General features: G+C 33.2%; 8 protein-coding genes across 11 annotated transcripts in view; 6 read left to right on the top strand and 2 right to left on the bottom strand.

Moving 5' to 3' along the window:
* Window positions 1–474, top strand: part of LOC133316691 (geranylgeranyl pyrophosphate synthase, chloroplastic-like) — a 1,332-nt gene extending 858 nt beyond the window's left edge. The window contains exon 1 of the mRNA XM_061518469.1: window positions 1–474. This exon is cut by the window's left edge and continues 858 nt beyond it. Within this exon, the coding sequence (XP_061374453.1) occupies window positions 1–293 (293 nt within the window). The 3' untranslated portion in view covers window positions 294–474.
* An 8,164-nt stretch (window positions 475–8,638) lies between these two features.
* On the top strand, window positions 8,639–10,522 carry LOC133316695 (UPF0496 protein At2g18630-like). Its single transcript, XM_061518474.1, has 3 exons — window positions 8,639–8,804; window positions 8,892–8,962; window positions 9,187–10,522. The coding sequence occupies exon 3, from the start codon at window positions 9,201–9,203 to the stop codon at window positions 10,338–10,340; it is 1,140 nt and encodes a 379-aa protein (XP_061374458.1). The 5' UTR covers window positions 8,639–8,804; window positions 8,892–8,962; window positions 9,187–9,200; the 3' UTR covers window positions 10,341–10,522.
* A 3,398-nt stretch (window positions 10,523–13,920) lies between these two features.
* Window positions 13,921–16,362, top strand: LOC133316693 (calcium uniporter protein 2, mitochondrial-like). The gene is made up of 2 exons (XM_061518472.1): window positions 13,921–14,519; window positions 15,549–16,362. The coding sequence occupies exons 1-2, from the start codon at window positions 13,965–13,967 to the stop codon at window positions 16,020–16,022; spliced, it is 1,029 nt and encodes a 342-aa protein (XP_061374456.1). The 5' UTR covers window positions 13,921–13,964; the 3' UTR covers window positions 16,023–16,362.
* Window positions 16,363–19,088: 2,726 nt separating this feature from the next.
* On the bottom strand, window positions 19,089–20,251 carry LOC133316717 (elongation of fatty acids protein 3-like). Its single transcript, XM_061518500.1, has one exon. The coding sequence runs from the start codon at window positions 20,210–20,212 to the stop codon at window positions 19,238–19,240; it is 975 nt and encodes a 324-aa protein (XP_061374484.1). The 5' UTR covers window positions 20,213–20,251; the 3' UTR covers window positions 19,089–19,237.
* Window positions 20,252–29,611: 9,360 nt separating this feature from the next.
* Window positions 29,612–31,343, top strand: LOC133316688 (uncharacterized). 2 transcript variants are annotated; one of them, XM_061518467.1, is made up of 2 exons: window positions 29,612–29,761; window positions 30,026–31,343. In XM_061518467.1, the coding sequence occupies exon 2, from the start codon at window positions 30,035–30,037 to the stop codon at window positions 30,725–30,727; it is 693 nt and encodes a 230-aa protein (XP_061374451.1). In that variant the 5' UTR covers window positions 29,612–29,761; window positions 30,026–30,034; the 3' UTR covers window positions 30,728–31,343. The 2 variants fall into 2 exon arrangements, with proteins under 2 accessions (XP_061374451.1, XP_061374450.1); XM_061518466.1 differs by having other exon boundaries at window positions 29,615–29,761; window positions 29,987–31,342.
* Window positions 31,344–39,796: 8,453 nt separating this feature from the next.
* On the top strand, window positions 39,797–40,764 carry LOC133316694 (probable galacturonosyltransferase-like 1). The gene has a single exon (XM_061518473.1). It carries the CDS (start codon window positions 39,894–39,896, stop codon window positions 40,749–40,751), a length of 858 nt encoding a protein of 285 aa, XP_061374457.1. The 5' UTR covers window positions 39,797–39,893; the 3' UTR covers window positions 40,752–40,764.
* A 12,148-nt stretch (window positions 40,765–52,912) lies between these two features.
* Window positions 52,913–57,170, bottom strand: LOC133316700 (probable vacuolar amino acid transporter YPQ1). 3 transcript variants are annotated; one of them, XM_061518479.1, is made up of 12 exons: window positions 56,934–57,170; window positions 56,711–56,753; window positions 56,436–56,462; window positions 54,851–54,949; window positions 54,597–54,706; window positions 54,161–54,326; window positions 53,928–54,032; window positions 53,720–53,812; window positions 53,573–53,593; window positions 53,402–53,460; window positions 53,228–53,318; window positions 52,913–53,075 (listed from the first exon to the last, which is right to left on the bottom strand). In XM_061518479.1, the coding sequence occupies exons 1-12, from the start codon at window positions 57,155–57,157 to the stop codon at window positions 52,971–52,973; spliced, it is 1,143 nt and encodes a 380-aa protein (XP_061374463.1). In that variant the 5' UTR covers window positions 57,158–57,170; the 3' UTR covers window positions 52,913–52,970. The 3 variants fall into 3 exon arrangements, with proteins under 3 accessions (XP_061374463.1, XP_061374464.1, XP_061374465.1); XM_061518480.1 differs by having other exon boundaries at window positions 54,164–54,326; XM_061518481.1 differs by having other exon boundaries at window positions 53,937–54,032; window positions 54,167–54,326.
* A 10,563-nt stretch (window positions 57,171–67,733) lies between these two features.
* Window positions 67,734–69,162, top strand: LOC133316680 (probable pectate lyase 4). Its single transcript, XM_061518457.1, has 4 exons — window positions 67,734–68,150; window positions 68,235–68,590; window positions 68,687–68,822; window positions 68,938–69,162. The coding sequence occupies exons 1-4, from the start codon at window positions 67,803–67,805 to the stop codon at window positions 69,160–69,162; spliced, it is 1,065 nt and encodes a 354-aa protein (XP_061374441.1). The 5' UTR covers window positions 67,734–67,802.
* Window positions 69,163–72,089: the final 2,927 nt, after the last annotated feature.

The raw sequence follows: 72,089 nt of genomic DNA, 5'->3' as shown, positions 1-72,089 counted from the left end.
CTGATGATGAAATTGAAAAGTTAAGGAAGTTCGCTAGGTACATTGGTTTGCTGTTTCAGGTTGTGGATGATATTCTTGATGTTACAAAGTCATCCGAGGAATTGGGTAAGACAGCTGGGAAGGACTTGGTGGCTGATAAGGTCACGTACCCTAAACTTTTGGGGATACAAAAATCTAAGGAGTTTGCTGATAAATTGAATAAGGATGCACAGGACCAGCTCGCTGGGTTCGATCCGGTTAAGGCGGCTCCGTTATTTGCTTTAACCAATTACATTGCTTATAGGCAAAATTAGACTCTTGTTTGTTTAGGAAAATTGGGTTTCTGAAAATAACGGATACACTTAAACTCTTGAATCTTGTACTGTGGATTAATTTATCAAATAAAATGATTAGCAAAGAGTATATTTTGGAGTTTGCAAGGCGTATTCTCGTGTGAATTTTGTAATAGAATATACTCTTTGTTTAACATTACATGTACTCTGTTTTGGAAGGCGCATACTCTTGTCATATTGTCCTATCAACTGATCCTATATTTTGTATGTTTTTTTTTTTTTTTCCTATTTGTTCTTCAACTTACCTAACGAACTATTCAGGTGCGCTGTAGTGGATCATCTACGTGATTCTCTATGGTAGTTAAGGCCTAAGGGTTTTCAGCATATTCAATTGAAAAAGTTATCATACATTGAGTTGGAGCAAACAATTTTGTATTTTCTTTTTGGTAAGACCTTAAGCTGACCCACCAAAAGGCTGTAGGACTAATTGCCACTCAAGCTTAGACTTGGACCTTGGTACTCCTGCAATATTGCAGGTAAAACCATGGAACACAATTTGTCAATTAAATTAAACTCATGGTTACATTTTAATATCAAATTTGAGTCTAAAAATTATCTGCTGTGAATTGAGATGGATACGGTTATGTAAGGATAATCAAACAACTTTATGCAAGCATAAAAAAAAAGAGTATATTTAATTCTATCTAGGCATATTCGTACCCCGGTTATAGTTTTCTCCGCAGAAGCTAGCAAAAATTGGCCTTATTATTGGAGACTGATGAAGCAATCAGTTGAATCCAAACTGGTTAGTATTTTCGTTGAAGATTCCTTCACTATTATTTTATCAGAGATTTGGCAGTATCATAACACAAAAGAAACCCTTTAATCCTAACACCTTAATTTTCTTAGCTTCTTTCAAGCAGAGTTATCGCCTGCTGTTGGTTAACCTGAAGAAAAGTTTGTTCTTCTTTCTTAAATAATGTTTTATTATACATGTGAACATGATATTCTAGTGTTCAGATATTCAAATGTGATGAAGTTTGATATTGATTAATAACTGATTAAGTGAAGACTATATAAGTAGATAAACCAACAAAATTAATGTTTTAAGATTTTGAGTTAAAGACATGATATTGACCGCCATGGTTTCCCGTGGCCAACCTGACTTTAATATCAAAATTATTGGGTTTGATCTCAGGCGCGCAGCTGATGCTGAAACGTTGAGTTAAGAACGGCCGTTTCAGTTTGGTCTCATTGTTGGGCAAAAGGCTGATATCTTTTAATAAAGAATCCGATACTATCTCAGCTTTGAAGGAAGATTATTTAGAACATCGTCCTGCACACCTGCTCTCACGCTGAGACCAAACTGAAACAATAGATTAGCAAGTTAGTCGAAATTGGTGTTCTACCTAGGATCAGAACGCACGCGGGAAAGACACTTAAATTATATTTAAACACATCTATGCATATGTAATAACATAAAAAAAATACTTTGAAATCACAAATAACATTTAACTAAACTTAATACTTAAGAAGGCCACACAATTCATGATTCAGGTGGACTCTTGAATTTTATTTATTTCAAAAAGGAGCATTTTGGTCAGTTCAGTGGTCTGATCTCACTGATCTATGCCTAAAACACGACGATCTCACCAAATTGTGTTTTTGGACGTGATTGAATTATTAGCGATGGCAAAAATGCAGAATCGTTCGATGTCACCAATATGATCGCATTTAAGTACCTCGCGAATAAGTACTCCAACTTAAACGCATGGACCAATTCTCAGTTAATAAATATTGTACAAAACGTATGTACCAAAAATATATATATATATATATATATATATATATATATATATATATATATATATATATATATATATATATATATTTTGTACAAAACGCTTCAACTGGTAAGATGAGTCTAAGTTGCATCGATACCGATACAGGATACGATACGACACTCCGATACGTTAATACTAAAAAATATTAAATTTCGACACATTTTAATATTATATAATATTTTTAATTTATGTAGTGTATATTATATTTAATATTCAATAATTTAACAAAAAAATAATGCTAAAGTTATAATACCCATCAATTTTGCAAAGAAACATTAGATATCTCAAATGTTTGTATTAAACTTAATAAAATAGTAATCGTAATCCAATGGATCTAATAGTTGGAACTCAAAATGCAACACAAGTTAACCTTTGAACGTTTTTTGAGTCTTTGAAATGAGTATTATAATGTCGAAAAGTGTTAAAGTGCTGGTGAGTATCAGACACGACGTGTCAGAAATTTTGAAGTCTCGATGTTTCGCAAATAAGAGCAGCAATGATTGAAAGTTGGTTGGGGTCCACAAGTTTTGACATGTAAGGGGGACGATATGGTTTGACATGGCGCGGTTTTTTTTTCTTTTACAAGGATAACCGGTATCTTTTATGAAGTGTTTTGGTAGCTGAGTTGAGCCAAGGTCTTGTGCCCTCACCTAATAGCTTTTTTTGCTGCATCAGATTAACCATATATTTGTTCAAAAAAAAAATATATTTTGAAATTTGATGAAAAATATTTAGAAAATATAAATAAAATGGCAAGAAAACTTTATTTTTTTGGAATATTTTAAGGGATTTGCATTTCTCATTTCACATGACACAAGAAAGTTTCCTACACACACAATATTTTGTGGGTCCACACTTTTTGAAACAAAAAAAAATTACGGCACGCAAAACGAATCTCTATAACATTACACAGTCACTTTTTCTATAACATAACCCTTATAAAACTCATATTTTAATAGGTACAATGTACAGAAGAAATTTTTCTCCCGGAGATAGGAGAGAATTTATTGTGGTCCGGGATCACTATTTTTTAGGTGGTTTCTAAGTGTAAATGGAAGGGTAAAATTGGAAAAGAAGAAAAATAGCAGGGATAAAATAGAAAAGAAAAGATTAGTGTTATGAGAGAGAACATCAAATCATTAGATCGTCCGGGATCATATTAAATATTTTCCGTAGATAGATGCAGGGAACTTAATCACGTCTTGGGTTTCCCACTTTACACGAAGTTGTATTTGACCATGCTTTTCATACGTGGCAGTAGGAAGAGTGTCGCTTCTCAGATAGATCAGTCGCGTTGACGTAGGAAACGATCCACTTGTGATATCGTGTAAAAAACGTGACATGCAATTTTATTTTATTTTTTGACAACTTAGGAAACTATATGCAGAAAACAAAAACCTAAGAAACACAAAGCCTAGGAGTCGAAACTCCTATAACATCGTTATGCAGAGCAATTTAAAGTATTCGATCGTCAGGTGGAAGATGAGACTCCTTCGTGTTCTTGTCATGAGCATGGACTTGTTTAGCCAGCCAGTCCACAATCTATGTATGGGAAATGTGGACCTGACAAGTGTTAAGGACGCATGAGAATGGTCTGAGTGCGATTCACCAATGGAAACAGAGGGTGGTGATTATGGGAACCTTTTAGGATGAGCTTTGCAGCAATTAATTCACCTTCCAGCCATACTTTCTTAAACTCAATATCCAAGCCAGCTCCATACCAATTAAGCATGTCAAGTGGCTCCATGGGAAAGCTCCGGCAGAGATATTATTAATAGGCTAAATTATATAAATTATAGCAAATAGACCTGACAGGCTGACACCATATTTCATTTCAAAAACTTGACATTGAATTTATGAGTGCTCCTATTTATATATATACATTTTACTTAGCCATTACTAATTAATGTGAGATTTCTCACACTTAATATTTTAACAATCTCTCCTTCAAGTGTGAAACACACTATTGATATACTCTTCCACAATCGAGTACCTGGACCTAAAGTGCTTAACCCGCCTCCTAGACAATCACTAAGTTAGTTCGAGCCCAACCCGGCTCTAATACCACTCTTAGGCGGGTTTAGAGGAAGCCCGTGGCGGGGGCTCCACCACCAATGGACTAAGCTAGAACAACCAAATCAAGTGAGTCTGACACTATGTCTCAACTTAAAACTTTAAGGCATTGGGTTCACGAGTCCTTCCAATTATATATACTTCACTGGACCTATTATCAACTAATGAGTGACTCATCACACTTGAATATTCTAACAATTTCTCCTTCAAGTGTGAAACTCACCATTGGTATCCTCTCCCTCAACTGAGTACCTCAGACTATGTAGCACCGATACTGACACGAGACACGTGACACGATACGACACGACACTCCGAGACGTTAATTCTAAAAAATGTTAGATTTCGACACGTTAGGACACGTTTTGATATTAAATAATATTTTTAATTTATGTAGTATGTATTATATTTAATATTCAATAATTTAACAAAAAAATGAATCTAAACTTATAATATTCATAAATTTTGCAAAGAAACATAAGATATCCCAAATATTTATATTAAACTCAATAAAATGGTAATCATAATCCAACGAATCTAATAGTTGGAACTCAAAACTCAACGCAACATAACCTTTGAACTTTTTTTTGAATTTCTATAACGCATGTTGGAGTGTCGGAGTGTCCGAGAGTGTCGGGAAGTGTCGGACACGACACGTCAAGATTTTTGAAGTGTCAGTGCATCATAGATCTCAGACCCGAGTACTCAACTAGATTTTGATACCACTACTAGGCGGGTCCTACAGGAGCTCGTGGCAAGGAACCACCTTCAATGGGCTAAGCTATACCAATTGTAGCAAGTGGGTCCGACGCCACATCTCAACCCAAAATCTTAAGCCATTGGCTTCATGGGTACTCGCACTTATATACACTTGACCTAACCCATTACCAACCAATATGAGACTCACCACACTTGAATATCTCAACAATCACCCTTCTCTGAGTATCCCAGAGCCAAGTACTCAACTCACCTCTAGCCAATCACCCGGTTAGCCTGGAGCCCAACCTAGTTCTGATACCACTGTCAGGCGGGTCTAGGAGGAGCCCCATGGCGGGGACCACCATCAATGGGCTAAGGCTACACCACCATATCAAGTGGGTCCGACACCATGTTACAATCCAAAATCTTTAGGCATTGGGTTCATGGGTATTCCTACTTATTACACTTGACTTAGTCCATTACCAACTAATATAAGACTCGCTACACTTAATATTCCAACAGTCTTTTCCTCAAATATGAAACTCACCATTGATATGTCCCCCTCAACTGAGTATCCGGATCCAAAGTACTTAACCTGTCTTTTAACCAAATATTTGGTTAGTCTAAGCCCAATCCCGACTCTAACACCACTATCAGACAAGTCCAGAGAAATAGCTCGTGGCGAAAAATTATCACCGATAAACTAAACTAGACCGGTCATACCAAATAATAATTCCGATGCTATGTCACAATGGCGAAGGACTAAAGCAATCCAAAGCTGAAGAGACATAATCAATAACTATTGGTTTATATGGTAAATAACATGTTTCCCTTGATAAGAGATTTCGAATTCGAACTTTTGAGAACTCAAAAAACAATCTTGAAAGAATCACTTTCTATAATAATTTTATAATAATTACGACGATGCTCAAAACCGAAATAACAAAATAATTTATAATAATTTTATAATAATTACGACGATGCTCAAACCGAAATAACAGAATAATGATATGATGGATATATAAAAAAAAAAAAACTTCAGAACACATAGAAGTGCCATGGCATAAATTCGTAGAAAAATCCAAAATTCCCTTTCTAGAATCATCCCTCAAAACTCCCCCACTCTCACTTTGTTTACCTTCTAGACCACATAAGCCATCAACGTCCACCTTCACCCATGGCATCTGGGTCTTTTGTGCCTTAATTTTTATGCTAAAAAAAATGTTATTTTTAGTGATAGTTTAGTTGATGTATGAGAGCTGAGTAGATGAAAATAAGAGTATGTGTTCGATTCTCTCCAGTACAATATTTGAAAGGATTTTCAAAACTTAATCTTGGATTTGTCCCGAATCAAACTATATGCGAAATAATGAACCAATTGCAATATTAAAAAAAAAACTTTATTCTTTATACAATCATTTATAAATATTGTAAATTTTTTAGTAAGACCAAATTTAGTAAACTCGCTAAGAAAGGGAAGAAAATACCGTAACAAAAATCTAAAACATATTGGGTGGATTCCGGTAGAATCAATGAGAGGTCATGGGTACACCACGGGTGTGTGTAAATTAGTGGGTGTGGATATAAGAAAAGTTGAAGATGAAACGGCCCACAAAAATGGACTTTTATCACGGTATAGGGGAAATTGACTTGGAAGACTTTTATCATAAACTCCATAGACCCTGGCACATTAGCACTTGCGATTGGCCGTGCTAAATGAATCAGGGATTTTTCAATGATCTTTGGTTCGACTCGTGAATGCCTGAGTTTATTTGTTTAAAATTAATTATTAGAATCAGACTTGAACTTATATAAAAGCTCGTTTAATAAAAAGGCCTCATACTCCAATTGAAAAGCTCGACCTTAGAGTTTCTCAGACTGACCTAGTATATTAATTTTTAATTTTATTTTATATTTTTTATACCGCTTGTAATAGTCCTCTCTCTCTCTTCTCAATTCATTTCGCCCCATTTTATTAGTTAAATAGACTTTTTGAATGATTTGTTCTATATTATACTATTTGGATATACATTGAATTTATGAATATTTATGTAATTATATTCTGTTTGAATAAATTTTTGTTATTTTATTTTTTTAAACAGACTAACAGACCAAATCAGGCTTTTATTTTTTGTAAATGAGTCAGGCCACAGACCCATAATTATATTCATAACAGGTAACAGGCTTGTTCAGGCTGACACATTTAAACATAGACCTAACCTCTTAAGATCAAAACTCGGCTCGGCCCGTTTACACCCCTGATGAATGTCACAAGGAGGACGCACTATGTAATAGTCCATACATTACACTTTCTTCAAGAACAAATTCATAAGTTTTGATTTCAAATAATAAAAAATAAATATATTTATAAAATTTACGAGTTAAAAAAATCCTAAAATATGTGCTCACAATTTATTTCATATAAAACTTTTTTCTTCTTTAATAATCAATACCTATTATTGATAAATCATTAACAAATAAAATTTAAAAAATATATAATTCAATTATAAATTAATATAAGCAACATTCCAACAAACATAATATAATTATTAATTATTACAAATAATACTTCAATAAACATAATGCGGTTATAAATTATTAACAAAAAATTCCAAAATAATCCTACGTAGGAATGTTTTCTTTGATAATTATTTGATAAATAGTATTTTACTATTATGTTACTAATTTTACTATTTTTATGGTAAAATTTTCCCTAAGGAAAACATTAGTCATTGCTTTCAAATCTAGAGAAAATCAAAGAGTGAGAGTGAGATTTGGAGAAAATTCTATTTGAGGAGAGGGAGGAGAAAATTTGGAGAAAACTCTACATTAGAAGAGATAGTGGAATTAAAAAACAAAAAGAGTAATTAAACTTTTCAACAAGAAAAAATAAAAGTGAATAATAAAGTAAGGGTTAAAAGTTTCTTTTTTTGAAAACCAGGGTTAAAAGTTTCTTATGTTACATAAAAATGTCAAATCATTCATGCACAAACATAATAACATGGGTCACATGAAAGTTTAAAAAAGTAAAAAGAAGAAGAAGTTGAAAACGACGTTTTTTCTATCTGCAGGAACGGATTGAATTCTTATGTTACATAAGAATTTCAATCCCCATTAAGTAATGATCCCTTATTTTTTTAAAAAAATAATACAAATTTCATGGCAAAGTTATTTTTGTTATTTTATTTTTTCTCTTTTTTCTCTAATGGGTCCCAACGGGATATTATGTTTCTATTTTTTTATGATATTTATTTATATTTTAGTAATTTATATATTTCTAATTTATATTGTCTCACATTGTAATCATATACAAACTTATATACATATATATATAATTACTATTTTTTTAATTTAACAATTTATGTTTCAGTAAAAAAATTATATTGACATTTATTTTTATTTTAATTACTAAAAATCAATATAATAAATGAAGATATATTGAAATATTAATACTACTATAACAATTATTCTAAAAATTTAAAAGAAAAAAAAAAGGGTGAACAGTCCCAACACGCTACGTAAAAATAACCAAGGCGCGCTCACAAGTCATAAGTCATAACTCAACCCTGAGTAAGGAGATTATTTATCGTGAATCGGAACACCATTTTTTAGTTAGTCAGTGTAAATAGGAGGGTAAAATTGGAAAAGAATAAAATAATAAGAGTAAAAAGAGAAAAAAAAAAGTTAATGATGTGAGAGAGAGCATCAAAAGATTCGGCTTCTTGAGTAAGAGAGTAAAGATAAGTAGCTGTTTGTACCTTAAAAACAGAAAAAGATGAAGTAGCTGAGCGTCAACTGTCATCGGTGTTCCCGAATCACTTGTCATTTGCTAGTTCCTTGTCTGGTTTGACTTCATTCGTGGTTCGGGAAATCGCAAGCCCTCACAGTTCTCACATCTTTTCTTCCTCTAATAAACGCTGTAAGCCATTGCCAAGTATCTTTGTTTTCCTCTAATTGGGAACAGATCTCCATCTTAGATTCTATTAACCTCTGCTTTAATTTGCAGTTGTTTACTATTTGGGAAGGAATTCAAGTGAGAGACACCAACATAATTCTGAAATTTCGGCTGAAACCCAGGTAATCAAAACTTCTATGCTGGCCATCCACACACACATACACACCTAAAAATTGCAAATTTGATTTGGGTTTTTTTGTAATTTACATTCATATGTAACTATTGTGTCTTCTCAAGTGAAGGATTTCCTTTTGGGTGATGGGAATCTAGTGACCTTTTGCATTTAGCTTTCTTCTAATTTAGAAGTTGGGTTTTAATCTTTCTGTGCTTTTCATCTTTGTGTTAGGGTTAAAATTGGAAATGATGGGAGGTCAGTCCAGCAAGATGAATAGTAATGATGTCCCATCCCCTATCAAAATGGGTACCCATTCTCTGTATGCGGCTGATTTAAGCTCTTATGAAGCAGCATGTGTTGAAGATCCAAACTTGCAATCCTTTGATGCTGCCATTCAGGAGCGCACCAACAGGGTGATAAATTCCCTTGCTAGTGGGATTGAGGTTCGTTCCATATCTATTGAGTCACTGAGAGAAGTGACTGGCAGTTTGCTTGAAATGAACCAGGAAGTTGTCAAGGTCATTCTAGAGTGCAAGCAAGATATATCCAACAAGAAGGACCGTGAGTTATTCTCCTTGGTGGAGGATTTTTTTGAGAATAGTCTCCAGACATTGGACTTCTGTAATGCTCTTGAGAAATGCTTGAAACGAGCACGTGAAAAACAGGTTATAGTTAAGTCTGCAATTACCTATTTTGAGGAAGAGGTGCAAAATGGGGTTGATGGATCGACTTATTTGAAGACATTGCAAGAGCTTAAGAATTTCAAGGAAGCTGGGGACCCCTTTACGGAAGAGTTTTATTTGTTGTTTCAATCAGTTTATGCACAACAAACTTCAATGCTGAAGAAATTGCAAATCAGAAAGCAAAAGCTTGATAAGAAATTGAAATCCCTCAAGACATTGAAGAGGGTGTCAAATGTCATTTTCTTGGCTGCTTTTGTCTCTGTGTTGATTTTCTCTGTGGTTGCAGCTGCAATTGCTGCACCACCTGTTGTAACAGCTTTGGCTGGTGCATTGGCTGTTCCAATAGGCTCGGTGGGAAAATGGTGTAACTCTCTTTTTATGGGATATGAGACAGCTCTAAAGGGCCAAAGAGAAGTAATCAGTTCAATGCAGGTTGGTACTTACATTACATTGGCCGACTTGCAAAACATTCGGGTGCGTATCAACAAATTGGAAATAGAGATTGAATCCATGTTGCAGAATGCTGATTTTGCTCATAGAAATGAGGATGCTGTTAGGCTTGCAATCGATGAGATTAAGAAGAAAATAGAAACTTTTTCGGATATCATTGAGAATTTGAGTGAGCAGGCTGATAAGTGTAGTCGACAGATAAGGAGAGCAAGGACAGTGGTTATACAAAAGATTATTAAATACACTGGTTGATAGCCCTTTCGCATGTTCTATGGATCGCTTTCTCTAGCTGGCATCTTCGTTTGCTCCTACTATAAGTTGCTGATCAAACACCCAGCTTATAACTGCACTGCAATAAGATGCTTTATGATTTATTAACTTGTGTATAACATTTCTTAACTTCCTATATTCACACCTTTGGATTATTCATAATTACATGCAATTTCCATGCTTGATTGTTGTTGTTGTTGTGTGTGTTTTTCATTAAACTCTTTTGCTAGATGCAATTGATAATCTATGTGTGATAATCATGGAATCCTAAGAAGAGCAATCAAAGGTGGAACAAAGTCTTGGACAAATGATAGTGAAAAATATATGGGTTTTATAAGAGTTATGTTGTACGAAAAAATGATTGTGCTATATTATAGAGATTCGTTTTGCGTGCCGTAGTTTTTTTTTTTATTTTTCTTCGAAACATACGGGTCCCACAAAATGTTGTGTGTGGAGGAAAAATTTTGTGGTCATGTTAAATGATGAATGCAAACTCCAAAATACATAGGCTGTTATGCACCCTAACTTTTTAAGGTGGGACCGGTTTTGGTTAACGCAAGCGGATTCTTTCTTTGTTGGTTTCTTGTATGTTAGGCAAACTTTTCATGCATGCATTGATAGGATCTTATGTTTGAGGCATCCTCTGGTGACAATGGTTGCACCTTATAGGAACCTTATACTGCTGTCTAACCATAAGCAGATTTGAAGTTGGAATTTTTAGTCTAGCAGATTTGAAAACACGCCCTGGTAGGCAACTTATATTCAACTTATATTCATTATAGAGTGTGTGTTTTTCTGGAATAAATCTTACACGCTATATATCTACAATTAAACATTGATCCCCCAGATGCCGCTTTCCATTAAAAAAGTAAACAGAACACTATGCCAAAATATCTTGTATATGCATGGATATTTTGTTATTTACAAACTCCCTAGTCCCTATGTGATACACGCATAATTCCATTTTTGGATGAAAATAAATTTTTTTAATCAAAATCAAAGTGCAACTGACAGAGAAGGTTCTATTAGCTTACCCCTTTGCGGTCACTCCCACCACTGGGAATTATTACAAGCTACCTATCAGACATTGACGTAGTTCACAACTAACCGTCCAAGATTTTGCTGTTTTACGTATTGCTTTTCTTTTCTTCTGCACCCAAAAAAATCTCACTAGGGGCAGCGTCTGTATTTTTTTTATTTTTTTTTAACTTTTATCACTTCTAAGTGGTATTTGATTGGACTAATTGCACTTCTATATCTTTATATATCAATTCAATTGTGTTTTTATCTTTACTGTAAAGAACCTTAGGATACATCACTCCAAAAGCTAGTTAAAGGAGTGGGAGTGCCCAAGGCCTTATAAAGATCATATTAGTTGCCCATCCAATCAATGTGGGACTATATATCTCAACACGCCCCCTCACGCAAGAGCCCTTTAGGCTAGAAGCGTGAAAATTGTGCAGGCCCATTTTTGGTTTACTTTTTTGTGTTTTTTTTATTTTATTTTAATTCCACTTTTTAAAGCGAGGGACGGTGAGACTCTGATATCATGTAAAGAATCTTAGGATACGTCACCCCAAAAGCTAACTCAAGGGGTGAGAGTGTCCAAGGCCTTATAAAGGTCATATTAATTGTCCATATAATCAATGTGGGACTATATATCTCAACACTTACTCTCTCTCTTTTTTAACATATTACCTGTAATTTATTGTTTACTTTTGCAATCTTCCCTATAGAGTAAGACCAAGTAATGTAATTCCAAATTACAGATCAAAGGAAAAAAAAGGATCAAATTAGATAACTAAATGTACGATGAAAATAGTTAATCTAAAAAAGAATAGGTCAATCATCAAAGTTAGAAAAAGATTAAGATTTTTTTAAATGATGCAAATAAACCTTAATTTATATAATTTTACTAAAAATTTGGTCTTTAGTAGAATATAATTACTTTGCTTAATCTATATAGCTGATTTTACTTGGTGGGAAAGAGTTTGCTTTTGTTAAGTAAATACTTGAAACTTGAAAGTTGGTATTATCAATATTGGAGATTCTATATTCACAAGCATAGATATAAGAGGAAAAAACATTAAAAAGGAAGCATAGCTGCAAATATCACTCTCAAACAGGTAAAGCTGATAAACTGGAACATTTTTCCATAAGTCAGTCTATTTACTATTTAGTCCTGCAAATGGAATGAGTTGGGGTAGCATATGTCTATGTAATGAGTGGGCTATTGATCCAAACATAACGAATCGAGCAATATGAATTAGGGCCTACGCCTATGGATAAACGAAAAATAGTGAATAAATTTTTTCCCTGGTAGAGAGGCCCATAGGAATATTTAATAATGTTTATTTGTATTGTACTTCTACACTCTTTCCAACCATCCAAATTCAAACGTAAAGATTAACATTAACATGGAAAGTGCTTTGCGCAATGCATGCGTAGCATTTACCATTCTTAAAATTTAAAATAAACAAATTTAAAGTAAAATATTCACATAAAAGGATCGAAACCAAATAGAGAGCATAGAAAGCATAAACCAAAAATACAAGCTGGTCGGTGATGTGGGTTAAATTTTTGGGGTAGGTGAATCGTCCAGACATCTAAGTTGGAACACACAAATACCAAAACTTAATTTATTCTAAATTAGTGGAAAGTAATATTTGAATTAATATTCTCAATAACTTTAAATTTATTAAAATATATATTTGAATTGGGTCAGGATCATTTTACACCAGTGTAAGTTACACTCCTAATCTTATCCGTTGATCCCACTTATATCTAAAGGCTCTAATTTTTTAGCAATGTGAGCCATTGGATACAAGTGGATCAATGGTCAAGATTGGGTGTAAGACTTCTAACTCTTACACCGGTGTAAGAATATCCTGCCCCATTTGAATTAACTCTTTAGAATATTATTCAAAGATGCCGTAAAAACAAAAAACACAATCCGCGTGAGTGGCAGCTAACCCATACCTAAGTCTTGGAAAGACATATGTGGCGACACGTTCGCGTGGACGCAGCAACTTTGTGAGCGCCGCTCCCACTTTCTCGCTTTGTTCTTCTCTCCATCCACAACTTTTATATGGAAAGATGCAAAGTTTGTCTATTTTAAGCTTAAAAAAATATAAATTAAATTAATTTATAATTTCTAAATTCTAAATTCTAAATTTGTCTTAATTTATTATCTTATCAGATGAAGATATTTTCTTCGGTGTACACTAAAATTTCAATATTTTTTTCACTCATTATATATAAATAAAAGATACACCGAAAATTCATATAGTAATAAAAGATATTCTCGTAAAGATGCCTGCTCCCCAGAGTGTAACCCGTCCTGGTCACAACCTAGTCAGCATCCTCTTATAATCTCACGCTTCATTCTTCATCCAACCACGTGTGCGGCCATCCTTCTTCTCTCTCGGGTCTCGGCATCCTCATTATCAATTTATCGCACGATACATTCAAATTATAGCGTCTAAACTTTATCTGTGGGGAACCTTATATATTCAGTTCTTCTGACCCATTCTTTTCAAAATCAAATCGTTGTTGTATTATCTATTCGCTACAATTTTCTCTCTTTCTCTTTCATTCACCAAATTCATGGCGTTCAAGAAAACTCTTGCCCAACGCCTCCTCAACATCACCAAAATGTCGTCACAAACGCTCACCAATTGTCGCATTTCCTATTCCTCTGTTCGTGCGAGGACTTCTCCGAGGGCGAGCGAGCCTGACATTGCTCCCAATCCCGGAGATGATGGCCTATTCCTCAGGTTCCTTCACAAGAGACCCGTGTTTCAGCCGGAGCTCCGCTCGCCCCAGCTCGCCGGAAACCTCGTCGACAAGCTGAGGGATATGGATAATGCCCGGAACCGTATCCGGTTGGAAGGGTTGAAACCGCCGGCGGAGAAGCCTAATGGAATGAAGGAGGGAATGACGATCGAAGATGCAAGGAAATTGCTAAAGGCAGCACAGGTTGAGTTGGTGAAATCGAGGTTGATGGAGACCCGAAAGAGCTCCATAACGTTTTCGGAGTTCATTCGGATCTGCTCCGAGAATTCTTCGGATCAGGATCAAGCCGTTAGGATCGCAAAGACGCTGGATGATTCTGCGGCTGTGATTGTATTGGGAGATGTTGTGTTTCTCAGGCCCGATCAGGTTAATTTCTATTTCTCTATTTTTGTTTTTCATTTGTTCCAATCCAATCCAATCCTCCGATACTTGAATTTTTTATTTTTATAATTTTTTTGAGGGTGTATTTTTCTTGGGTTGTGTTTTAATTTCTGTGTTGCGACAGAGGGGTCATGGTCGAGAACAAAGATATGTATTTTTCATCACATACTTTCTCATTTTTCCATTTATTTGGAGACTGCCGAAAACTGATAATCTTTTTATGATTATTTCTTTTTTGTTTTTTTTTCGACAGGAAATTGAAACTTTGTTGTTTCGCAAGATCTAAAAAGTGTAAAGGATTCCACGTTTGAGATGGTGAATTAGGGCTTTAAAGGACTGCAAAAAGCCCACCAGCTTTCTCCCATCACATATGATTCATTCAATTTAATCATTCCGGGGCTCACTAATGGGAAATTTATTTTCTTTTTTTCAAAAAAAGAAAAAGAAAAAAGAAATAGCTGAGAGTTTGGTTCAGCTGGGAAATGTGCTTGCTCCTACCAACCCTGAATTAATTTTAGCATAAGATTAAATTAGTATACAATTATTACCATTAATTGAAAGCTGGGGTTATAGATTCAGTCATTAAGGACTGAAAAGCTGGGGTTCTAGTTTTGATTCCTGTCACTAGCAATCCTCTCTTTGTAAGCTTTTTTTAGATATCGTTTTATGCCATAGGTAAAGAGGTTAATAAAATACATTCTACTTAAACATTGAATACCACAATAATTTCCCGTGAGTGTGAAAATGGGGATCCTAATCTTTAAGTTCAGTTTACTTTTTTTTTTTTAATTAAAAAAAAATATGAGGAGGGTGGATGAAGGGCGATTTCGTGGTGAAAGTGGGTAGGTGATGGTCATTGGTTCTTAGGATTTTTGTGATTTTGTTCTCCTATGTTCCTTTTTGGGCACAAATGCTAAAGTTTTAATTTGTCATGAAGTTTGTGTGATTCCTAAAGGAAAAACCAAATGTAAGTTAAACAAGTTTTACCCAAATTCTCTAAAATTTGTGATACAGGTGACAAAAACAATTCAAGGTCTGCTTCCTGTACCGGGAGCCAAGGTGCACGATTCAGTGAGAAAAGAGTTTGAAGAAATGGAGAAGAAGAAATCAATCATTGACAACAGAGCTGACACCTTGGTTCGTCGTGAGCTGTGGGGAGGGTTGGGTTTCATGATGGTGCAAACAGTGGCATTCATGAGGCTCACGTTTTGGGAGCTTACATGGGATGTGATGGAACCCATATGCTTCTATTTGACCTCAATGTACTTCATGGCTGGCTACACCTTCTTCCTCAAGACCTCAAAAGAACCTTCTTTTGAAGGTTTCTACCAAGCCCGTTTCAGCTCCAAGCAGAAACGCCTTATGAAGCTTCACAATTTTGACATTGAAAGGTATAATGAGCTCAGGGCTGCTTGCTCTCCCACCACACCTCCAAAGTTTGATTCGTCCTTTGCTCTCCCGTTAGACATTTCTTCCCAACATCATTGATATGGAAGATAATTGACCTTAAAAAAAATAAAGATATGGAAGGTCCTCAGCAATGTTCATATTCACTGACTGCAGAATATAGCAAATATCTGCCCCCTAAGTATCAAATTTGGGGTTGACAGCCCCTCCATCGTTTTTAGGTTATCAGTTAAAGCCGTAGGAAAAATATCATTTAAATATCACATAATTACATGTTTACGGTGAGTTAGAATTACATGCGGCTTTGTGTAGAACGGATGCAGAGTGTACTTCCCAATTTTCCTTTATTAAATATCACATAATTACATTCATTGATGAAACTTGAAAGAAAATCAAATTTATGTCATCCTCAAGCCAATCTACAAAACCATCAAGATAGTTTCTGTTTAACAATTACACGTTTTTGTAATATATTTTTTTAGGTGTCAAAATTAAAGGCTTAGGATTTGATCTTGAATCAGGTCTAAAGACTTGGTGTGGATTTCATGTATTTTTAATTTTTTTTTATGAGGCATACTTAAAGAAAATTAAAACCTTAAATGTGGCATACTTAGTTAGTATACTTAACATTAATGTTTTTAATTAAATGTAATCATATTTTAATATTTAAAGTATTTAATAATTTTTTAATTCTTATCAAAAATTATTTTAAAACAGAGTATTGAGATATATAGTCCCACATTGGTTGTATAAGCAACTAATGTGGAGTTTATAAGGCCTTGAGCACTCTCACCCTTTGAGCTAGCTTGAGCCCTCACTGCCTCCCACTTTAAAGTGGTGGATTCCAAGGTTCTTTATACAGAGAAAATCAGTGTTTTCATAAAATTTAGTTGAAAGATTGATATGATAAATTCTATGCCAGATATATATATTTTTAATTCTTATTTCTTTTATTTATAAACATTTATTATTCAACAAATTTTATCTTATTATATTTGATAGATTAAAAATTGCAAAGTTATTTGGAGAATGAGAAAAGTTAGAATGAAAATGAAAGGATTTCGAAACGAAAATGAGAGAATTTGAGTGTTGAATGTATACGTGAAGAATGAGATGAGATTATATGATCAATTCTCATCGTTGTATAACAAAAGAAAGAGATAATTTGGGTTGATGAATATTTATAAAAGTGAAGTTGGAGATATGGTAGACACTAGACAGGATTGCATCACGTGGTGCAATCCTGAGAGTACTATTGGGGAGGGGTAGCACCGTAGCAGCACTCGATTTTATTTTATAAAACAATTTTTGAATGCATTAGGAGGGTCGCAGCATTGACCATCCCCCAGATGAAAATATGTTTGGGTTCAATTCAAACGCACAAATATTGGCTAAAAAATGCCACAATGGTAGTTGAGCCTCTATACGGGTGGTTGCCTCAATCATCTAGTCAGTGAGTCAACGAGAACAAGATACACACGAGACAAGCTATGCATTACGTTTAAAAAAAAAAATTGGAAATTCATCGGCCCAATCAGGGTCATTCTCTCTGCCTCCGCTGTAATATTATGATTTTTTTTAATATATCGACCTAATTATTAACTCTTTTAATCGGTTATAAGATTAATTGTGATCTTAATCATATGATAAATATTATAATTTTGGGGTCAATAAATTCTCACAATCATGTCAAATTCCAATATATCTATTGTAAATCATGCAAACCAAGCACCGGTAACTCTAAGAATATAATTGACAATTATATAATGGGAAATACTTTTTTCATTTGATTTTTTTATCTTCTCACTTTTTTGTGAACTTCACCCATGTTTTATGTTTGTAACATGAGAAAATATTCTCATATAAAATGAGAAAATTAATCTCCTTATATAATATTCATAGCAACGATAAGTGCATGTTTGGATCTTTTTTTTAAGTTAAAAGCTACTTATTAGTATAAGTTAGGCCAAACAGATTTTAGGAAAAGCTCTTATAATGAAAAACTCTTTTTTTATAATGAAGAAAAAAAGTGAAAGCTAAAAACTCCTAGGAGGAGCTTTTTTTTTAGCTTTTATTTGTTTTTCTTGAATTGCGTGTTTTTTTTTTTGTAAAATGAAGAGTTATATAGATAGAGAAAGAGAGATATTTTTTTTTGAAATATGTGCTTTTAAGCTAAAAATTATATATGATTACCAAACAGTTTTTAAGTTTTTTTTAAGCTCTTTTTTTTTAGCTTTACCTTATAAGTAGCTTCTAGCTTAAAAAAGAGATGATTCAAACGGCTTTAAAACTTGTTGAAAATATGGCAAGAGTAGTACGTGTTGAAATTTTTGTATAAATATTTAAGGATGAAAAACTGAATCTTCCTCTACAATTCTCACTTTCTTGGCAACTTCCATTCCACCATCTATAAATAGACATGAATGTTATATGTTTTGGATCAGAGAAGGCCTTCGACCATATATAAACATAACTTTACAAGTTTTTTCATTAAAACTTTAATAGGTTAAAGCTTATACTGATTTCATTAAACAAGTATTAAGTATTTTAAACCAATTATAAACGGGTAATTATATTAGTGGATTATGAAACATCTACGAATACATAACATTAGCTCATTTTCACAAATTATTTTTAAAAAAAGCTTGGTTACATACGAGGTGAATTTTGAAGTAAAATATTCATACCAATAACTCCTTAAAAACGCCACCTCTTGTCTAATATGATCAGAGTGCAATTTTAATGAAGTAGCACCAATGAACTAATTAGAATCTATATTGAATAAACAAAATCAGGTCAGTTGATTCAATCGGACTACAGGTAAACTGGCAAGGTGTTTGATCTAATTAACCCAAAAAAGAAAAAAAAAGTTAAAGAACTGCAACCAACCAACCCAATCGGTTCAAAACCCGTGAAAACCAACATTTAAAGAACGGTAGTCTCATTTTTTTATTTAACTAAAAATATATTTTTCAGCCAAATAAAATTTAAATATAAAGTTTACAAATAAATTAATAATATTAAATTTTTTATTAACTTAATTCTTTATAATATTATATTATTTTATTACCTAATATATTATTAAATTAGAAAAATATTTAATTACTATCAATTCCACTATAGTTTAATCATAATTATTCCACTTATAAACTGTAATACATACTTACATTATTATCATAATGAGTACTCAACAAAAATCCTAAGTTCCTACGAATATATATAGTCTTATCATATGTATAGAGACCTGCAAGTTTTTTACAAAAGTGAACATGGTCGCATCAACATAGTTTTGTGCTTTAATTGGACTTCAATTTGTTGGTATCTGCTTCCTTTCCAGCGCCTAAGGCAAAGCAGGAATGAGCAATATTGTTTGCACCCCGATCACTAACACCATTAAGATTCCTCCTATTGGAGAGATACACTCTCACATAAAAGTTAAGAAACAGCAAGAAAATAGCACCGTTCAGCACAGAATTGAAGATGCAAGCACCAATCCCATTGCACCCACCGTTGAAGAAATGCAGCAAAAGCACACCAACATGGCACACCAGACTGCACCCCGAAACCACAATTTGGCAATTCAGCACAAAAGGAAAGCACGCGCCACGCGACCTTATGGCGGTCCAGAACCTGTAACCGTACGTGACAGAGTATGCCAAAGTGGTGAAGAGAATCGCGAGGACTTGGAACGATTGCGAGAACTCCAACCACAGGAAGGACATGAAGGTGGAGATAGAATGGTGGAAGAGCTGAAAGAAATCCAGCTTACGACGTCGTAGGATAACGAAGATTGTCCTCAACATGTGAAGGAAACGCGACAAGTAAAACGCGTAGGACCAGAAGAAAACACGACCAGAGGGACGTGTACCGAGAGGGAAACATAGAAGCCACTGAAGCGGGGTCTTCGTGCGGTGCCAGAACCACCGTGTTTCTTTGATCTCGGCGGCGGCAGAGAGCAATATTCCGGCGAATGTTGTGATGGAGATGACGGACATGGCGAGGCTATGAACCGCGGGTAAGGGTCCGAGAGGGACGGGTTGGCCACGGCGAAGAAGCAAAGTCAATAATAGGTGAAGAAGAATAGATACGACGATGTAAACGGTTATGGAGGTGAAGAGGAACGACCAGGTGGAGCCCCAGCATTGGGGGTGGTTCCATCGGAACCCAACGATGGAAGGGTGCTCCGAAAGGTAGAAGTTAAGGGTCTGGATCACCGTCGAGACCTTACCCAAGGTGGCGGAGGGGGTTCCGCCGGACGGTGATATAGACATACCGGAGACTCTGCTCCTCGTCACGTTACCTCATTAACTTTTCCAATTTCTGGCATTTATTGTTTTGTTGATCGCTCAAGACTTATAGAGAGAAAGAGAGATAAGGGAAGGAAAGAGAGACCTTAAATTTGTGGCGTACATAGGACACAGCGTTGGCTTTTCTATTACGTGGAGGAATATGATTGGCCTGGACAAAAAGGAAAGGCGATTAACCGATTACCACACGCAAAGAAAATAAGGTCGAGCTGAAAATTACTCCTTTATTACACAAATTATGAAAAAACAAAAAATTAAAAATTAAAAAAAAATTCTGTTTTGGATCAATCAATAAAACAAATGTTACAGCGCCTTGTTGCCTCGTCTATTCTCAGCATTGGAATAATGTATTGTAACACAAAATCTTGTACTACGTAAATTCGTTCAAATTATTGAAATGAATATTAAATTTAATTATTACACTAAATTAAATTTCAGCTTAGTTAGGTATGATTTAAGAAATTAAGAAGTTAATGTAAATTATCTTGTACATCTACATAATAATAATAATATAAGTGTTTGAGATTGAATTATAATTATTAATTAAGTTTGTAATAATTAACTGAACTATTGTTTGAAACATTATCAACATTTACAGAAAACAGAGGTCTAAAGAGAGAGCGAATATAATTCTATATAATCGCAAATGTTACCGTTTCACTAAATAGACTGAATGATATAATGCAAACAAAAATTCCTAAATTTACGGAGATATAAAACAATATATTTTCATGCGTGCATATCTATCATATGAGTCTTCAATAATTACATATTCGATTTCACCTATAGATAGATACGAAATGCTTGCGTCAATAATACGCATGTCCATATTATTTAATTTAACGATGAGTACTAGCAATATGCTCTTTAATACATTCTTTATTATTAGATAAATTTTATGTGTGTCTCGTTACATAATTTAGGCCTATTTTCTAATTAATTATATTGAACTCATATAATATTCATTTGATAATAACGAATATGATAAAAAAAGATATATCAAAAAGTGTATTACTAATATTCTTCTTAATTTAATAATTTAATGCCTAATTTTTCTTTTTTACATATGATCGTACCAAGTAACAACTAGTGTAAGTTGTTCACCAAAAAAAAAATCAAACAAACTAGTGTAAGGAAAAGGAAGACTAATTTCCCAAAAAAGACCATACAATTTAACAGCAAATAAAAAGCGGATGCGGTGGTGGGTGGGTGAGGGTCGTACATCCACACAACGAAATTCTTATGAATGCCGTGTCATCGTGCAATCAAATGTTTTTATTTTTTTTTTTTTTGAGATATTCCAATTTATTTATCACTTCCTTACTAATACAATATTTTAGGATAGATTTCAGAATTAAGACTTTAAATTCTTCTTAAAAACAGTACTAGTGAAGATCGAACATATACCTTCACATCACTTGCTCATTTTTTTGATATTAACTGAACTATCATCGTTTGGTTTTGTTGTGCAAGCAATTGTTTAAGAATGCTATTCATGTTCATACCCAAATAATAGAATGAAATTGCTTTCCACTTTCCAATTATGTAAACTTTATTTGATTTAGTCTTTCAGAAATGATATTATCATGAAAATGATGTGTTGGCATATGAAAACACATGAATATGTTTTAGCAACTTAGCAGATAAGTAATCAACCGAAGTAACAACTATGTTGACATGCATGAAGAAACCATGATGTAGAAGGAAAAAAAAATGTGATATGATAATGTACACCTGAAGTATTATTTGGAAAAAAAAAAAAAGGACACGAATGAGCTAAAAGTAAAAAAAAAAAAGCTAATCGCGCATAATGCATGGCCTTCCAAACAACCAACGCTTAAGCACCCAAACGAAATAAGCAACAACGTTGGCAAAAAAGGAGGCACTCATGGTGCTAGCTACCACCCATGTGGTGAAACTTTAGGATTGTCCTACTGGTTCGTGAAACATGCAGCTGATACATGGTATGATTTACTTTTCTTCTATGACATGTTATTAGAAGGTAAAAGAGTGTAAAGAGAAAATATTAATTTCATTGATTGTGGTAATTAATTTGTACAATGATTGAGCTCTTATATAGAAGAGCATAAGAGAAAAGAGAGATTTAGAATATCATTAAAATACTAAAGTACCCTTATACCTAATATCTAATACTCCCCCTCAAGATGGAGAGTGAACAAAGAGAACTTCCATCTTGAACAAGAAAAATCAAGAAAATATAATAACCAAATAAAATGAGCATCAGCCAGTAAAGAAACAGTGCTGGAATGGACATCAGCTAAAATGTGCTGGGATGGACATCAGCTAAAATGTGCTGGGATGGACATCAGCAAAGGAAGGAAGGGCTGGGATGGACATCAGCAACCTAATATGAACTGCCAGGATGGACATCGGCAAAATCAACTATTCTTAAATGAAATTCAGCAACATGATCAATGGTCCTCCTGAATAAGAAGCCAAAATAAAACCAAAACAATGGCAAAAATAAACCAAATACAAGCCAAATCAAACTTGAATAACACCACAAACATATGTGGGAATAAAATCAAATTGGCCAAATACAAGCCTAATCAGAACAAATGTCAAACAATAGCAAAACCAAATAACAGCCAACAACAGAACATCAGAAAAAAAAAAACAAAAAATTACAGAATAAAAAAAAATCATGAATAAAATAAAAAATACTAAACGAGAGTGCTATGTGAGATATGGAGCTAACAGTAACACACCAGACAAGAAAAAAAATATATAGAGATGAAAAGGAAAAAAAAATGAGATGAATGATGTCTGAAAACGATCCGAAATGTGAACAAAACAACTCTGGTACGATCTAAAAAAAACGTAGATATGAAAGAAGAAGAAAAGAAAAAAAATGCCAAATCTGAAACAGAAACTACCGGAGAAAAAAATAAAAATAAAAATGCAGATCTGAAAGCAACACAGATCTGGAACGGAAACGGCCGGAGAAATGGACGATGCGGCCGGAGAATCAGACACGGTCGTAGACGATGACCGGAAAAGAAGGAGACCGGAAAAGAAGACCGGAGAAGGAGACACGGCCAGAAGAAGATAAAAAAGCAGATCTGAAATGTGAACTATCTGGAACAAAAAAAAAATGGACACAGATCTGATCTATAAGATGTGGAAGAAAATTTAGAGAAAAAGAGACACAGATCTGGAGAAAAATCAAGTAGATCTACAAAAATGAAAAATATCATGGCGTCGGAAAAGAACACCGGAGAAGATGACCGGAATAGTGATTTTTTTTTTTTTTTTTATGATCAAAAAAGGGAAACAGACATAAAAGGGAAGGAAATACGATGAAGTAAAAAAAAATCGATGGCAGATGATGATGCATGATGATCCGTAGCCGGAACTTCAGGTGAAATGGAAGTTTGAGGTTGTGATGAAGATGAAACCACACCGTGAGTGGGATCAACGTGAGGGAAATTGATGGTGGAACTATCCATCTTGACCTCAAAGGACTCCATCAATGGCTGAGTGAGAAGATAGTGAAGTGTTACTGTTAGGGTTTTGAATCACCCAATGATTGTCGAAATGGGTATAAACATAAGGGAACACGCCGAAAAAAAAAATGGAAAAAAAGAAAAGAAGATCGATGAATGAAAAGGAAAAAAAATGATTGCAGCGGAACCTCCATTCATGGAGGATAAAAAATTGCTCTTGATACCATATTAGAAGGTAAAAGAGTGTAAAGAGAAAATATTAATTTCATTGATTGTGGTAATTAATTTGTACAATGATTGAGCTCTTATATATAAGAGCATAAGAGAAAAGAGAGATCTAGAATATCATTAAAATACTAAAGTACCCTTATACCTAATATCTAATACATGTATAATAATTTATAATTAACAGGCTATGTGAAACGTGTCTCGTATATTTATACAATATTTATTTGATATTTATACAATATATTTAGCTGATCCCATTCGCGACGTGATATTATTTTTTTGCAAATAATTCAAATATACTAGCTAAAGTTAGGGCTAATTTGGTGAACACGATAAGATAAAAATTGATAGGATAGGAAGATTGAATAAGAGTGAAATGTATTAGCCTGATAAGCTCATATCCTACCATATGTTTGATGTGCACTAAATATAGAGTATGATAAATAATGTTAACCTATCCGAGATTTGAGAAGAATCGTATAGTGTCATAATATGATATACATTGACAAAAATAATCCTTTAATAGAATTTCATACGATATTTTAAAATTGATTTTTAAACTACTTTTTTTTACTTATTTACACAATATTTCTTATTTTAAATTATTAAAAAAGTTTAAATAACTTTCAATTTTTTAATATATTTCAAATTATAAATTTTTAAAAATTAAGTTTTAAATTAATTGTCAATATTAATAGCCGATGGCTAGTGATAATGGTGGGTGGTGGCAACGACAACTAATGCAGTGGGTGATCGATTGAATTGGTGGTGGTATTAGTTGTACAGACATATGGCAAAGGTTGGTGGTCATAGCGACGATAATAATCGATGACAATTGTGATGATTGATTGATGACGGTGATGTTGGTGGCTGTTGGTTGGGGGTATGCCAGTGGCTAGGCGGCAACTGAGTACAGGTGGCAAAGTAAGCGGACCACCCCGCCAAAAAATGCTTCAGCCCGCCCCGCCCACTTTTGAAAGTGGGCCAAAAAACTCAGCCATGTTGGCCCGCCTACCCAAACTTGTTTTACACTGACCCGCCCCGTCCCGCCCACCTATGCACAGACACGCGATTTTAAAAAAAAATGCGAGTCGGACACCGACACGTTTTGACACGCGATCAACATTTTAGGACACCTGATCAATGCTCTGACACGTTCCGACACACATTTTTGACACACAGTCAACTTTTTCTGACACGCTGTCAACGACACGCATCTGACACTTTTTTTAAGAACTAAATTTAATTTTATTGACTAAATATAAAAAAATAATTTATAAATCAATTTTTTTCTGTTAAGAAATTTGACATGAAAAATTAATAAGGTACGAAAAATTATTTTTGTTTATATTTATGTTATAAAATTTGAATATTTGATTGGTTATATAACTTATTATGAGCTGTTATATGTACGAAATATAAATTATATTGTATATATTAAAAATATTATTTAATAATAAAACGTGTCGAAATATAACATTTTTTAGAATTAATGTGTCGGCGTGTCGCTTTGTGTCGTGTCCCGTGTCAGTGTCGGTGCAATATATGTCTTGCTATCAACTCGTCAAAAAATGAGTCAGACTGCCACTCCACGTTTGGCGGGTGGGGCGGGCTGAGTCCGTTTTGCCGGTCATACATGTGAGGGTGGTTGGTGAAAGTAGTGGTGGGGTGGCGACACCGACACTGACAGGTGACAATTGTGTTGGCTAATTGACTGCAGTGAGATGGTGGTAGTAGTGGTGGTAATGGTAGTAGCGACAACAATGGTGGTGGCTGGTGGCGATAGTGGGTGGTAGAGGTGGCTGATTGCCTGCAACGACAACAATGGCGGTTGATCGGTGATAAGGGTTGACCCTCATGTGCCCAGTAACGTTCGTAGGGTAAGAGCATAGGACTATATTTGGAATAAGAGGATGTAACATGTGTTATCCTGTCATATTCATTCATATCCCGAGTCTCCTCTGGGGATAACTTATCTTATTATGGACATGATAAGATAAGCCAATAGGTTATCATATCTTGTTGTTTAATCAAACAATGGATATTATAAGATATGCTTTCATATCCTTATAATCCTTTCCATCAAACGACTCTTTTAAGGGGTGTTTGTTTCAGGATTTTGGTAAACAATCCTGGGGAAGTGTTGCCTGCAATCTGATTAAACCACGTTTGGTTCCCCGAATTTTTAAAATTTATCCAACTATCATTGTTTCCTATCTAAGTTGAATTATACGTGATTTCTTGAAAATTTACTGTTACAGAATGCTTTTTGGATGGTGGTATTATGTGTAAAAACCGGATAAGTTGCAAAATTGACAAAAGTGGTAATAATTGGTGACCGTAATACCCCTCCCTCGCACATGACCATAGTACGTCCAAATAGGCACAAAAGTGGAGACGGAGTCAAGAAAGCCAGATGAGCGTGGATGGCTGGTCAGGTAATTAATGTTCAAGAATGAAATTTTTTGAGTCATGTTTGTGGATCTCAACTGACAAATTCATCAATGTTCAAGGGCAATGTTTAAAAGGATAGTTTCGTAAATTGAGAATAGTTTCCCATCATTATTTTATATTCAACTAAACACACTCTTCACGAATTTCACTTAATTTTTCCGGTAAAATTTTACTCAATCAAACAACTTTTTTTACCTTTTCCTACCAAACTCAGTTTCCAACCATTTTTCTATCAATTACATTTTTCTAGTATTCAAAAAATTTCTCCTCAACCAAACGCCCCTTTAGTTATTTCTATTTACCTTGATTTTGATTTGATGTTTTCTGATAAAATTAGGGTTGTTTGAAACCCATCGAGTCTCAATAACCTTTTGTTTTGTCAGAATAAGGTAGCATGGCAGCCTGGTTCTAATAGGGGATGTTAAACAAAAATTAAAAATGAAAAAGAAAGAAAGAAGTCAATGATACCGATGACAAAATGGTAAACGAAAGGAAAAATAAATTATTATTTTCGTTGTGTTATTTTTTTGTTTTCTTTTATGGGTTCAAGTTTTCTCATGTTGTAGGATAGTAGGAGAGAAAAAAAGTAGAGAGAAGTTAAATGTGGGTCCCATCTTTTATATTAAAAAAGAAAAGAAAATTAATTGGCACGGAAAACGAATTTGTGTAGGAAAAAATGTTACTCTCATGTAGCATGAGAGTATTATTTCCCTTCTTTTATTATGTAACGTTAATAAAAACAAAAACAAAATATTACAGACGTTGTCGGTGAGACGGCTCTATTAAATATTTTGATATAATTTTCTAGGATCTGGATCCTCTAATTTGAAAATTCACATGACCATGTAATATGGAGAATCATAATCATACAAAAGTGAATCAATAGTAAAAAAAGAGGAGAGAGAAAAAATGACAAAATAGGTAGTTACGAAATCATAACCGTTGATTTACCTTTGTATGGTTATGATCTTCTCACATGACCATATCATATTTTTTTAGCACATTAGAGGATTCATTTCCAATTTTCTTATACATTGTCGGTGACAAATATGTTTATTTCTAGTCTTAATTTATTGTAGGACCACTGCGAAAATGAAAAAGACTTGCAACATATTCTAGTGGCAATTTGTGTTTTCGATTTTTGAAACTATTAAATATTATTTCGGTGATGTACGACAATACATATTAAATCTCTAAAAATCTCCTGATTGATTAAGATATATATACATACATGATCCTGTTACTAGCAAATCTAGCTAGAGACCTAATTTTTTTTATCAAATTTTGCTTCATCATAGTCATTAAGTATAGTATTACAACTAATACTTCGCCAATTAGTAAGTTGATATGCTAATCAGTTACACTTACATTTAGTTAAGTTAGCTTCAAGCATTACAAACATGTGTATAAATACCCTCATAAGTTAATTCAAAGTTTACCTTTAATTTTTCTCATAAAAATTTCTTTCAATGTGGTGTAAGGAGAGACCAATCATCGCTGCAACTCTAAATCATCATCTCAATTTCAGTGGTGGAGTGAGATGGGGTTAGATCGCCTTTTTTACTTTTCTAACTATGGCGTGTCCTGATGAGCGATGAGATCACGGTATGATGTTCATACAATGCATTATGTGTCCATAGATATACATATCTTTTTTAATCGCAATCAGATTCTTCAGACTTGTAAGACGAAAATTGGGCCTCGGGACCAAGGCTGAGGTACTAGCATTGGCATTTATTATTTATTGGAGCTGACTTCACTCTTGTGTTTATACTTTATAATGTTTAGGTGACTGACTCCATAGTGAATTATGGACGTAATGTGAATTCATGTCGGCCATTGATGACATTGCAACAAGAATAGGAAAACGATGTGATAAATTAAAAAACTAGTGGGCGCGTCATGGTCTTTTTGGAGGGAAAGAGATTAAAATTTTACATCACATTCCCTTTAAACATCATATAATCCAATACATTCTCATATAATGTCTGGTTTTAAAGTAATAATACCGATTTGCCAAGATGCTTAACGCATTGACTTGGTCTTTCATGGAGTGGAAGCAGTTCTCTCCCATCCAGCTGGCACGCAATGCCTGGTACACTACCCAAAGACTACAAATCTACAATGAAGTCTTCACTTTCAAGTTTCAACAATCCATATGCTATCTATGATGATATTAACTTTTTTTTTTTTTTGGTATCCTATGATGATATTAACTTTAATTCACTTGTGTATTTTATTATTATGACTTAAGAGTTTTGTTATATTACTTTAATTATTAATTTGTTTGAGACTTGTGAATGTTTGTTTAGACACGTTATGTTACTTTTCAACTCATTTGAAACTTATTTTGATTTTAGTTTACGACTTTATTATGATGTGTAATAAATTTCAGATTCCATATTTATGTATATATTTTAGGTGTGATGTCAATATAAAATCTGCTATATAGTTAATCCTATGTGTGATAAGATATTCACCAATCAAAATATAATTTAAAACTATAAATATATGCACATCATAAACTAAATTACTATATTAACAATACTCTTATAATTTTAGTAGGTAATTTTTATTTATTTTTTACGTTTGTTGAATCCACGGATTCAACCTAGCTATCTTAACTTAAGTTCTTAACTCACCGTAAGAAGGTTTAGTTGGGTTAAAGAAAAAATTATCTCAAACCAACCCAACCAATTATTTTTAACAGTGGGTTGGGCCTAAAATAATCCTAAACCAAACCGAACTCATAGACAAAAGTAGTGTCACCATACTTATTAGATGGATTTTGACTTCTAGGTTCACAGCTTGAAAGGAAATTTAGATAAAACTTAATATCTATCTGTATTTAAGAATAAGAAAATTATTTTATGAAAGGTACTTAAAATCTATATTTTTATTTAAAAATATATATAATTCAATTATAATAATTTTTTGACATATTTTTAATTAAAAAATAAAAAATGCAAGCCTTGATATTATTTAATAATTGCAATGTGCTAATTGCACTTCTGGGGCCTGGCCTTGATCCATATGACGCTGAGGCCTATAACTGTCCGGAAATGAAACACGGTTCGGACTAATGAGTAGCGTCGAACCACTGTTTGGTCCTTAAAGAAAACGGGCCGATTCGCACAAACACGTTTTTTTGTAGAAACAAAGAAAGAAAAGACTATCTCCAAAAATATTAAAAAGAAAAAAAAGAAAAAGAAAAGAAAAGTCGTAGGCGAGTGGCCAAGAATATGAGAAAAAACCTGGAAACTTCCACAAGGTCTTCGGTGTCAACCAAATTTAGGGCTTTGCACGGAGGATTTACTTTTCCAATTGTCTTTCCCTGCCAAATTGTCTCTCCCTCAACAGAATCGTAAGTTCTTCTCTCAGATTTCTATTTTATTATAAATTCATGTTTATTGTTTTCTACGTTGATGTTCTGCGATGATATATCCCTATCTTTTATCGTCAAATCTTTTCTTATTTTGTTTTCCCTTGCTACTTTCAATCGCTAGATTTATCCGTTGTTTATTTGTTGGTGATGATGATGCGATATTGCTTATGATGCCTTTTTTTTTTATTTGGATGTAAATTGTAGGGTTTCGAATTGGAGTTGATTTTGTTTGGTGCATCTCAGGTTAGAAAAATGGCGAGTGGTTTTGGGGAATCAATTAGAGCGTCTTCTCCGAGTCCATCTTGCTCGGGGAATAGTCCCAACGATGCTGGTGATTTCGAATGCAACATATGCTTCGATTTAGCTCAAGACCCAGTGATCACTTTGTGTGGTCATTTGTTCTGTTGGCCATGCCTTTATAGGTGGCTTCATCATCACTCCCATTCTCAAGAGTGCCCCGTTTGCAAGGCCCTCGTGCAGGAAGAGAAATTGGTTCCACTTTATGGGAGGGGTAAAACACAGACTGATCCAAGGACCAAATCATATCCTGGAATGGAGATCCCTCACCGTCCTTCGGGGCAGAGGCCCCAAACGGCGCCTCCTCCTCCTCCTCCTGAAGCCAATCCATTTGGGAATTATGGGTTTGGACTTATGGGAGGTTTCATTCCCATGGCAACTGCCAGGATTGGGAACTTCACGCTTTCCACTGCTTTTGGTGGTTTTATACCATCTCTGCTCAACATTCACTTCCACGGGTTTCAGGATGCCACTGTCTATGGGACAACGTCTGGATATCCCTTTGGGATGAATGCGTTTCATGGAGGGAACCCGCGAGTTTTTCCACACGCAACTGGTCAAGTGCAGCGGCAGGAGGACAATGTTCTGAAGAATCTGCTTTTGTTGATTGGATTTCTTGTCCTTCTTACAGTTGTTTTTGTGTGGTGAAAAATCATTTTGCATTGAGCTTGCATTACAGTGATTTTATTTTTGCCATCTTCTAAAGGGGTAATTTGTCTGTAAATATTTTAGCTGAGTTCAAGAGGGAATTGTATGCTTGAGAATGCTGCTTTTGGCTCTTTATCAACTGTACTATAAGAATCTGCAGTGAACTTGAATGCTGTCTGTTTGGCTCTTTATCATTTACCAGTTTCTTTGCTGTCTTGTAATAACCTCTCTTTCTCTGTGTTCCTATACTTGATCTTAAAATCATCGGTTGTCAGGCTCACAAAAATAGCTGATTTCAAGTGTGTATGATTGGTAGCTTAACCGTGCTGTTTCGGGTTCATTAGCAGCACAAAAGTTTTGGTATGTAGGACCGTTTGTGTCTCATTTTTTGGAGAGTTATTGTGATTGATAGCTGCAAATTAGCAATGTTTTTTGTTTCCGTTCTTCACCGCAAATTGGAGGGTGCGGTTTCAGAAAAATTGAAGCTCTAGGATGTCAAAAAGGTTCTTGATGGAGGTATATTACTATATTTACATGTTTTCTAGGTCTAATTTGGATTCCACTGAGACACACTGAAACATCTAGTGTGATGTAGCTAGCTTTACCCTTAGAATATTTACAGATCAATATAAATAGAAGCTTTAATGCTGGAGTCAATTCCTTTATCTCTTTCCGCTTCTTTATGGAGATAATCTGCTTTGAATTTGAGTAATGACAACAAAATTCTTATCACATATTTTCTGTTATTCTATTGGTATATTTGTGTAAGCTTTCACTCTTGGAAGCCTAGATAGATGTAAGTAACTAAGTAAGGATTATGACATGAAGGGCATTGTTACAATAAATTTATGGGTGTGGTAGTCAGGCTGAATGTTGATAATTTTACAATTAATATTTGAAAGTCTATTAACTATAGTTAGATTCTAATAATTAATGATAGCTTACTCTATATCCCATATTTTGGGGAGAAAAAACTTATGGATTATAGAATAATACCCACATCTGAAATGTGAGTGCTTAGAAGTCCTTTAAAACGTATGCGATTGTCTAGAATTCAAACTTTTTGAGTTCAGTTTTCAAGTTACTAATAACGACTAGTATATGAGGTTCTTCAAATTGTTGCTCAATCTGTCGCCTATGAGTGGAAGACAGTCTGCTATTCTAATTTAGTTTATGGTATTTTTTGTTTGTTTTCTCAGTAGAATACAGATCAGATTGGTATTCTCTGTAGTTTTTTAAAGTCAACCTAGAAAATAGTTGTTTTATAAGACAAAAGAATTGTGAATAAATAGGTTTGAATATGGAGGCGTGATATTTGAATGTTTAAGATGCATTAAAAATAAAATAAAATATCAGTTGTGAATATTCAAATATTATGATAATATGTTTATTTTCCGTTAATAGTATTAAACTGAATTAGATAAAGGAACGAATTTATTAAAAATTTAAACAGACTAAATTGATAAAGTTACTCCTCCATACGAACTTAGTTAATAATGAATGTATTTTAAAATACTAAGAGCTCGTTTGTATTGGCTTTTTAAGAAAGTATTTTTTATCACTTCCTTATTTTAAAAGTACTTTATATAAAAGTTACAGCTATTTAGATTTTTAAAAAAAATATTTGACTTTTGACTTCTGTTTTTTTTAAAAGTTAAAATTTTTAGCTTCCGAAAAAGAAAGTTTTTGACATTTTTTATGACTTCTGTTTTTTTTAAAGCAGGCATTCAAACAAATTTTTTTCGAGAAGTGGTTTTTTTTCCTAAAAAAAAGCAGTTTTTTTAAAAAAAAAATGTCCATCCAAACGGGCTCTATAGGAAATTGAATTCCTTTTTAAATAAAAAAAAAGTGTAGATGTGTAGTGGTGCAGGTAACATTTGATTGGCCATTACTTTTAGCTGCCTTCTCATAGTCATTTCTCAACAAAATATGTACATTTTTCGTATGCTTTATTTTTCACTATTCAATGTTACGGAGGGCCGGCTACCCGGGGGTGGTTGTGAGACAGATGCGAGGTGGATTTATTAATTTCTAGAATAAGTGTATGCTCGCATTTGTTTAATTTATTGGGAAAGTTTATATTTTAAACTTTTTTTAATTGGGTGATAAATTATTTCAAATACTGGAAAAGATAATCTAAATATATATATATTGCACAGAAACTTTGAGAAAGAAAAATTGACTATAGAAGGGTGTGTTTGAATTAATTATGAAAAATTATTCCAATAAATATTTATATGTAAACAATTTTTCTATAATTAATTACAATAAACCAATTTTATATTTGAATAAGTTAAATGGAAAATGATTTTAAAATAATATTTTTTAAAAAAATATATTAGAAATTTTCTTTTTGTATAATAAATTACTAAAAGGTGTATACAATCACAATGGTTATAATCAATATGCTCAAAAGAAATCTCGTAAAAATAATACCTTCTTAGTATAAGATAAATTATACATTGATCATAATCAATTTAACCTTTTTTTTATCACTGCAGTAAACATTTTTTTTTTATAATTGGAGAAAAAAAAATTAATGTGCACTAAATCTATAGACATCAAACTATATTTAAAAAGAGGAAGAAGTCATTGACCTGATTCAAGGTTTAAATTATCTAATGGTTTTAAATTCGAAGTCATGTGAGGTTTCTTTGAACTTGCTGATAGATCGGGCCGAAAGATGCAGACACGAAACATGGGGGGAGGGGGAAAATTCGAAATGTTCTGGTAGGAATCAACTTGAAGGCAGATGGACAAGAAAGTCAATATTATTTATTAGGAACTTCGTCCAATTTATATCTCAATATACCAAACAAATGGTATTGGTCTTCCAGAGAGCTCCATAGAGTCAAGTTAAGTGTAAATACCAGGGAACTCCCTAAATTATTCCCGTCCTTTGCCATGTGAATTAGGATTTTGTAATTTTTATAAATTTTGTATTTTTTTTATATGTATGTAAAAAATGAGTAACTTTTAAATTAACTAACAAAGAGCAAATAAATTACAAATTTTATATTAAAAATTACATATTTGTATAAAGAGTTATGGTATTTATATTAAAAATTGAAAATTGATAAAATAATGTTATATCATCGAATTACGGAAGTGAACTCATGAAATCATTTAAAAATAAAAATGAAAAAGAACAAAATAATGGAAAATTAATTAAGCCTGGCGTCTTTTTTTAATTTGCGCATTAAGTCAAAATTAGACAGTAGAAGAATAGAAAGCGAATCATCCCAGCAACTCTTCGCCGTTGGAGAAATTAAACTCAGACGCTATACAAACATGCAGAGCAGCAGATAACGCGTTGTACGTATAATAAATACGAAAGTGCTTCAGAAAAAGGACAACTCAACATATAAAGGAGAGCTATGAATTATTGCACGACAAAGCAGCAAGGAAACAGGTCCAATATAGCGGCTCATAGGCAACTAATCAGCTATATATATCATAAGTATTAGAGAAATGAAAATAAACGGAAATAAATAGGTGAGCATATTAGGTAGTTTGTGTCGGTGATACATATTGAAAAACAGATACAAGTAAGCACATGCAATTTTTTTTAAAATAATTGTCTTAATATATCGCATAATAATGTTTATGAAGTTATTTCTTTTTTAAGATCGAGCACGACATATCCTTACATGTTTGATTCATTTCGTCGTTTATCTGCAACGGCAAGATTAGTTATGTGGTCTCTCCTAAAAAATTGTTTAACTGGAATTCAAACTTGTAGTTTTGCATATTAGGGGTCGAAAGTTGTTTATTACCTAAATTTATTCTGCACGAGAAGAATACATTTTGATAAACAAAAAGACGAAAATAAGAATTAGTGCCAGACTTTCAAGAGCAACTTTTTCTGTTTGTCTTATAACCTCGTTCATCATTGTGGTAAGTGGTTTAAAATAAAAGGACTTATATATGGTCCACATGAGGTTGACTTTCTCCTGTATGTGCTAAAACCTGTCGTATAATAACAAGCGAAAAATAGTTATAAAGCCAATATAAACCTCAAATCCGAAGCCAACCTAATAATTGGGAAAGGATTTGTCAGGGGTAGCACATGCTGCCATTGTTCCGAATAAGTTGCATCCATCAAACTTGAAAACATGGTGATAATAGAGCTACGTTATCGGTGTTGCTCTTAGAAGCATATTGATGAAACGGCATGTGAGCTACACATGCTACTAAATGATACATTTAGTTAGAATTTGAATCGTAATGTAGTGCTTTAAATGCAACTTGGAAGTCAGTTGTTGTATCTGATCCAGAAATGTAATCCCAGGGTTTTTAATCAATAATCTCGAATTTTAATATGGCTGCTTTGTCCTCCATTACTGTTTTTATTTTTCCTTTTAAGATGTTAAAATTATGATTTGAGAAAAAGTTATAAAAATCAAGTTTGGGTTTTTCATATGAAAATCCAAACATGATGTGAAAACCCAAACATGTTATTTCATCAATCATTACTCGAAAAAAATTAAGTATATATGCATAATCCTCTAAGAAATCACCTGGTACAAGTTTCAGTAAAATTTCACGTATAGATTTTTTGGGGGTTAAAAACTGTTGATTTTAAATTTAGAGTGCTTAGAATAACAAACTAATTTTAATAAATTAAATAAAGCTATTATATAGTTTATATTTTGGGTTGGGCGGCACTTTTCACGTTGTGAATACTGAACAGAGAGCAGCCAGATAAGAAACATAGGATAATGTTTTGATGCTTCTCTAGGTGAGTTTGTGCATTATCCATCCTTCAAGTCCAATAAATTTTCGTGTAAGGGGGCGTATTGAGATATATAAAACCATCGATATAACCTCACCCAACAGCTTAAGTTTTTGGATTAAAGTAATTCTTTACAGATGCGCTGATTAGAAAACAAAAATGTTAAATGTACTTGTAGATTTAAAAAAAAAGTAAACAATTAAAGTGGTAGAGTTAGTCTTTTGAGCGGTACTTCGAGGATAATATTGTTCGAGAAGGTTGTGTGAGAATGTCTTTAAATTATCCATTAAAAAAGTGTTAATTAAGAATTAGGTTATATATAAGCCAATTATTTGTATTGAAATGTTAAATATATTTTACAAACTTGGCACTCGGACAACTGAAACACCAAGTTGAAAGGATTTTATTCTGTATATATTATTCAACTTAGGCTCAATAAGTATTATGTTTGATAATTAAGGGGAAAATCTTAAATCCCTTTGGACTTTTGACAGCCACCATATATATAAAAAGGGTCTTCACCATCATTCGTTAATAAGCATAAGGTAACAATCCTAACTTACATAATATGACTATGACAGTTACTTGAGTATATATGAGTGTCTTGTAAGTCAGCGGTGGACCTAGGATTTTTTTTTTATGTTTGCATTCTTAGTTATGAAAAAGTTATTCATACATTCAGTTAGTCATGATATTCATAATTAGGAAAGTTACTCATACATTCGGTTAGCTATGATATTCTTGGGTGGAAGAGATGATAAAGAAACTTTGTGCTTAGCCAAACGAGCAATGAGGGACCCCAAGATCAAGTTGGTTGTGTACCACCTTTCTCCTAAAGAATACAATATAGACTTGGAGTGCATAAGAGATAATGAGGTGTTAGAAGGTATTAAGAAATCAGAGTATGGCTTGGAAAGTGTGAGTTATAGAAGAGTGACAGTAAATGATATACCAGAGACATCTAATATTCTACACAATATAGTAAATGAACATGACTTTTTTATAGTTGGAAGAAGGCATGACTTTTCCCTCAACTTTATGTCTGCAAGTGCAAACAATGGCACTCACGTGGGTCCGCCATTGTTGCAAGTGTACAATTCCCTCATTTCGCTGGAGCACAAGGAGGAAAATCTTGCCGCTGTCACCACCAGATCTACTCCAAAGAAGCTCAAGCACAACCACACATTATGATCAAGTACACATATTGTTCAATTTTAGTTACTGTTAATTTAAATTTAGTGTGCTCAAAAGAGCAAACCAAATTGAATGAATTAAATAAGGGGAAAATGTGTATTATTTTAAAGGATGTAAAGTTGTGTCATTTTAAATGAGAGAAAGAGATGGATTATGGAGAGAGTGGACAAATAAAATAGAGATGTGGGTTCCATCTCTTTGTGAGAATGAAATGACACAAGTTGTATCATTTGAAAGAACAAACATTTTTTTCAATAAATAAAACTATTATATAATTTATATTTGGGTTGGCTGGCCCTTTTCACGTTGTGAATACGGAACAGAGAGCACAGTTAAGAAACTTAGGAGTTAGGACAACGTTTTGATGCATTAGTAAGAAAACAAGAATGTTAAATGTACTTTTAGTTTAAAAAAGTAAAGTGTTAATTAAGAATTAGGCTATGCGTCAATTATTTGTATTAAAACGGATAATTGTTTAGGCCGTATTACTACTAAGTTATGTTTATATTTTATTCTGTTCTATATAAACCAGCTAATATTTGTCCCTTATCTTTAATGAAGCCACGACGTCTACCTGATAATTTAATTTTCTGAAAGATTCTCTTTGATAGTTTTCTAAGATAATGCACTCCTGAAGAAAAATAACATAAATTGGAGAAAATTTATGAAGATGATTTCAAGTCATGGATTGGTGATGGAAGCAGAAGAACGAAAGGATCAATATAGGTCACGATTGAGAACATGTCACTGTGGGGTCACTACCCTACCATATCTCTAGCTTGGACGTCCCTTTCCCTTTGAATTTAAACAACACCACAACACCTTTTTTCACCTCTCTTGTTTATTATTATTATTATTTCAGATGATATCTCTTGTTTAGGTGGCACCATTTTGGGTCCCCTCCTTCACGCAACATGGTTAGTCTTTGCAACTATTTTAGAGCCGGCCAATTAAATAAAGAAGTTGTCTTGGCTAAGTTTGTGAGCACAAATTTTGGGTAACTGAAGTCATCTGTGCGCTTGCAATAAATGAGTCCTTTAATTGTGTATCCCAGTTCCCCAATCAAAAGGGATTCTTTGGGATAGAACAAGATGGCACGCTTTGGCAAAAAAATTATCAAAATGTCACGTGAACACTAAAAATTTTTAAACTGTCACGCAGCATAGTGTAGCGAATTATGTATGCAAGTAATTCGCTACAAAGTGTAGCGAAATATGCCACGTCAGAATGCACAGAACCAAAAAGTGCCATGTGTCAGAATTGTTGAAATTTGCTACATAGGGTAGCGAATTTCAACAATTTTGACACATGACACTTTTTGGTTCTGACGTGGCATATTTTGCTACACTGTGTAGCGAATTACTGGCATGCATAATTCGCTACACTGTGTAGCGAATTATGTCGCGTGACAGTTTGGCAAAATTTACTATTAGCATGACAGTCGGGTAATTTTTTTGTCCAAACATGACAAAATGGTAGTGTCCCGGATTCTTTTCTTTTAACTCCTCAATCTTGACATTTACTTGAGTAATGCTACTCTTGTACAGTTTTTAACAGATATATGCTTACCGAAGGTAACTCGAGATCCTGGTTAATTTATTTAATGATTGGTAGGAAATAGTTATGATTCTAACTTAATCAATTGATTTTATCTGTGATTTTCGTGGTTATATATACATATAGCAATCGTAAAGTGATTTTCCTGCCAAAAATTGTTGGTTTGATATGCAAGTTATTATTATTAGTAAGTTAATATGCAAGTTATTTGTAAACACATTGCTGGAGCTTTCCGCATACATAAAATGGCTCAACAAATTAAATAAAGGGAATGGGGTTAAAAGGCTAAAGAGAGAAAAATATTCATATTAATAACAATATCAATATATCATGGAAGTGCAAATCAGTCCAATTTTTTTACTCGGATATACAAACTTTAGGGTTTGTGTGTTGTGTTTTTTTTTTTTTAAACTGTTTTGTAGGATAATTATGAAAATATATATATATATATATTTTTGTTTTAAAAGTTAAAAATCAAACAAAAAACAAAAATAACCCAGACATCTCTAAATTTGATTTTAAAAATAAAAAAAAAGTTACACTTTTTAATTTTTTTTTTTATAAAACAGTTTTTACCAAACAATTTTTTTTACTTTTTTATTTTTAAAAATAAAAAACTGGTTTATAAAACAGATATCAAACAAGCCCTTAATTTTTGTGTTTTTACTTTTAAGGTTTAGTACGGAGAAACTTCAATTGTCATTATTATCCTCGTAACATGTATAAGAAAATTTGAAAAGAAACGATGAAAAGTTATTTACCAATAAAAAAAAAAAAAGGATGAAAAGAAAATGGGGAACCAATCAAATAATAATAAAATGCCGTATATGGCATAATTTTTTGAAACTTGATGTGATAAAAGGTCATTAAAGTTATTATTATATTTGATTAAAGTCAAGCATGTACCGTATACAAGTACCACGGGCAGAACATAAATAATTAACAGCTCATAATATTGGCATCCAGAAAAAAGACGAACATGCTGTAAAAATTAATTCCGCATGGATCTTATGCTGAATGAGAAATACTGAAAATCATTGACTACACATAGAAGCAAGCTGTTTTTGAACCAAGTTTGGTTGAAAGCCACGCAGAGGAGGGAAATTTCATCGGTACTATGCTCGGTGGAATTTTTTTTAATATTTTAACCTATATTTTTTTTTGTATAATTTCTTGTAAGTTTCAAAAAAAATTCCCTTTTAGTATTGATATACTCCTTTTGATTGGAAAGGGAAATTGTTTTTCCATTTTAAACCATATTTTTTTATTTAATTCTTTATAAATTCTAAAATATTTCCTATTTTAGCATGGATAGCGGAGATGGCACAAGTAACCTCGCATTCGCACACCACCATCACCATCTGCTGATTCCTCAACATCCTTAAATGGTTTTAGATCAAACATTGGATCCATCTTGTATTTAATTATCACATATAAATCTAAACCTCTCTTTAGTCTTTTACTCTTTACCCATAGAGAGAGGCCATGGCATCCATGGCCACTAAACTCAACTATTCCTTCACCATCCTTTTTTTGTGTCTCTTCGTTCTCCATTCTACACAAGCCAAAGCCACTGCTCAACGCTTCAAACAAGCCCCAAAATTCTACAACTCCCGAAACTGTCCCACCATTAGCCTCAAACAAACCGACACGTGCTCCGACGATGCAGTGCACGTGGCCATGACACTCGACATCACTTACCTTCGCGGTTCCATGGCCGCCATCCTCTCCGTTCTCCAACACTCCTCGTGTCCGGAGAACATCATCTTCCATTTCGTCACCGCCGCCTCCAAAGCCTCCTCCTCCGCCGTCCTCAACCGCACTCTCTCCACCTCCTTTCCTTATCTCAAATTCCAAATCTACCCCTTCGACGACGCCTCCGTCGCCGGCCTCATCTCCACCTCCATCCGCTCCGCCTTGGACTGCCCTCTCAACTACGCCCGCAACTACATGGCCAACCTCCTTCCCTCATGTGTCCGCAAGATCGTTTACCTCGACTCAGACCTCGTACTCGTCGACGACATTGCCAAGCTCGCCGCCACGCCTCTCGGCAACGATTCCGTCCTCGCCGCGCCGGAATACTGCAACGCCAACTTCAGCGCATACTTCACGCCAACGTTCTGGTCGAACCCCTCTCTGTCGCTCACCTTCGCGGCCCGCAGGCCCTGCTACTTCAACACCGGCGTCATGGTAATCGACCTGGAACGGTGGCGGGCCGGGGACTACACCACCAAGATCGAGGAGTGGATGGAGCTCCAGAAGAGAATGCGGATCTATGAGCTCGGGTCGTTGCCGCCGTTCCTGTTAGTTTTTGCCGGAAACATAGGCCCGGTGGATCACGGGTGGAACCAGCACGGGCTCGGCGGCGATAACTTCCGCGGGCTTTGCAGGGATTTACACGCGGGCCCAGTGAGCCTGCTGCATTGGAGTGGGAAGGGTAAGCCGTGGGCCAGGCTCGACGCCAACCGTCCTTGCCCCTTGGATGCCTTATGGGCTCCCTATGATCTTCTCGAGACACCTTTCGCTCTCGAAGCCTAGCCCGCCTCATAGTTCACAATTTTATTTTATTTTCTTTCCATAAATAAACTCAATTATATCCTCTCTTTCTTTTCTTTTTTCCTTTTTCATTGCCGAAAGAGATTTTGATTTAGCACTTTTGTATATAGCTTGTCGTTTGAGAGTTGGCGATGAGTCACCACTGTCGTTTAATTTTACATTGTACAGTCAGGTACACATATGGTGGTACTTTTTTTTTTTTTTCCTGCCTTTCTTTTGATGTAGTGGATGACTGTAACAGGTTATATAACTACTGACAATGAATCTAATAGCAAATATTTTCTTAATAAATGATTTCCATGGTTTGCGAATGGCCTTTTTTGCCCCCCTACTTGTGCTCATTTTGTCATTTCTGTTCCTCTGTACATACCCATAAGGCGAGGTCGCTATTTTTGCTGAAGGTATATATATAGGAAATAGGATAATTCAAAAATTATATTCGACTCATCCTTACGCGTGAAATCGGAGTGAACAGTTATGAAACTTGTCAATCGACTTATAAGGTGGAATAGTAGTTACCTGTAGGAGAGAAAGAAAGGGAGGGGGGAGTATGTTGTGTCGGTGACCGTTTGTCTTAGCCAGGGTCTGAATAGGAACATCAATATTTATCCGGGAGTAGATCCTGATTCAAATTTTATGAAAATAGTTCCATGTGAAAAAAAAATATATGATTATATGAAAAGATTATAATTATATAAAGATAAATGAAAGATTATGATTTTGTAATTATCTATTTTAATAATATTTTTATTATCATTCGTCTACTTTTATATGATTATAACTTGCGTACGATCATATCATATCTTTTTTTAGGAAAATCTTGATCCAAATTTCATAGAGGAAATATCTTTTTCGGTCCTTAACAAATTTTATGATACTCGTTTTAGTCCCTAGAAAATAAAAAAGCTATTTGTAGTCCCTAAGAAATTCAAAGTGAACCTATTTTAGTCCTTTTGAGGGACTATGTGGGTCTTTTTTGAATTTGTGAGAGATTACGATTTTAACTAAATGAGTCAATTTTAAATTTTTTAGGAACCATGAATTGTCTTTTAATTTGCTAGTGTTCTGCCGTGGGCAGAGGTGTCCGACCGTAAGTCGATTGTTTGACGTTGAATCTATAGCTTTTTTCTAGATACCTATGGATTAGGTATCTTGAAGACAACAAATCACTACACACAGTACGATGGCCTTAGGCTGAAGGGGTGCGTGTGTGCGCTGTCGTGTTTTAAAGAAATAGAGTTCGAGAGATCAGCCATACCTATGATCTTTAGTCTCTATTTATAGAGCTTACCTTTAAATTTGTGTAGGTTGGGTTCCTTACTGTCATGGGCCTTTCCATGGTCTATAACAACTAAAAACTCTAAAATGAATATCTTAAAATTTATTAAGGACCAAAAATATTATTTACTCAATTTTATATGATCATGTTAAAATTTCACACGAGATCGTCATTCTCGTGTAGATATAGTATTTGCATATTTTCTAGTCCAAGTCAATCACTCGTTTTCTCTCTATTCGCGTCTCTTGTCTGGGGAAAGCCGAACATTACTTTAGACCACATTGATGATGATTGTTATATTTTAAAATTTTTTTTTTGGAATCGAAATTTTTGAAATGGGAATCAACTTCTATTCTTCGTAATTGAGAGACACACCGATTGTTTTGTTAATTATGAATAAAACGCACTAGAATAAACACTCTCCCCCCTTCTCCAACCAAAAAAGAAAGAGAAAGATTTTACCAAAAAAAAAAGGAAAGAAAGAAAGATCATACTTTAATTTAAAACTCTTTAATTAACTATATAACAAATGAATTTGTGACATATAACACAAATTTTATAACTTTTTGTTTTATATGTATTTGCAATTATTCTCTTTCTTCCTTATTTTTTTTTTCTCTACCTCACGGCCTCGATCACCTATCTCATTTCTTTTATGACTTTCGCATCCATAATTCAAATATAATTCAAAATGTGTAATTTATCTTACATACAAAATAAAGATTTCTTTGTACAAAAAAAAAAAGATTTCTTTTTAAAGTTATAAAATTAATTAAAAAGTTACCGCTCACAAAAGAATTGCAATATTTCTGTTAAAACATAAAAGAAAATAGGGTTCGCTTTTTCTACAGTCAAGGTAGATAACTTATCTATAGTGAGCCCAAAACGACGTCGTTTTGAAGCGGAAATCAAGGTATTTTTGTAATAATAATTTATTTCAAGGTTATAATAGTCTTTTTTATTATAATTTTTTAATTTTTCAATTCAAAATGACGTCGTTTTGGAAATGAATGTAGATAACTTATCTACATTCACTTTAGAAACATTAAAGGCAAGAAAATAATATGATTTTGTTTTGGGAAATCATTATCTCCTTCCACATGAGATAAGAACTTTTTCCTACACAAATTCGTTTTCCGTGCCAATTAATTTTTCTTTTCTTTTTTAATTTAAAATGTGGGACCCACATTTAACTTATCTCTACTTTTTTTCTCTCCTACTATCCTACAACATAATAAAATATGCACCCTTTTGTTTTTTAATTTTTGAGAGAATATACAAGTAAACACCGTTAACTCCCTCTAAACTTGTTTCTTACAAAACCTTCAGTCCCGTAATTATAGAGTGAAAACGGTGATGCATCCTCCTTTCAGTTCTGGAATGTCCAAGTCCCATTGCTGATTCGTACATGAGTGAATGAAGGTGAGAAAATGGAAGCAAAAGTCAAGCTTTGCTGCCACTATGTTATAAATGAAAAACAAAAGAGTACAATGTTGAAGGCAGATATACGAAGGAATCAATGCCAGAATGTACGTAAACATTAATTCGTCATTACAAAGACTCCCGAGCGTCCAACCCCCTCCTCATGTGGTTATTTTGCTGCAGAGCGTGAAAAAATAAGCTACCTAGGGCCAAGGTAAATAATAAAACATATTCTTTACCAATAATAATAATAATAATAATAATAGTAAAACATATTTGTTGACTAATTATCACAGGTATTTAAAACATAAAGAATATTTAGTACTTGATTTTTTAAGTAATTGTAAATATTTAATATTTAATCTTTAATCAAAAGTTTTAAGATATTCATTAGCAAAACTTAATAAAAAGCAAAGCTTGCTGTATCTATGTATACATTCTCCTATCCTGCCTAGAAAGTAATGCCACACCGTGATGCTTCGGAGATTCAGTTATTAATGATATTGATTCTTGATGCAGTAGTAATAACTAATAGCAAATGTGACGCACGGTATTAAAGCTGTCAAAACTCAAAACTATAGGCACATAGCTGAAATGCACTCACTGCATATGCATTCATTGTACACGGACGCACACAGAGACATAAACTTGCAGAAAATTTACAGTACAAGTTATAAAACTAGATCTAAAATTTTTTTCACACGAGACGTGACATGAAGCTGTCATATGATCCCTGATCTATTGGATTATTTTAAATTACGTTGTTATTTTAATTATCCGGTGAAATAAGTATTTGTGGGGTTGTTTTAAATTAAAAGAGGACCGACCATTTGATATATAATTAAGCTTTCTTAAAGTCAATCACAATACCTGATTCATATCTAGTTTAATTTATAATATTACTTTGAAGGCGAATTCCGAAGCAACCATGGAAATTAGAGTAGAAGTTTTAAGTATTTTATTTGTGCGAGATCCTTGACGATGAATTGCCATCATAGTTTTGAGCAGTGGCCGAGCCATTTAGTGGCAGGGTAAGGTCTTGGCCCGGATTAAAATTAAAAAATTAATCACGATTTTAACATAATTGAATAATTGTAATTAAATTTTTGGATAAAATTTAATATTAAGTTCAATCTAAATTTTTGTTCGCCCTAATTCAAGAATGGGCTATCTCTACCTCTGGTTTTAAGAGAACTGCATCCTATAATAGGTCAAATAATCCTTGAATCGGGTTAGTTGAATAATTAATAAATTAGTGGATATATAAAAATAAAATAAGATTGACACATGAAAAATTGCTATGGAATGGAGTCAGCGGACAACAATTAGGCATTCTTTAGTTTTAGTCAACTTATGTAGCAAAATTTCTAGGCCATATAAAGTGTAAACAGGGTTGTAGAACGTGGGGCACGCGGATTACTATGGTTTTGTTAATTAAATATAAAAGTAATTGTATATATATATATATATATATATACACATGAGGTAATTTGACACCTCATCTGAGAACCGTTAGATCAAAAAAGATCAACGGTGTCACATGCTTACAAATCAGAGCCGTTGATCTTTTTTGATCTAATGGCTCTCAGATAAGGTGTCAAATTTTAAATTTGACACTGATGTCAAATGATCCTACATATATATATATATATATATATATATATATATATATGAGGTAGGATCATTTGACACCTCATCTAATAGCCATCAGATCAAAAAAGATCAATGGTGTCACATGCTTGCAAATCAGAGTCGTTGTTCTTTTTTGATTTGACGGCTCTTAGATGAGGTGTCAAATTTAAAATTTGACATTGGTGTCAAAGGATCCTATCTCTATATATATATATATATATATATATATATATATATATGTGAGAAAAGTTATATTTACAAACTACACTAAGTATGACCAGTCATACTTCAATCAATAGTTTATGATCGATCATACTTAGTGTAACTTGTAAAAAATATTTGTAAACGAATCATTTTCATATATATATATATATATATATATATATACTCAAAGAGGTAAGATCCTTTGACACCGGTGTCAAATTTAAAGTTTGACACCTCATCTGAGAGCCGTTAGACCAAAAAAGATCAACGACTCTGATTTGTAAGCATGTGACACCATTGATCTTTTTTTATCTAACGGCTCTCAAATAAGGTGTCAAACTTCAAATTTGACACCGGTGTCAAACTTCAAATTTGACACCGGTGTCAAAAGATCTGCCTCATATTCAAATTATAGTATTGCTTGAATAGTTGAATGAGTGTTGGAAAGGATGGGTGCGCTCGTGATGCATATTTTCTTACATAAAGTAGTAAAAAGTGAAATTCTCGTGATATATATTAGGATAAATGATTTTTTTGTTCAATGGAGATAAATTATTTCTAGTAAGTTCAAAACGATGTTGTTTTGTGACGGAAATCAATATGTTTTTGTAATTCTAATTTATTGAGTTTTTAATCTTACAAACTAAAATGACATCGTTTTGTTATCAAAAAAAAAAAATGACATCGTTTTGGATTCATTGGAGATAACTTTATATCCGGTGACTGAAAAGATACTTTTTCCTATATATTAACCATAAATGAGAGGTAGGATAAACAATGTTAAGTGAGTTTTTTTCCTATAAATGATGTATTGAATACTCAATATTATATATGTGTATCGAAAAAAAAATGTATAAAAAAAAAAAGAATACTCAATATTATGGGAGTACATTTTAGGAATAAGATGCAAAAGGGGTTATACAGTTGCTAAGCCGATGTGCTTAAGGAGCGAATTATTGTGGGGGAAATGTCACTGATTCGAACACCTCTGAAAAAAAAAAAAAAAATAAGAGAGAGAAGAGAATAAGAGATGCATGCACTTAAGAAGGGACAGAGAAAGGTTATAAAAAAAAAAGAAAAAAGAGACAGAGAAATAGATGGAGCAAGAGCACATGAAGGTGAAGGGAACTGTGGTAGTATATATAACGGGAGTTATTAATCTCATATTGTTTGAGTTAATTTTTTTTATGTGTGTGAGATAAATATGTGGGGTCTACACTTTAAAATAAAAGAAAAAAAGAAGAAAAAAATTGACACAAAATTCGATGAGTCTATAACATGAGATAACTATCTTCAACGACATAAGAAAAATATTTCTCATATACAATACATGGAAGAGAGGGAAACGCGGAATATGATGGGCAACAGACAAAAAATATAAAGGGATGTTGTAGCCATGAAGACGAACAAACACCCTAAAAACTCGGTTAGAACTCAGGGGTATTTGGTATAAGGTATTTTGTAAGATTTATGAGAAATTAAATTTTTCTAAATTTTTAATTTTTCAGATATTATAGTAAACTGAATATTTTCATCATATTTCTGAAAATCGAAATTCTCATATAAAAAAAAATTTCATCTACCAAAATTCCCGGATAAAACAACGTCTCATTCTTTGCAAAAGAAAAGAATAATGTATATAAAAAAGGAATAAAACTTTAAATTTATTTAATTTTTTTTTTAAACTTCATCTATATATGCTATTCATTTCATGCTCTGGTTTTTCTATTTCATTATGAGGATTGGTTGTGTAGGGGCTAATATTTCCTTGTTTTTCACCAAAAGTAACAGCGACAGGTGTTACTATCTATTTTGGTCATGTTTGTTTCTTTCGCTGCTGGAATATTTGTGTTTTAAGCGATCGACTTTTCAACCTGGAAGCTGAAGATTCAATCAGAGATAAAGATATTAGATGAAGAAAACAAACATTACCTAACAGCAACGGAGCTATATGTTAAGTTTCAATCTTTTTAATCAGGGGCGTTTGGTTGAGGAGAAATTTTTTGAATACTAGGAAAATGTAATTGATAGGAAAATGGTTGGAAAGTGAGTTTGGTAGGAAAATGTAAAAAAACTTGTTTGGTTGAAAAAAATTTACCGGGCAAATTAGATAAGATTTATAAAGTCTATGTTTGGTTTGAGGTAAAATATAGATGGGAAAATACGTGACAATTACGAAAATATCCTTACTTTTTAAAATTTACGTAAAATTAAAAGAGATAAAAAATTATAAAATATAAAATTCTAACGTAAAAAAATAATTAAAATATTTAGAATTTTAATAAAATTATTTTAATGAAAAAAATATTATAAAAAATAAAATCATAATAATGAGTTAAAAAAAAGTTCACAATCAAAGCGACTTAACGAAAGCGCCGGAGGATCGATCCACGAGTGAGAGTCTGAAAGAATGGACCACATGGGCGATGAGGAAAGCTAACTAGCTAAGGTCATCACCCACTATGGCTTATGAAAGAATTGGACAGAGATTGACTTATGAGAGGGTGGCTTATAAGAGGGTATAATGGACAGTGATATTTTGTCAAAAAGTGATTAGCCAGCTATTTTTCAGAAAACCACCTCCCACATCAGTTTCTAAATAGTGACAAAGCCTAGCAATCTGAGACCAAATGACAAAATGTTATGCAAATGGGATGGCCGGGGAATGTGAGTAAATCTGTCTACCAAACAAGTGCAAAGTGGATTGCACTGTTGATTTGCATTGGGAAATTTTAAAAATCCTTCAACCAAACACTACCTTATGAAATCCAAAATCGAAACCTGGGTTGTGTTGTAATATATGGTGATTGCATCGCATTATAAATGAAAGCCTCTCTCTCTCTCTATATATATATATATATATATATATATATATATATATATAACATTTTCTTCTCTTAAAGGAGCAAATTTTTCTCTTACTAGTGACTCGTAGCATAAGTGGGGTCCACAAAATAGTGGAGAGAAAAAAAATTCAAAGTGGAACCCACTTATGCTTAAGTCACTAGTAGGAGAAAAATTTTCTTCTTTAAAAGGAGAAAATATTTTCCCATATATATATATATATATATATATATATGATGTAGGATCATTTGACTCCAGTGTCAAATTTAAAATTTGACACCTCATCTGAGAGCCGTTAGATAAAAAAAAATCAACAATTCAAATTTGTAAGTATGTGACACCATTGATTTTTTTTTTATCTAACGGCTCTCAGATGAGGTGTCAAATTTTAAATTTGGCACTGGTGTCAAAGGATCCTACCTCTATATATATATATATATATATGCTTTACAATTAGATTAACCAGTTACACAGATTAATAGGTAATATGTCTCTTCAGCTGTAGGAAAGAGAAATTATCCGCTGCAGTCACATACTTTTCAAGATACGATTCCATATTTTGTATCCTGAAAAGTATGAATCAGCTGGAGATAACTTCTCTTCAGCAACATGAGATTAATAAAATCATAAATTAATTTATCAATTTACATAATCCCCCCCGTATAAAATATGAGTGTGTTGTTTACCAAAATAAAATAAAAAATGAGTGTGTTGGGATGAGGGCGGGTTGAATAGTTTCTTTTTTACTTGCTCTATGGTTAAGTTATTTCTTTGGTAGATTCAACGTTATATGTTTTGTAACCGTAGTGGTAAGTTCATAACTCATTGTTGTATTATTATTTTTTGATATTTTAATTTATGTTTATGTGATAAATAATTTTTTAAATTTTTAGAAGGATTAATTCACTAACCCGCCACAAAATAAGAGAGATTGATTTTTTAAACAATTTTTTAAGAAATAAATCAACTGATCTCAATCAGTTTTTGTCTGACTATATAGCCCAATTCTCTATACGTACATAATTTATTAATATTCTTTGAGTAGCCCAATTAGATTTACGGGCCTCTATTTTTATAGCAAAAATCAAAACCGGGCTTCTCCTCATAATATTTGGTCCCCAGCCAGCAACACATTCCGTTTAGCAAATGAGAAAGGCTACGACCAAAAAAAAAAGTTGAGAAAATCCGGAAAAAATAAGCATAAACAATGTAAGGCATGTTTTTTAAAACAATGTAGCTCACTTGGCAAGTAAGTGCCTGATGAATTGCTTTACTCAAGATTTAAATTCTTAACCAAAGCAATTCTTCCGAATTTTTCGGAGCCAGACAGAAATTGCCTCTCTCTTAAAGGGGGGATTAATTTCATCATTCTTTCGGTTATAGTGGTCCCATACATCCTCTGTTTCAATGGAAGTTAACCTTTAGGTCTATACTTCGAGGACAAGGTGATCAGTTGAAGTTGAGTGAGGATACCTCTAGGTTACATGCCAAAAAAAAAAACAACGTAGAGTACACGTTCTCTTTTTTCAAAATTATTTTTGAGAATTATACGCTACTCTTCTAAGGTGAATTTTCATTTTTACACTCTATTGGTGCAATTATGCTTCAATATTATTAAATTTGTGTAAATTTAAATTTTCTTTTTAAAATGATATAAATTGTAAAAAAAAATAGGTCTTAACTTCGATTTAGTAATAATTTTTTTGGGCATCACAACTTAAGTATTATATTTAATTTTGCAATATTAATTTTATTAAATCATTTTCTTGACACATGATTTAAGATAAGATTAGTTTTTAAATTATTTTAGTAAATCTATAAGCTTGCATAGTCTAAGGTATTGGCTTAGGGCCATGAGTCACATTATTTAGAATTTAGGGAGCATTTGGTGAGAATTTTTTTTTTAATATGAGAATCATGATTTCTAGGAATATGGTGAGAAAGTGAATTTCCTGAGAATGTGACCAAAAAGTTATTTGGTATGCCAAAATATTACCGGGATTACTTACTTAAGTTTACTGAGTATATGTTTGATTGATTGTTAATATTACTCGGAATGTGGGGCGATTTTACAAATATAACCTCACAACGCATCCAAGAATCTCACGACAATCCTCAGCTAGGGGTGTAAATAGGCTGGGCTTTGGTCTTCCTAGCCTAAGCCTACGTGAAAAAATATTCAGCCTATCTGGCCTACTAAAGGCTTTGTTTATAGGCCAAGCCGACCTATTTTTAAAAATTAGAGAGCCTGATATGGTCTACAGGCCTTGTAGGCCTCCCTCGTGATATATTTTTACAAAATTTAAAAAAAAATTAACAATTTTTAAAATATTCGCTTGACATTACAAGTAATTAACGTGTTCATAAATTGCTGCATTTTTTTACATGAGATATAAATTTCACTAGTGAGCATTAAAAATTTTACAATAGTAAAAAAAATAACTAAAAAAATATACTGAGCAAAGTTCCATTCATGCATGCACTAGTACTTCTCATAAGAAATAAAAAATGACAAACAAGAAAGAGTCAACATAATACCTCATCTCTATAATGTATATCAGAGAGGAATAGAGTCAAAGAAATGAGGAAAATAAAAAATACAATTACTAAGTCAACCAAAGCTGAAATAAAGTCTACAAGAGAATATCATTCGTTGAAATATCTTTAAACCACCATCAAGACAAGGGTTGATACTAATTGCCACCTAAAATAAATATTTTATTTTATTTTTAAAAATTAAATAGGCCAGCCTACAAGGCTTTAGGCCAGACTTGACAAAATGGGCCTATGGCCTATTTGTTAAAAGACTTTCTTATAAGCATAAGCCTACTCTACTTTTCAATGTAGGCTGGGCTAGGCCAGGCTCAAAGTAGGTTGAGCAGTAGGCTAGGCCAGGCCAGCCTGACCCATTTACGCCCCTATCCTCAGCCTCCAAAAATCCTATACATCCAAGACCATAAAATAACTGAATTTGCAATAAAAAAACTAGGAATCAACTCAGCTAGTCCATTTTCTAGTCTGAATGTTATAAGAATGGATCGAATTTGTGACTCTAGCTAACCCTGAAAAGTAACAGGAAACAAAAGCTAATTTTCAAGGAAAAAAGTGAAAGAAAAAAGAAAGAAGCAAAAGACACTAAGACAGAGAGAAGAAAAAGAGACAGGGTGGTACAAATGGCGGGAGGGAACTGATGAAGATCCTTTTTTAATGGCGATGATAGAGAGAGTGAAAGGAAGAGAGATAAAGAAATTGAAAAGATAGTAAGGGTATTTTTGTCAGAAAAAATATAATTTTTTTTCCCACAGAGCAGGAATCCAAGATTACCACTCCCGATGATATTTTGATTTAGAAAATACACACAAATCGAAATCCGAACAAAATCATTTTTTTGAATTTTTTTTCCAAAATGAGCTACCAAATATGACTTCCTAAAATCCCATCCCCACTTTCTCGGGTTTTCAAAATAATCTCCCTACTAAACACCCCTTAGATTATAATAAAGTATTTGCTTCGAATTCGGAGACGGTGATAAAGAGCCAGTGTTACCTTTAAATATAGCAGTTTGGACCGTGCCGGCCATTTATCTTCACAATGCCGAGTGTAATCCTATGTCTGGAACTAGAAGTTTAGTACAAGACGAAATGGTGTGCAAATAAGTGTAAGATAATATTTGTCATAGCCAGGGATGATTTTCAGTTTTCGATTTTTTGAAAAGTCTAAGATTTGTATGATGATTATTGTGTAAATAACATATCTTTTATATGTATCGGCTTTGTAAAGTTTGTATGATGATTATTGTGCAATCTAGAAGTATTGTACAATAAATTAAAAGTTAAATCATCATCATTTACTTCCAACAAAAAATTTATAAGATGGTTGTCTAAGATACGAAATAACCCAAATTTTCATCTTATAGAAGAGTTGCTATACAACAAAAACCTATGTAATAAAAATATATTATATATCGTACCAAAAAAAATAGAGCATAAACCATTTTTTCTCCAACATGATGTGTTAATGGGTCTTAGATTTAGAATTTTGCTATATGATTGAGGAAAAGTCCAAGTAGGTAGATGATAAGGTTGTGGAATCATTGGATGGATTTGGACTAGATCGGTCCTAACTATTTAGGTATGCGCATCTTCTTCTAACGCAAACTTCACCTGGTTATATTGATTTGAACGTCGGAGTTTTTTACGTGCACACCACCTCTTGCCCATTGTAGCCTGCCCAACCACCATTGCCCCTTGTTACTTGTTACTCTTTCTTCTATTTTGTGTGTTACAATCATGAAGATAAGGAAAAGACAGGACCTTTCTTTTAATTCTACGCATTTGAAGGTTACTTTAACGGTGAATTGGTGACTTCAATAGTTTTCAATTAGACTTCTCTAACGTTCACTTTACCATTTTGTAGAGCTTAGCAATCGTAAATATTATTAAAGAATCGTGAGGGAACGGTTCGTGTTTCACAAACTTAATAACTTTGATACGAATCCTTGATCAATCCCATCTTTGTTAGCTGTTGATAGCGACAAAAAGTGGAAGGTTTTTGCCTTTTGGTTTGGTAGCGCTTCGCAATCATATGGTTTTTGGAATCGTTTATAGTTCATAAAGTGAACGGTTCTTAATGCATAAACTTAATAACTTCGATAACTGGTAGTCATATATATATTTCACTTTTTAGCACGAATATACGCTTTTCCTAATTAGTCCAATAGCTGAATGAAATAATGGAATAGAAGTGTAATATTATTGGTTCAATTTTCGAAAGGTAACCATTCTTCAAATCAACGTATATATCGGTTACAACTTCACAAATCAAGACACAGCAGTTTTTCCCGCTTCTGTGTAGTCTCCATAATCACTATCATCACTTGCCGCTTTCCTCCGAAAGTAACTATAGTGTACATACTGCAATATTATCTGTCATTGTTAAGGTTTAGCAACTTTAGCCATAAACATATGTATAGCTCTTGAGTAGCGTTACAGTGAAGACTTTATTAAGAGAGAGTAGCTCATCAACCAAAATAACAATAAATTAAAAATCATCATCGAAAACTGCATATATAGGATACAAATAGGTCCAATGCCACGCAAACTATAGCATCCAACAACCATGACATATTAGCTTTGATGCTTTCCCATTCGGTAGTTCGTACAAGAATGCTGCACAGACAACAGGAGTTAGATCACTTAATTTTAGTTTTATCAGAATAGTAAGAAGCAAAAGGGAGGGAGTAGATTCTAACCTTCCAACGTAAGTTGCGTTAGCAATAAGTGCAAAGATGAACATGAGAGGATTTAAGCCCTAATATGATAAAAAGTGATAGCATCCATAAATCAGTGGAGATATATACAAGTTAATCTGTGCACTTGTTTTCATAATTCGAAGGCAAGAAATGATTATGATTAAATATCACCTCAACACTTCCTCTTTGAATCTGGCCAATGATTGCGTACACAACAAATTTTTATCAGTAATTATAAGGCACAAAAAATAAAATAGAATCCAACTGTAAAAGAATATTCCAAACTAAAATAATAATAATAATAAGTTTGACACATACGTTCAACCATATTTGAGGAAACCGGCCACCCATATAGATTGCAGCCATGACCCATCCTAACCATTGACCCAAAACACTGTGTGTGTGGTGCTCCTGTGATGAGTTCTAGTAAGTAGCAGCAAGCAAGTGCAATTATACAAAGCGACCAAACACTGTAGAAATGATTATAAGAGTGTGTTAAGGTACCGGTACCACTTCCTAGTTATACCTGCAAGACTAGTTTTCTTCCTCTCAATCCAATGTATCCCTCTTTCAAAGCATTACCGCTCATGGGCAAGTAAATCGATGCTGCTAGAAAAGTTCCATAGATTCCCTGAAACAGTACACAATAATGCATGAGCAATTTAATGGTTTAGTACGTATTTGTGTAACATTATTACAAGTTCTATAGGTTCCTGCAGTTGCATTTTATTCAATGAAGTAAGCAAAGGAAAGACTCACAGCCACAGAACGAGGGATGGGTATAGGCTTTGTAAGAGGAACAAGAGATGCCTCGTCATCAGAAGACGAATCATCATTCAATTCCATAGCTGGAGGGCCACTTTTAGCAGCTCTCATGTAGGTACCAAATGGTGGAGTACCAATACCAGCCAATGATCTCGCTGATCTGTTTAATTAATTTACACAACAATAAAAATTTACTTAAGATAATTTCTTAATCAATCATTAAGATCTACGAAGCACCGACTCCAACACGGCGTTTTCGATACGTTCCAAATACGTTCTCGGTACGACCATTAATTCGTTGATACGATACAATACGTTTCCGATAGTATCGGATACGTTGGAAAAACAAAATCGGAGTATCGGTGCTTCATAGATTAAGAGTGCTATGAAATTATAGCTTAGCATGACAAGTAACAACATGGGTACGTACGTATAGTAATACTCCCGTCGAGGTGTTGCTTCGGGTCTGCCATTTTGTATTGGAATCCCACATTCGTGGCCTGGTTTCGGTTTCAATGGTTTTTTCTCTTCTTCATGAGCCTATTAACATAATATTGTAATGAATCTGGTAATTTGAGAGTATGATTTAATTTAAGGAATCTAGTAATTTGAAACAAAAAAGATCACTGCATATGAATTTCAATCTTGATTAGCAGAACCGGGCATTAGTAATTGGAAATGTACCTCTTCGTTTTTGATCTGGTGACGACGCTTGGACCATTTATAGATGTAGTCATAATAGAAGCTTTGTAGCACTAATACGATCGTACTGATAGTGTAAAGCTGTCAATCACAATAACAAGTGCCATTAATATCAAGTGAAGGTTACAATGTTAATAGGTTACAAAATGTAAAACAAATAATTACGGGAAACAATAACAATAATAATAGTAAATTACGTTATACGTAACAATAATAAGATTAAATTTTATTTTTTAAGTAAACTGATGTGGACATAATTTTTTATGACTCTAATTTATAATTTGGTATACGTAATAATTAATTTTTATATGTATGTATCTTCTGATCAGTAATAAAACATAAAAAAAATAAGAAATTAGCTGCCTGGTAAAGACCTCTACAGTTGATTGCGAATATCTGACTTTTTGATCATTGTGTCCCTTATTAAATAACAAATTATCACTTTGCCCTCTTACCAAAATTATACATCAATCTGCTCTGTTTAACTGTTAACTGGACCATGTAATCAATTATATCAGTATACGGTAATAGATTATATCAGTGAACGGAGCCATATAAATTTTTTTCATGAGATTTTTTGAATCAAAGGAGTTTCTATGATCATATATTCACAATATAGACTTAAGGAGGGGTTTGGTGGTATCACTAGACTTACTATGACACTAAATTTGAGATATTTTACCGTAAAATTTTGGAAATCATAACTTTGGCGTCGGGCTCGAATCAGGTGATTATTTTAGTCAAATTTTTTTCAAAAAAATGCTTCATTGTGCTCCAATACTAAAAAGTAATCATTCCAGCGTGTAGATCTCAAAAAGTTACGTTGAATAAAAAAACACCTAGTTCGAACCTTCGAGCCAAAAGTTACGTCATTCCGAAGTTTTATGGTAAATTTGAGCTATGTAATCGATTACAAGAACCATATTATTGATTACATCAAAAAGTTAACGGTTAAATAGGGACAGATTGATGTTAAGTTTTAATAAAAGGTCAAATTTGTAAATAGTATAAAAATGAGGACATACTGATAATTGTTATTTTAAAAAAGGGAAAATTAAAGGGTCAAAAAGCCACAAATATCTATTATCAAATCTTACTTTGAATTTAAAATATTCGTACAATACACAGGATTAGAGTTACTATTTTATACAATTTATAAACTTTCCTTCTCCTTACGATTCCCTTTTTTAAAAGGGAAAAAGAAGAAGAAAAAATGAGACAAGTTTTATTTTTTGTTTTCTTGTTAAAGAATAAGTCTAAGAAGTAAGTAAATGATATTCTCAATGAGTTGGCTTTGAGTATATGGACACGGCTTCCCTTATATATTTTGGTGATTGAACCCACTCTAATCTTGCAACTAAATCTTCAAATATTATGTTTGCGTTAATGGACCATGATTTCAAATATTTGAAGGATCAGAAGTTTTAATTTGAAACACTAAACAGAATTAAATGTTTCATAATCACGTATTTTAAAATCCAATTTATAAGACCAGTAAGCCCAAAGAAAAAAGAAAGAAAGAGAATAATATACATACAGAGGAAATTAATGTTTGGATTTTAATTACCAGAGCTGTGTAGTATTGGGTTGGCAACTGCATTTCCAGCCGTCCAAAAAAGCAAGAAGAAAAACAAAATACCAAAACGAAAAGAAAGTAAGTCCACAATCACAATGTTTAAGTACAGTACATATATAAAATTATAGACTTAAAGCACTAAAGAACAAAAATAGCAACCGTGTAAATGACAATATATATTTTGATAACAGAGACGAAGGCCACCCAATAACAGAGACGAATTATTTTAGCATATTATATATAACATATGGTTCAAATTCACATACCGTAGCTGGTTCGAGAAGACAACCCACCAGGTTGAATATGTCGCTGCATCCAAATAATTTAAGAAAACAACTGTTAGACTAATTATTGTTGTACTAAAAGTGGCCAAAGAGATTTCGTTAAAATGAACAGAAAATGAAGGAACGGTAGTGTGGGGAGAGCGTGTAAAATACAGAGTACTGTGATTATATAAATGAATTAATAAATGGCAAAAATTTGACGAACCCGGCGACCCAAGTGAGGAGAAAGACTAGGGAGACTCCATTGCTGGACTTAGTGCGAAAGTTGGTGATTATTTGAGGAATTTCTGCGATTCCCCAACATATTAGACTGATGAAACCGAAGCCGAACGAGATTTCATCTTTGATATTGCATAGACAATCATTGAAGTATTTCTCAACCCAACCCACACATGGTTTACTCTCCTTCAAGCAGTAAGAGGGCGACATCTCTCTCTCTCTCTCTCTCTCTCTCTCTCGTTTTGTTTGGAGTGGGAGAGGTTTAAGCTGGTGGTTTTAAAGGAGGTGTGAGCCTCCTGAAATTACCAAACAAGACGCGAAAATGAATTTAATATTAGTGAATATTCTCGGTTCTAATTTTATTGTACTTTTTGGGTTTAGTGTGCAATTTGCATATAACAAGAATTGAGTATTCTATTTACAGAAAAAAGAAAAAAGAATTGAGTATTCTTACCACTTGTTAGGCATATTCTCTCTTGCGACAGACATTCTCAAGTGAACCCCATGTGAGTCCCTGCATATTCCAAATTACATGATTACATTAATATTGTGAGACAAAGTTATCTTCGTTGATTGACCAATTTTTTCTTTTTTTCAAGAAATTTAATGATTGATTTACTTTTTAAATTATATATTAATTTTTCCATATACCCTATATTAAAAGATAAAAATATTTCTCAAGTCACTTGAAGTGATCTTATATCCGGTCACTCCAAACCTATGACGTTTTGGGATGTTAGGAGAATTAATAAATGATGTTTCTAAAGTAAATGTAAATAAGTTATCTACATTCGCTCCAAAAACGACGTCGTTTTGGATTGAAAAATTAAAAAATTATAATGAAAAAGACTATTATAACCCTGAAATAAATTATAATTACAAAATACCTTATTTTCATCTCAAAACGACGTCGTTTTGGGCTCACTGTAGATAAGTTATAAGTTATCTACATTGACCGAAGAAAAAAACCCATATATGAATTTTTTCAAAATAACATTCATTAATTCTCCTAACACAAAAAATGGCATTGTTTTAGGGTGGTCGGATATAAGGTTATCTCAAGTTACTTAAGAAATGATAAATCTATATTAAAAATAAATTATAAATGTGGCATAATTTCATTTGTTATCTAATATTTACTCGAATAAATATAAAAAAATATTAAATTAACAAAATAATGGAATAAATAAAAAATCAATAACCATAAATTTCTTAACAATAATGAAAAAAATTAATAAAGAATTTCCAAAAATTAAAAATTCAATTTACTCAATTCTTTTTTCTTGGCCAATAAGTAAAGAAAAAATTAATAATTATCAATTATAAATTTGATATTTTTGAATTTATTGGTATTTCAAAATATTATTGTATAATCATATTATTATCATCAATAATTATATTATTATTACTATTAATTATTTTTTTTCCAATTTTCTTACTTACCAAAAAAATTAAGTGGATTGGATTTTTTTGACAAAAAGGAAAAAAATTCAATAGTCAAATTATCACTATTATATATTTTATATTTTTAAATTTCCAGGATATTAAAATATCACCGTATAAATAAGAATCACATTTTAAAATTGATGCAAATTCAAAAATAATAATTAATTATTGATTTTATTTTATTTTTCTTATTTATCTAAAAATAAAATCAAGTGGATTGAATTTTTTGGACTGAAAGGAAAATAATTAATGACGTTTTTGAATATTTAAGGATTAAGAAGATTGCGCCATACAATTAAGTATTATTTATGATTTTAATTATTATTTGACTTAATAAATTTAATAATAATTTTTAATCTAAAACAAAATTCAAGTTTAATATTAAGATTTAGGGTTTAGATCAAATATGAACAAATTGGCATACTATTTAAAAAGTGAAGCAAATTGATAAAAAGTTTGTAAAGAATGAGCAATTTGGTTAATCAGCCGTGTGTTATCTATTTACATGTGCGCTCACTGCCTATTTCTTTAGCGAAATTGGGGTTTTAGACTTTCCAAGAGACAATGGTTAATATGACACACGAGAATATGGAGAAAAGATGATGTTGAACTTGGAAACCATGTTGACATTGTACCAAACATAAGAAATTCTGCTGCATCAATTATTATTATTAGGGGAATATATGCTTTCTGCAATACGACAATAATTTTTTTTTTCTGCACTAATATATTTTGGTGGGCTCCATTATAAAAAGAAAAAAAATTAAAAAGAATGCAAGCATAGTTTTTCATGTATCAGCAAGAATAGTCTTCCTTTTCCTGTTAAAGGACGGATGTATTTACCTTATAACTATTATTATTATTATTATTTCACGTAGTCCTAGTTCCTAACCCTTAAAACATTATGTTTTTATGGTATCAACGAAATTAAAACGGACAGAAGATGTCAATAAAGTGTTGACATTATAGTACTGTTTTTTCCGTACTATTTTGTTTATGATAACAGAATATACTGAACTGAACGTAGTTGAGTGAGGAGTAGGTCCTTAACAGCAAATAATATTCGCACATTCACAGGATATATAGAACTGTAGTTTCGCATAACATTAATGAAAATTAATGATTAAAATTTAGTGTTAAATTTCAAACTTTGATATCAGTGTCAAATAATCTTACCCATATATATAATTGACTTCGGTATAAGATTAAGAAATTTTATTTCTCATCTCAGATGTTGATTTTTATCCATGTGATGGTTATAATTTATTGAATTATATCTATTAATTAATTATTAATTTTAAATAAATTACAACCATCATATAAATGAAAATTAACAGCTGAGATGAGGAGTAAGACATTTTGATCTTATACTAGAGTCAAAAAAATTCTCCCACTTTATATATATATATATATATATATATATATATATATATATATATATGTACCTATAGGAAGGTTATATTTACAATCTTTTTTTTTTACGACCTCTTACAACCATATCTTAACACCGTTGATTTCCGCCAATCAATAGTTATCATTTATTGTGAATTAATAATTAATTAATGAGTTTAATCTGCGAAAATCATAACCGTTGATTGGCGGAAATCAACGGTGTTAAGATATGGTTGTAAGAGGTTGTAAAAAAAAAGGTTGTAAGAATAACATATCTCATATATATATATATAGGGGTAAGAATTTTTGACACCAGTGAAATTTGACACCTCATCTGATAGCCGTTAGATCAAAAAAGATCAATGGTGTCACATGCTTACAAATCAGAGTCGTTGATCTTTTTTGATCTAACGGCTATCAGATGAGGTGTCAAATTTGAAATTTGACACTGGTGTCAAAGGATCCTACCTCATATATATATATATATATATATATATATATATATATATATATATATAGGGGCAGGATATTCTTACACCGGTGTAAGAGTTAGAAGTCTTACACTCAATCTTGATCATTGATCCACTTGTATCCAATGGCTCACGTTACTAAAAAATTTGAACCCTTAGATATAAGTGGGATCAGTGGACAAGATTGAGAGTGTAACTTACACTGATGTAAAATAATCCTGACCCATATATATATTATATATATATGGGGCAAGATATTCTTACACCGGTGTAAGAGTTAGAAGTCTTACACTCAATCTTGACCATTGATCCACTTGTATCCAATGGCTCACGTTACTAAAAAATTTGAACCCTTAGATATAAGTGGGATCAGTGGACAAGATTGAGAGTGTAACTTACACTGATGTAAAATAATCCTGACCCTATATATATATATATATGTATATATATATATATATATATATATATATATATATATCAGGATCATTTTACGCTTGTGTAAGACTTAACTAATAAGTCTTACACCACATCTCAATCGTTGATTTTCGTACATCCAACGGTTATAATTTAGGAAGTCATACGAATTAATTAATATTAATTAATCATTAATTACACTACAAATACTAACCGATGATTTCCGTCCATCAACGGTACGTTGAGATGTGGTGTAAGATTTGTTAGTCTTACACTGGTGTAAAAAGAATCTGTCTATATATATATATAAGGTTAGTATCTTCTTAAACCTGTATAAGAATAATAAATCTTACACTCAATTTTAATCGTTGATTTCTGTAAATCTAACAATTGTAATTTATTGAAAATTAATAATTAATTAATGAAAATAACACAGTCAATCTTAACCGTTTGATTGACGGAAATCAACGGTTAATATTGAGTGTAAGATTTATTATTCTTACACCGATGTAAGTTGATCCTCTCTTATATATATGACTAAAATGTTGTGTTCATGAATATGACTAAAATGTTGGAGGAGACATGAGATTCAAATCAATTGCGACTGAAGATGATAAATGTGTTGAAATGTGGTTGCAGAGCACTATGCGGAAAGAAGAAATTTCAATAATTTCAACGAAAATTAGAATATACCGAAAGAAACAAGGATATCTTGTAATAATGAAGACAAAAAAAATTCTCATTCGTTTCATCATTTGGGACCTTCGATCTCATGTCGAATCCTTGCTTTTAGACATTTTGTATTGAGAAAGTGTGTAAAATATTTTAAACTCAATTTGATAGCATGTATGGTTATGATGTATAACCATTTTCTCCTCTCATTTCTCAATTTTTTTTTTAAATATTTTATGATTATTTCTTCTAATATATTTTTTCTTTCTTTCTTGATAACGTTGCACTGAAAATGTGCTCCCAAAGTGGAACGATCCTTCCATTTCACACTTGTTTTTTTTTGCGTTCAGGCCACAAGGTGAGCGTAAAAAAAGACTCAAGAACGTGAGCTTTGTGACAGAAGTACAGAATGTACGGTGTAGAGTTTGGCAATAAATGAGCTATGCCTCCATGAATCACTCCATTATATTGGCCAAGTTCAATTAGGTGACGGGAAAAACAAAATGGAGAATAATGCATAACAATTAGCATCCTCTCCTGGGTGTTTCCACATAGCCGTGGTGAACCTTGTCTCCAAAGACGTCAGGGTTCATGCTCCAAAAGAACGGTCCCTGTGCCTGCAGCATTGCTGGCCCATGTCGTCTCCTGTCAAAAAATTTGTTTTATTTGAAACTACACTAGTCAGTTTTTTTTTTTTCCCTTTTAAAAAGAATCCTTATTTATCAAAGAAAAAATATGGGGACGTACCCACAAAAGAAAAAGAAAAAAGATGGGGTCGTTCGTAAATATGGTATTTTTTGGGGGGTGGGGGGCTCATTGTTGATATGGACTAATGGTTGGGCCTCTTGGCAAATACAGAGGATATCGGACTTACTGACGTTAGGATAAGTCACCCAGCAAAAAAAGGATAAGAGAAAGCTACATTAGAGCAGCATATTCCAATCCACCGATCAGCAGCCTACGAAACAGACAAAAAATCGGCGACGATGTGTTGCAATTTGGTAACTAAAATGAGCACAAGTGTTCAACTTGATCTCCTCCTGTAGGCTTCATCTTTATCCTTCCTCGTAAGCACACACTGATACTCTCGATTCTTCTCTCGCTAGGCTTCTAGCCAAAATAGTTAAAATCGAAATTTTATATAAAATTAAAAGAGAGATAGAAAATTATAAAAATATAAAAACGTTTGTAATATTAATAAAATTATTTTGATGAAAAAAATTATAAAAACATAAAATCATAATGATAAATCAAAATTTTAACTATCATAATTCTAACTAATGCGACTCCAATTTTCTCCGGATGCAATTAAAGTAGAGTTGTGGAATATACCATACATACGAATACACCTTTTCATCGGATAGAGGACAACAAATTAATAATGGGACATGTTGTTGTCATAATTCAAACTTACTGTCCTAATTTTGTCGGATGCTAATTGATTATAGTATAATTATAACACTGTCTTTGTCCAAGCCAACCTGGTAATCAAAGCTACTAGTCGCCGCATCTTCTATTGTCTTTTGCAGTTTTAGATCATGCTACCCATAGCTTTCTCTTTTATGGTAATTGGACGAGTAACTCTTGCTATGTTAAATATCTTATCTTTTTCTGACCACCGTGTCGTATTTTAGTTCGCCTGAACAGTTTTTTAATAATTGATTTAAGAGAAAAGTTCACGAATGCCCATGTGGTTTGCTTCAGAATCATTTATGTCCCTGTGGTTTTTTTCCTATCACATATGCCCCTGTGTTTTGTAAAAAATAAGAAACCACAGGGGTATATGTGATAAAAAGCATACCCTTTTTACAAACCATAGGGGCATAAGTGATTCTGAAGTAAACCACAGGGATATTGGTGAACTTTTCCTTTAAATATGTTGTTTTTTAATTCTTTTTTATTATTTAACTAAATAAAAGTATTAATTTTATTGTATATAAAAAATTTAATGAAGTACGTGTATATATTTTTTATGGGAAGTTTGAAAAGATAGAACCCCACAATCTACATTGATTGCAACTTGCATTTAAAATGAGAGAAAATTTAAGCTTGATAGCGAGGGAAACATATAACAAACTTACAAACCAAGAGAACGTCCCATAAATTTTAGTCAGGTCTTAGCCGTCAGCCTACAAAATGTCTACAATAATAGCAATATATATATATATATATATATATATATATAGGAAAATAATATACTTACCACAAAAGAAAATTACAACTTTTACAACTGATCCGGATATAGTATAGGCCCAATCAGGACCCAATAACACATGGAAGCTCAAATCCATTAAGGACTCAGAATGAGGCATAAAGGACAGGTACGGATACGATGACCATATCGCGTCATACAAGGCGCGATGACCTTATCGCGGCATGCAAGACGTACTTACTCACCTCGTAACAGGATACCTTCTACAGACAGTAAACTTAAGGGCCAAGGCAACACCACTGCACCCTCACACCAGTAAGCAACGGACAGCTCCAGCTCGCCATAACTCTACTACTAGACACCGTGGCGGCAAGCTCCTCAACATTTAAACTATGACAGCCACACTACGTTGGCTCCAAGGAACCTTTGCCTTCACCATGAAGAAAGGCATCCTTCAAGCACACATCTCAACTACTATATAAACACATGATGTATCACCAAGGTACGATCATCATTTACTTTCACAACATAAACACCTGCCTCTGATACTGACTTAAGCATCAGAGTGTCTTCGCAGGTACCCCCATTTGGTGCAACTTGAAGGACAAAGGACAAAGAACTCAGGCTCACCCCAACTGCAATACCAGGCCCAGACCAGAAACTACCGAAGGAGTCTCAACCGTGTGTGATTTGGGCTTAATACGTATTGGGCTATCCATACCGTATTTGGTCCGATCAACAACTAATCTAATCACTGTTGATTTTCGTCAATCTAACGGTTATAATTTATGAAAAATTAATAATTAATTAATAAATGTTGTCCAAAAATTTTCAATAAATTATAACCGTTAAATTAGTAATTAGATTAGTTGTAAAGATTGTAAACTTTTTTGGTGGTTAGTATATCCTTCCCCATATATATATATATATATATATATATATATATATATATATATATATATATATATATATATATATATATAATGCTTAAAGAATATATTGTTTTAATAATTTTTGAACGTGCAATTTATATGTTTTCATTTTAGGCTTTTAGCAAATTATAAATTTAAATTTTGAACATTATTTTAATTTTTTTTCATATTATTGATGTATAACTCATTATTTTATTTATTTATTTTCAACTCAAATACTTCGTAGCATATTAAAAACTAAAGTAGGAGGGAATTTGTCTTAATTTAAAAAAGTTATGAATTATTTAATGATCAAATTTTAAAGTTTAAACGACGATTTATTAAAGTCCTAATATTAAAACGTTTAATTTACCGTTTAGGTTTTTCCAAAAACCGGGGGTACTCAACATAATATTAGCGTCGTGAGTACTACAAAGACGCTGGATTGAGTTACTGAGAAAATATATGTATGGGCCAAAAAGTATTGGAGTACGCACTAAAAAAAGGCTTTTCAAATTTACAAAAAAAAAAAAAAAGGCGTTTCAATTAAAGGTTGGTTGGTCTACGTGCGAAAGACAAAAGCCCGGTTGGTTAGTGTGGTCTTCTCCTCAATGGTTAAACATCTATCAGGTTCATATTTTCGGTTATTGTGATTTATAAATTTAAATTAGAATAAGTGGATGTCAAGATTGCCTTCTTGTGTGACGACTTTGAAGAACAATTTTTTATGGAGCAACCAAACGGCTTCATTACGAAGGGGACAGAAAACAAAGTTTGCCTCTCGATGAGGTCCCTCTATGGTGTGAAATAAGCAGTTAGACAATGATATATGAGGTTTGATGATTTTGTATTGTCCAAGAGTTTTATTAGAATTAGATTTTTTCTCCAAAAAAAAAGAATTAGTTTTGATTATTGCGTGTACTTTAAACAATTGCATAATGATTGTTTTTTTTTTTTTTTTTTTGGAGTTACCCAACCCTAATTACCTCTTTGAGGCGAGTTGGCTCCCTTCGGTATCCCCACGAGCTTCGACTCTTTGAGCCGGCTATGGGACTAATCCGGAGTGCGGGGGAGCAGTGATGGCTAAAGGTTCAGCCCCCTCCCCAAGAATGCATTCAGCAGGAATCGAACACATGTCCAACCCCACTAACTCAGCGCCAAATTACCAACTGAGCTGCACCCATTGGGTAATGATTGTTTTTTCTACTTACTTATATATGTGTACTTAACTTGTCAGATAATGAGAATGAGCTTCTGTATCCCGTAAGAGTGAAATATGTTGATCTGACCGAGATAAAAGAGACAATGGTATAGACCATAGCTCTTGAGAGTCACTGTGATGGCCTTAGATTAGCTAAGGATGAAAGAGGGTGGAGTTTTTGGGCTCGATTATGGCTTGGAGAGTGATTTCAGCAGAGTAATAGTAAAGGTATGCGATGGAGAAGATGAATCTGAGGTGAAGTGAAAACGTCGGGTGGAGGGAATTCCCTCCAAGCACGTCAGGTGTAATCTCATAATCGTTTTTTCCCTGAGGGCCTTACTATGGTGTGAGGTTGCGTGATCCCTGACGGGTAAAGGTCATTTCGTGCATTGGAAATGCGAGGGGACATGTTTACAAGGGAGTTATGTGCTCTAAGTGCTAAGTGATGGTGGTCTTGTTAGGTAGTCATTTGGACTGGTTGGGCAAGGACATCCGTCGAGTTCGGAGCATGAACGATATGTTTATTGCCTCAAAAAACTTAATGAAATAAATTCAAAAGAACATGTTTGAAAAGGAATCTGAGATGAATTTTCTTGGTCCAGCCAAGAAAATTTTTGGCATGGGCATCTAAAGGATCAATGAGGAAAGAAAGTTCACTATATCCCAGTTTGAATATGTGAAACAATTCTTAAAGTCAGTTAGTGTTCGATTGGGTAGACACTTCAGGCTAAAAGCTATTAATGGAGCTCAATTTCTTTAAGAAGTAAAATACACGTCCAATGTGACTTTTCTAATGTTGTGGGATGTTTAATGTATGTCATGATAGGATCCAAGCCAAATATTGCATATGGTATTAATGTAGTCCGTAGATACATGAGTAAACCATGTAAGAAACATTGAAATACTGTGAAATGATTGTTGAGATATAACTGAATAGGTTTGTAAATCATTGCCTGAATTATTTTGTTGAAAATTCGAATAATTTTGAAATAATTGGTTTCTGTGACTCTAATTATGGTACTCATCTTGATAAAAGAAGATCACTAACCGGCTTTATTTTCACTATAGGAGGAAATGTGATGAGTTGGAAATCAAGTCTTTTAACATATTGTAGCCTTTTCAACAAATATGTGTCTCTCATTAAAACAATTAAGGAAGCAATATGATTAAATGGTATTGGAACTGAACCGGGTTTCGTAAGGAACCTACTAATGTACTGTGTGACTCTCAAAATGCAACCCTCTTATCTAAAAATTTAGCATTTTCATGAAAGAACTAAACAATTCGAAATATTATATCAATTAATTCACACTAAATGGTCACAAAATTGTAATTAACGGAAACTGTTGTTCTTTATGCAGAACAATTATGTACCCAAATTAACATGTTCACGACTAAATGTTTATAAAAAATTGAAATTTTTTATTTAGTTATTATGAAATATTGACAGGGTTTAAAATTTTTATTTATTTAACAATTGATGAATCTCACCCTAAATTATAAATATAACAGTTATATAAATGTAAACGTTAGGAGTAATCATTTCGTTAACGTAAAACAAATTAACCTAGATATCTCGTGCCGCTTTTCCTTGGGATATATATATTTTTTCTGTATGATGAGAGTGATGCATTTATCCAATAAAGACATGACATGTACATATAATGCATAACCATGTATGTACAAGTCACTAAATTAAATTAAAAATATAATTTAAGAAATTTTAAATTTAATTTCAGGCATTGGAAATATTATATTTAGAGCATATATATTAGAATTCCTCCTTTGCTTTCTATAGTTATTGCTCAAATTTAGCTAGTTATCACAACTTGAGGTTTAGAATCAAAACTAGCTAAACCTCCCTACTTATTTCTATTCATAGCTTCTCTTTGCAATGGGACACTCCCTTGGCCATAGCTTCACAAAACAACTTCAACTAACTCCATGCAATTCGAAACCGCTATAACCTATATAATCATTCCTCATACTTCTACTATTACTCCAATAACAAGCAGCAAAAACGTTTTCTTTTCCTATCTCTCTTTTCTCTGTAATTCGAATTTACCAAGAACAAGTACCCTGCATCATGGCTTGTCAGGGTACCAATTCCATCCTCAGGCGCTTTCTTTTAGCTATTGTTATTGCCACCATTTTCACTCCAAACCTTAGTTCTGCCAAGAAATCCAAGGTAATTGGAATGAAAATGAATGTCATCGATCGATGCTGGAGACCGAATCCAGAATGGAGGAAAAATCGGCCTCAACTAGCCACATGCTCCGTTGGCTATGCTGGCAAGATGATGAACAACATTGGTAAGGACCTCATGCATTATAAAGTTACTGACCCCACTGATGACCCTATAAACCCCAGACCTGGCACCTTGAGGTATGGAGCTTCTGTGATTCAAGGTAAAGTGTGGATCACATTCCAAAGAGACATGCACATTAGACTCGGAAAACCCCTTCTCATTAGTAGTTTCACCACCATTGATGGTCGAGGTGTCAACGTCCACATTCTTGATAATGCATGCTTGATGATCTCAAAGGTATAATCACCAACTCCAAACTAATTTCAACTTGCACAACAAAATTATAAATTTTTGTTTTCATGCTTATGAATTTGTTTCTAGGCCACCAATGTAATCATCCATGGAATTCGGGTTCATAATTGCAAAGCTCAAGCCCCTGGGATGGTGATGGGTCCAAATGGAAAGGTAATTCCTTTGGGCCAAGTAGATGGGGATGCAATCAGATTGGTTACTGCTTCAAATATTTGGATTGATCATAATACCCTTTATGATTGCCAAGATGGTCTTCTTGATGTCACGCGTGGTTCCACTAATGTGACTGTATCCAACAACTGGTTCAGAGACCAAGACAAGGTTATGCTTCTTGGGCATGACGATGGGTATGTGAGGGACCAGAACATGAAGGTTACTGTTGTGTACAACCATTTTGGACCTAGTTGCAACCAGCGCATGCCAAGGTAACTAGCTAATTGATTAATTAACAAGTTAAAATATAAACATCTAAATCTATTAGACAATTTTAATTTGTCTTTATTAATAAAATAACGTTGTAGGATCCGCCATGGATATGCACATGTAGCCAACAATCTTTACCAGGGATGGCTGCAATATGCCATCGGAGGAAGCATGGGACCTAGCCTTAAAAGCGAAGCTAACCTCTTCATAGCACCGAAATCGGGGAGTAAGGAGGTGAACAATCTTAGCAATTCTATATCAACTATAGTTAATTATTAATGAGGTATTTGTGTGTATATGAAATGGTTTTACTAGTGCTTTAATTTTGCTAATTATATAATGTGTGTAGGTAACATGGAGAAAAAGTAGTAATACAAATGGGGACAGATGGGAATTTCATTCAGTGAGGGACGCTTTTGAAAATGGAGCTTCCTTCGATGTAACAAAAGGTGGACGTGTCCCAAAGCCGAATTATAGCAGGGAACAAGGTTTCAAAGTTGTTGACGCCAGAGCTGTGAGATCATTGACAAGATCATCAGGTGCATTAAGATGCAGTCATACCTCTATATGTTGAACTAAAAATTAGAAGAGGGATCTTGAAGCAAAGTTGGCACCACCTGTAGGATTTAAACCTAGTACTAAACAACGAGGACTTTTCCCCAAATGTATTGAAACTCTATTACATACTAAATTTGAATTCTCGAGCCTTGTAAGTTGAGAATTAATTCGTGAGTGTATTGGTATAATTAATATATATATTACATTAAAAAATGTTACCGTGTATCGTAATTTGTTTTGTTCGTCTGGCACTCATAAGATCATATATATATTTACCTTAGGTAATTGATATATGTGAAACCTTTCAAATTTCAACCAGTAAATAGTTCATTCATGTCATTGAAGAACACGCTTGCACACATAAACGCGCCGGACATACTATGCTTGGTAAAAGGTAGGGATAAAACGAGATTTGATCTCGCATCATATGTTCGTTTAGAAACAACAATATCAGCTTTACATTCCCTAAATAAATACGGCAAAAGCACCATCTAAGAACGTTTGTTAAAAGATATGCTTAGTTAAAACACATCTGATAAGTTTAGCCAAACTAATGCAGTTAAACACGTAGGTTGATTGTACGGGATCAGTGACGTCAGATATCCTTACGGGACCAACCTCCATATAAGCTTCTCACATTCGGTCATGTTACATTGGCCAACGAGTCTAGTTCCGTCATTGGCACACTGACGCCACTAGTGTCGTCAGGCACTCTAACGCCACTCACTCCCTTTACCTCTCCACCTCAGCTTACTAACACTTAAAACACTAAAATTGTAAGAGACTGGTCCTAACTGATCCATATGAGAATAATCACGTATGCTTCATATCTAGGACTAGTCCTACCCTGACACCTTCCATGTTTCATACAACTTGATTAAATCCTGACCATCCATCGTACCTAACCAGTCTCAAACTCTGTACATATACCCCCTCTCGGCTACGAGAATGAATTGCTCACTGTTTCATTCTCACCTTCGCCATTTCTGTATTTGATATTTACGTTGTGTTTCCTTTCATTATTTTCACCCACTGTCACATATTATCACTCGCAATTTTTGTTGTTGTTTATCTCATCCTTATTTTGAGCCATAATATACTCTCTAATTTTTTGTTTTTTGCATAAAATGGATCAAATTCGTTCATCGATATTACAATGGTTCTAAAATTATAGGTGTAGGCGGATTGAACTTCAAAGGGGAAAAAAGAGCAATGTATATTTGTCTGAGGTATGTTCGTTGAAGATTTAAATGAGAAGATCCATCTAAAGTTGAATCTACAAAAAAGTCAGGTAATATCTGCAGTGATCGGCAGAGTTCCGTGTGGAGACTGCAAATATGCGGGTTTTGAGATATCTGATAATGAGGACGTGGATGTTGATAAACTTGTACTTTATCATGTTTTAAGTACTAAAATCACTTCTACTATATAGTCAAAAGCATTAAACTTAAGGTTATTTGGTGAAAAAGCATGAAAGTTGAATTATGAACTAACTTGACTAATTCTTATTTGTTTTGAAGGTAAATTGATATAAATTAGAGCAAGATGAAATTAAAGGACTTGGAGCATGAACTAACATATCTCATACAGTCAAACTACGAGTTTGGTTGCATTAATTTGGCTAAACTTATCGGACATACTTTAACTAAGCATATCTTTTAACAAACGAATGTTTGACTGCTTTTGCCAAATAAATACAGTATACTTATTTGGATTACAACACAATGTTGTGTCTTTTCCAAATACAATCCAATCCAAATTACCTCTTTGTCCCTTTTATTCGCTTAAGCATTTAAGCAAATTATGAAATTAAATATAGGTCAGAAAAAAATCTTTTAACATGATGAATCTCATGAAAAAAAATTGTAAAATGGTTACCAACTGTTATATTAATTTATTTGTTTTTATGTTAACTAAGTTAAAGGAATGGAATATATGACTTACCTTGTTGCCACATCTCACTAAAATCTTTTATGATATGTAGCAAAACTCAAAAGTAAAAAAATTAAAGGTAGGAAATTCTTACTACTAATTTTTTCTACTATCACTTTAATTACCATTGGATTAAAGAAAAAGTTGAATGAAGAGAGAAAAAAATAACTTTTGAATCCAACAGTGATTAGAGTGACAGTGGAGTGGTAGTAGAAAAAATTGATAGTAAGAATATCCTACCTCAAAAAATTAATACCAAGTTATTTTGTAGGAAGGGAAAAGATAACCAAATTAAATAGTTTAGCCTATGCTAATTTTATTTTTATGAATTACTTTTTGTTAATTATGAATAAGGAGACACTGGCAAATGGCAAAGTCTCCCTATTTTTATGAAATGAGAAAAACACGCTCTATTTTGTTCTAGCCCAATTAGTTTATCCCTCGTACGGGCTAAAGTGGTTCATTTTGTTTTGGGCTGAGATTTTAGGCTTGTGGTGTTATACCTGAGCCATTCGATCTGGGTGTTTCTTGTCTCTGTAATTGGGTGTTTCCGCTTGGTGCAACGGTCATTTTAGCAGCCAACAAATAAAAATAAGCAAAATAAATAAGAAAGTGCTAGGTAAGAATAGCCAGGGGAAAACCGATAGTAGCTTCCAGAGTGTAAAATAAGCTTGAAAATTACATATAATCCATAAAAACATTTTGTACGAAAATTGTTGCAAATGTTTAATAAATTATAGTTAGAGAAAAAGAAAAGTATAGATGAAAAGTAAAAAAAAAAAGTAATTAATGAAACGCAATAATTTATTTTAATTTGTTAGCTCTTTCACAAAAATACATTCACATCTTTTGATATTTTTCCATAATTATAACGATTCTTAATTCAGCTGTAATTAAATTTATTTTACCTACAATTTTCCATTCACACGGGAGAGTTTAAACGCCACCCTTTAACGATTTTATTATATGTAATTAGAAAAGGAAAAAACATATATCATTTTAAAGGATATA

The sequence above is a fragment of the Gastrolobium bilobum genome, unplaced genomic scaffold, assembly GCF_033153095.1.
Source record: "Gastrolobium bilobum isolate Gb01-03AN ecotype WA unplaced genomic scaffold, APGP_CSIRO_Gbil_v1 utg7803, whole genome shotgun sequence".
Taxonomy (NCBI): domain Eukaryota; kingdom Viridiplantae; phylum Streptophyta; class Magnoliopsida; order Fabales; family Fabaceae; genus Gastrolobium; species Gastrolobium bilobum.
The sequence above is the reverse complement of the archived record's forward strand: the minus strand, read 5'-3'. Positions and strand labels throughout refer to the sequence as shown.

Excerpts from the sequence above, each read along its gene's own strand:
- LOC133316695 (XM_061518474.1), top strand. The coding sequence starts at position 9,201 with ATGATGGGAGGTCAGTCCAGCAAGATGAATAGTAATGATGTCCCATCC.
- LOC133316693 (XM_061518472.1), top strand. The coding sequence starts at position 13,965 with ATGGCGTTCAAGAAAACTCTTGCCCAACGCCTCCTCAACATCACCAAA. Across the intron at positions 14,520-15,548 it reads TGTTTCTCAGGCCCGATCAG|GTGACAAAAACAATTCAAGG; the intron begins GTTAATTTCTAT and ends TTTGTGATACAG.
- LOC133316717 (XM_061518500.1), bottom strand. The coding sequence starts at position 20,212 with ATGTCTATATCACCGTCCGGCGGAACCCCCTCCGCCACCTTGGGTAAG.
- LOC133316688 (XM_061518467.1), top strand. The coding sequence starts at position 30,035 with ATGGCGAGTGGTTTTGGGGAATCAATTAGAGCGTCTTCTCCGAGTCCA.
- LOC133316694 (XM_061518473.1), top strand. The coding sequence starts at position 39,894 with ATGACACTCGACATCACTTACCTTCGCGGTTCCATGGCCGCCATCCTC.
- LOC133316700 (XM_061518479.1), bottom strand. The coding sequence starts at position 57,157 with ATGTCGCCCTCTTACTGCTTGAAGGAGAGTAAACCATGTGTGGGTTGG. Across the intron at positions 56,463-56,710 it reads GTCTTCTCGAACCAGCTACG|TTGCCAACCCAATACTACAC; the intron begins GTATGTGAATTT and ends CTGGAAATGCAG. Across the intron at positions 54,707-54,850 it reads ACCAGATCAAAAACGAAGAG|GCTCATGAAGAAGAGAAAAA; the intron begins GTACATTTCCAA and ends TTATGTTAATAG.
- LOC133316680 (XM_061518457.1), top strand. The coding sequence starts at position 67,803 with ATGAAAATGAATGTCATCGATCGATGCTGGAGACCGAATCCAGAATGG. Across the intron at positions 68,591-68,686 it reads TGCAACCAGCGCATGCCAAG|GATCCGCCATGGATATGCAC; the intron begins GTAACTAGCTAA and ends ATAACGTTGTAG. Across the intron at positions 68,823-68,937 it reads CGAAATCGGGGAGTAAGGAG|GTAACATGGAGAAAAAGTAG; the intron begins GTGAACAATCTT and ends TAATGTGTGTAG.